Source organism: Zingiber officinale, chromosome 4A (assembly GCF_018446385.1).
Source record: "Zingiber officinale cultivar Zhangliang chromosome 4A, Zo_v1.1, whole genome shotgun sequence".
In the NCBI taxonomy this organism is placed as follows: Eukaryota; Viridiplantae; Streptophyta; class Magnoliopsida; order Zingiberales; family Zingiberaceae; genus Zingiber; species Zingiber officinale.
Genome location: NC_055992.1, coordinates 87,857,230 through 87,929,318, shown reverse-complemented (window position 1 = coordinate 87,929,318; position 72,089 = coordinate 87,857,230). Strand labels below are relative to the sequence as shown.

General features: G+C 38.3%; 3 protein-coding genes, 1 long non-coding RNA gene, 1 other non-coding gene and 1 pseudogene across 5 annotated transcripts; 1 reads left to right on the top strand and 5 right to left on the bottom strand.

The window, feature by feature from the left end:
• Positions 1-2,004: 2,004 nt before the first annotated feature.
• Positions 2,005-4,685, bottom strand: LOC121970099 (peroxidase 5-like). The gene is made up of 3 exons (XM_042520553.1): positions 3,039-4,685; positions 2,758-2,946; positions 2,005-2,680 (listed from the first exon to the last, which is right to left on the bottom strand). The coding sequence occupies exons 1-3, from the start codon at positions 3,258-3,260 to the stop codon at positions 2,135-2,137; spliced, it is 957 nt and encodes a 318-aa protein (XP_042376487.1). The 5' UTR covers positions 3,261-4,685; the 3' UTR covers positions 2,005-2,134.
• A 4,001-nt stretch (positions 4,686-8,686) lies between these two features.
• Positions 8,687-10,570, bottom strand: LOC121970098. Its single transcript, XR_006108841.1, has 3 exons — positions 9,956-10,570; positions 9,744-9,875; positions 8,687-9,469 (listed from the first exon to the last, which is right to left on the bottom strand). It is a non-coding gene; the product is annotated as an uncharacterized LOC121970098 (long non-coding RNA).
• A 31,986-nt stretch (positions 10,571-42,556) lies between these two features.
• Positions 42,557-42,659, top strand: LOC121973874. The gene has a single exon (XR_006109786.1). It is a non-coding gene; the product is annotated as a U6 spliceosomal RNA (small nuclear RNA).
• Positions 42,660-44,377: 1,718 nt separating this feature from the next.
• LOC121973420 (putative expansin-A30) lies at positions 44,378-45,634 on the bottom strand. The gene is made up of 2 exons (XM_042524859.1): positions 45,275-45,634; positions 44,378-45,206 (listed from the first exon to the last, which is right to left on the bottom strand). The coding sequence occupies exons 1-2, from the start codon at positions 45,429-45,431 to the stop codon at positions 44,578-44,580; spliced, it is 786 nt and encodes a 261-aa protein (XP_042380793.1). The 5' UTR covers positions 45,432-45,634; the 3' UTR covers positions 44,378-44,577.
• A 6,322-nt stretch (positions 45,635-51,956) lies between these two features.
• Positions 51,957-52,781, bottom strand: LOC121972481 (zinc finger protein ZAT5-like). Its single transcript, XM_042524145.1, has one exon. It carries the CDS (start codon positions 52,779-52,781, stop codon positions 51,957-51,959), a length of 825 nt encoding a protein of 274 aa, XP_042380079.1.
• A 2,118-nt stretch (positions 52,782-54,899) lies between these two features.
• LOC121970097 lies at positions 54,900-61,440 on the bottom strand (annotated as a pseudogene).
• Positions 61,441-72,089: the final 10,649 nt, after the last annotated feature.

The window sequence follows — 72,089 nt, the reverse complement described above, 5'->3', positions numbered from 1 at the left end:
GAAACAGATTCGCCCCACCTCCGGCTATGCTTCGAGGTTTCCTCGAGTCGTCTGTTTCCCATATTACAACGGCAAAACCACGAATGCAACCAAACATTGGTTGTTCGTGGTGAACTGAGAATGCACTTAAGTGTTATCACGAGTAGTTCAGTCGAGCGGATGCACGACTGAGAGAAGAATCGGGGAATGAAGGTGGAGGAATTCTCTTACTTTCTCTTTCGCTTCTCTTCCACTTCTCTCTTTGCTCAAGATCCAGCCTCCTTATATAGGAGCTCTCACCTTGCCTGCAATAAATGATCAAATTATGATTATTTAATGTTGGGTTTAATGTCGTCATTAATAGGTTTAATGTTTTCATTAATGTCAAGACGTTATAAAATCATTATTAATGAGTTTAATATCGCCATTAATACTAAGACGTTACGGAATCACCATTAATGAGTTTAATACCACCATTAATGTCTACAATTTACGGAATCATCATTAATTTCACATTAATGCTTCCGTTACACTCCTGAGCATATAGAAAAAAGAGATTCAAGAGGTAATATGTTGGTTTATTCTTTTGAGCAAATTTTACCTCGACCAGTCCGACATTCGACATGCGCAGGTCGTGCTCGCACATGAGTCATCCTTGGTTTAGTACAATCTGGGTTTTGGATTTGCACCCACCTCTGCGCACTCACGCGTGAGAGAGTTTCTCCCCATGCATATGTTTACAACATCAATGTATGTGTCATAACTTAAACCAACAATAAAGCCAAGAGACTTCTAATGTGTGACTAAATCCATGCACAATAAAGTCTCTTCGCCTCCACATCTTTATTCCATTCATATTTCCAACTGCCCCTTGGCATGACCATGTTCCTCTTCACAACATCGGACATAATCTAGTCGTGCCCCATGGCACGACCATGTCCGGTCCTCAATCTAGCTGGGCACTATACTGTCCGGCCATGCCTCCCAAGCACAACCATGGAGCGACAACAGAGACTCGAAAGTTATGGAACTTCCAACCATTTTGGTCTGTTCCAAGGGCTATACAAAGCCCAAGAAGACTCCTATATTGGGGGGAGGAGAGTTTTCCCCGTCACAAGAATCCTAAGAGTGTCATCCAAGGAGTTTGTCGAAGTTTCCATTCACCTTTGGAGCTTATAGATCGTTCCGAAGACACCGACACCCATCTCGGCTAAGCTTCCTCTTCTCCCCTCTCTTTGTTTTGAGTTATATGATACTTAATTCAATGCCTTTCGGTTGTAATTTTCTCTCCATGGAGTAGTTCTCTAGATTTTAGGACAATGTAATAGCCCGATGAATAGTTGATATGTTTTTTTATAGGTCTATTTACCTTTCTCTATTGCATGTTATGTTTGTTTCATGATCCGACTATATTACACATACATAATTGTGACATAATTGTGCACTTTCGTATCTCACGAAACATGGGGAAGGACCGAAAGTTGAATCTAAATCTTCGACCCATAAAGAATCGAGACATGAGGGGTTGGTCACAAAAGTTGTCCAAAACCTCATGAGGACACCATTAGCTATTAGCTATCACAAAGCTTAATGAGTTTTGGGATGACACTAGAGGACCGTGAAACATCGTGACAGGAGTCTCCCTAAGAAAGCGGTTTCTTTAGTAAGGTCCTCTTAAAAGTATATGTCGAGTTTAGGTAGACACGCTAATATAATTCTAAAAGTTTATATCGGTGTCTCAGGATAGACCATCTGTATGTGAACATATATTAAGGTAGGAAAGTAAATACAACTTAGAGTGTTAATAATCATTGTAGCGAAATTGAAATCATAAAATCGTTTTCCAAATTCGGATTTCTTCCTAGTTTTCTTGTGCGTGCTCAACTCATTTTCTTTCTCTCTCAAACTCTTATCTTTTTATTATTTGACGAGAGTGGTACACTTATGATTTTGTCTATTATAGGTAACTGTTACAATATATGGCAACCTGTGAAAATAATATTTCTTTAATTTCGAGAAAAAAAAAAACAACAACAATCATTTGACGTTCTTAAATCACGAGATAAAACGACACAATATTACAATTTGAGAGACGACGACGTAACCAGAGAACCGATCACATACGCAAATCAATGTATTACAGCACATTAATTGCTCAGTTGGCGACTCGGCAGTTGGCCCGAACCTCACCGTCGTAGCCAGCGAGGACGCCGATGGCGCCCATCTTCACGATGGCGGCGGCGAACTTACTCTGGAAGCCCCAGTAGTCGCCGGCGAGGCTCTTCACCTGCGCCGCCGTGCCTTGCGTGGACAGCAGCGCGTGGTCGGAGGTGAACAGCGCGCGGTCGCCGAGCACGAGTTGGTAGTAGCCGTTGTCAAACTTGTGCGGCGACTGCGGGTCCATCGGTGCGGTATTGTTGCTCCCCCGCGGGCACTGCTTCCTCAGCTCCGACGCGTACTCCACCTCCAGCGCCGGGGCTGCCGAGTACAGCCGCTCGGAGAAGGCGTCGCAGTGCGCAATGCCCACGGTGTGGGCCCCCGACAGGACGATCATGTCGGCCTGACTCAACCCTTTGGAGACGAACAAGTGGGTGAGCGCGGCGAGCTCAGAGTCCGGCGAAGGGAGGATGTCAGCGTCGGTGGCAACGGAGATCTTCCCGTCCCTTCTCCCCGACGGCACCTCGTACTGAATTCCTCCGTACTGTCCAATTAAGAATCTTAATCAACGATCGATCAATTGCCGAACAAGATCGAACAGAGTCAACACAAGACCGTTACATGAACGACGGCGTCTCTGGCGGCGAAGGCGAGGAGATCGGCGCAGGAGACAACTCCCCTGCAGGCGGCTTCCAGCTTCTCCTTCACGGCGTCGATAATGTCGAATCCTTCGAGCGTGAGGTTGATCTCCGCGTCCTTCTCGGCTTTGCTACTGTTGGTGGAATCTAGCAAAATCGAACCATCGCAACCCTGATCGATTCAAACACTTGGATTCGTCAGCAATATTACAATTTGACGAGAGGAGGAGGAGGAGGAGGAGACGGAGAAGTGCGATCGATCACCCTGACGAAGCAATCATGGAAGTGCATTCTGAGCAGGTCGGCGCCGACGCCTTCGTCGTCTCCGAGGGCCTTCTCGATCTCCTCTTTGACAATGGCCTCGGCGTGAGGGCAGCTTTGAGAGTAGAATCCGACCTTGAGCTGAGCCTCTACTCTCGTCACGCCACCAATCCACAAGGCCATGGAGAAGAAGGCCACCAACATCTCTCCTCTTCCCAACTCCATTTCCGATCACCGATCTCTATATATCCTCTGGATATTTTTCTTTATATAGGAAGGCAAGCGAAGGAAAGGAGATCTTTATAGTATTCCTAAAGAACCTTTATTGGATTTTAAGTAGCTCTAAAAGCATTATATATATATATATATTAGTTGGAATTATATGTTGAGTGCATTATAAATGAAAGCAATAGTGCAGTGAGATGGTCCACTGGACCGGCGAGATATCTGGTGGGAAGTTGACATATTAATTTATTTGGTGAAGGGTCTAAAAAATCAAAAAGAAGTTTTTTTTAGCGTCATAAATGTTCAGACAAGGACCTTTCTTGTAAGTTTAGCAACTAAACCTACATTAAGGGTTAGGGCTCTAAAGAAGCTCAGCTGAATAAGTTTTAGAGTATTTAAGTTTGTATAATAAGTTAACCAAGCTAAGTCTACTCGAATCTAAAGTGAATCATGTCATTGAAACGATTGTTTAATCTTAGCTTAATTTTTTTTTTATGAACTTAAGCTTAGTTCGAACTTAATTTAAATTTGGTTCTTCGTGTTATCGAGTTCACAATTCAAATTTATTTAATTGTTTGAAACTTCTATTTATTTAATTGATCATTGAGCTGGACAACTCAAACTTATTTATTCATTTTAATTTTTTTTATTTAGCATGTTGATAAAAATTTTATTAATGAGCACAGCTCGTGAATGATGTTCACGTACATTGTTCATAAATATTAAAGGAGCTGAACACATATGTATTTAAACTTATTTATTTATTTTAAAGAGTTATTCAAACTTGTTTATTTAATTGATCTTGTGTGTATTGAATGAACATAAATAAATTCTTACCAAGCCTAACACCAAACTTGTTCATGAATGTTCGGTTCATTTACAACCCTATTAAGGATGAAATAATGAGTCTTCTAACAATTATGGGGAATGAAGTGAAATTTTTGACAAACTTTGGAAACAAGGAGAATTTCCTCATGCATTTAGGGTTTATCTTACCCAAAGTGAGATGACATAATTAGGATGGCCACAATCGAGTACTTCTTGGGTGATGGCGACCAAGCAATCCTCGTGTTCCTTGTACAAGTAAAAATGAATCGTCGCAAGAAGTGGAGAGGAAGTTGTGCGGAGGAAGACGCTCGACAACGACTATAACCTGCGCAACGGTCGGATCCCAATCGATTGAATGACTCTCAATCAATTGAGGAGACTTTGAATCGATTGACTGATCGATTCAAGGCGCCTCTGACAGTGGCGTAGTCACGATTTTAGACCAAAAGGGGCGATTTTTAAAATTTAAATATTAGTATAGATCAATTTTCACTCTCTAATAGTTTAAATTTTGAATTCAATAAGTTAAACATGAACTCAAATTTAAAAATTTTTTAGTTTAGCCCTTGATTTAGTTAAAACTATTGGATCAAAAAGAATTTAGATATCTCCATAATGACATGATATTGTCCACTTTGGGCATAAGCCCTCATGGCTTTACTCTTGGGCTCACCCCAAAAGGTCTCATTCCAATGGAGATATCATGCATCCTTTTAAACCCATGATCTTTCTCATGTATTTTCAATGTGGGACTATATTTGCAACCTTGTAATCCCAACAACCCCCCCCCCCTCCTCAAACAAAGGACCACTAGCTCCTTAACGTCCGATCCTCAACCCACTAGGACTTCCTGCCCCTTAGTCCACCCGACCTACTAGGACTTCCTTGCCTAGTACAACTAGGACTTCATGCCTAGTATCTGGTTCTCTTGATCCGGACATGGGAGCCCCCACTTCTTCGTTCGAGGTCAACATTCCACCCACATGGTTGCTCTTGTGCACAATCGGCGGTTAATCCTTCTTGCAGTTCGAGCTTTGATACCAATTGTTGAATCGAAAAGAATTTAGATATCTCCACAGTGACATGATATTGTCCACTTTGGGCCTAGACCCTCATGGCTTTGCTCTTGGGCTCACCCCAAAAGGCCTCATTCCAATGGAGATATCATGCATCCTTTTAAACCCATGATCTTTCTCATGTGTTTTCAATGTGGGACTATATTTGCAACCTTGCAACCCCAACAAAAACAATGATATGTCAATCCTCAGACCTCAACTACGACTCAAAGTCAAAGAATCAATTAGGTGGAAAAGACAGAGGAGAAGAATGTAATAGAGGGGAAGATAACATATTTGAAGTAGGTATATCTCATATTTTCTTAAAATACCTCGACATTCATATTTCACCTAATTTATCGTTAGAATAATATTTTAAACACATAATTACTTAATTTAATGACTATCTTTTTTCCAACCATTCAAAAATAATAATAAAATTGATAGTAAACAAATAACATACTTGACTAGCAAATGAATATGAAAATTTGACACTATATATTTTTTTTAGCACTTAAATTTGTAACGAAAAAGATCAAACAAGAAAATTTTACCATAATCAAAACGTATTTGCTGTGGAGAATTGGTGTAGCGACGATGACAAAACTCGTAGCAAACAATGGCAACGCTAGCAATAATATCTTGTGGTGACAATAATGTGGGTGGTAGTGGCAGAGGGGAAAACACAAGGAAAAAAAACACGATATTGAAGACAAATAAAAAAAATAGGAGAGAGAGGCAAAAAAGAAATCAAGGGAGAGAAAAAAAAATAAAACATGGTTAGTTTTTCATTAGATTTTTTTAGTATAAAAGTCCATAGAATTTTAAAATTTATAATTAAGTCTTTTTATTTTTTTCCCAATGTACAATTTTTTTTCTCAAATTTCAGGGGGTGTGGTCGCACCTCCAAAGCTCCACCTAGCTATGACCCTAGCCTCTGTGCTCTCTGGAAAACTCATGAATCGATCGACCGATCGATTCAACCACTATCGTGAGATTTCTAGCTCCCCAATCGATCGGCCGATCGATTGAAGGTGCCCAATCGATTGGCTGATCGATTGGGAAAGCTTCTGTGCACGCGATAATTTCTCCAAATCGATCGTCCAATCGATTGAGCCACTGCTTGTCGTAACACAGTCCCAATCGATCGGCTGATCGATTGAATCCCTGTTCAATCGATCGGTTGATTGATCTCCCCTTGATTTGCTTAAACCAAGTCTAGGGTCCCCAAATCCAATATTTGGTCAACCGTGACCTGTTGGAACCTCATGTCTAGCATCCGGACAACCTTTGTCACGCCCCAGGTAGTCCCTGCTAGAAGAAATTTTGGCAGCATCTCCACTGTACGGGTGACAATCTGAGACTTTACTACAAGCCCTCAGGGCCACACAAACCTCGGCCAACACGGCCGGAACAATAATAATAAAATAAACAAACCATCCATGCAGTTTATAATAAACTCAGCCTCTGGCTGACATAACCACGCAGTTTATTTAAAATAACATACTCCACTACTACGACGGAAAACGCATAACACAACAGAGAAACCATCGTAGTGGAAAAATAAGTAGTAGACCAAAACTCGACAAAAATCCTCGAGTACAATCACAAGTTTATAAATTGTAACAAGTAAACCAAAATGCCAAAATAAGTGAACCCGTCGCGACAAGTGGTGGGGGACTAGCGACTGGAACTTCCTGACAGCATCAACCTGAAATGGTAATATCAATGGGGTGAGTCAACTCCTTACCGGATACCAAGTTGACATGCATAGTAAGAAAATAATCAATAGTAATAAATATATGTACAGTCTCCTGAAGTAATGAATAATGCAAAACTGAAAGAAAAGGGAGAAGCTGTACTCACCAGGACCTCCTATATCAGGATAATAAAGTCGTCAGACCGAAAATAACATGTCCCTATATGCATGTCAATCATATGCATCCATCCAATATGTAACAAACAAAGTGCAGCAAACATAAACAATAAATGCAATCATGCATATGATGCAATATGACATGGTCACCCCTGACGCCAGTCAGCCAGCTCACACACGATGATGAGACCGAGTGGGTAGGGCTATGACAATTGTGCACTCTGCCGTCACTGCTCCTGATGAGTGACCGAGTGGATATGATGTTGTTAGAGTACACCTATCCTCCTACCCCAAATCATAAGTGGGGGAGCTCAATACTCTCATCTCCCTGAGACAGTCCAGAGGAGGGATCCCTGACGTGCTACCACACTACGTCACGCTACCCATGAGTAGACCAGCGGAGCACCGACAGAGCAAACTGCCACACACCCTGCCTGATATACTACTAACTCATGAGTGGTTGTATGTACAGATCCATGTAACTGGTGATAGGCTCAACAATAATGGGGCTACCAATCGCTCAACATGCAATCATGCAAGATGATGCATGACACTAGGTATGAAAATCTTGACCATATCTACCTCCATACAACATGTACCAAAATAAATGGATCAAATACGAAGATCTTGGTACACATGTCAGATATGGTAAATGTCTAGTCCGGTGTATCGTAAGGCATGGTATGTCACTACCTCTATGGGCATATATAATCAAGAATGTATGAATGCAAAACAAGTAAGTAAAAATAAGCATGCAACAAGTAACTAGCAGGGGTGTAGCTAGGTGGAGCTTTGGGGGTGCGACCGCACCCCCTGAAATTTGAGAAAAAAAATTGTACATTGGGAAAAAAATAAAAAGACTTAATTATAAATTTTAAAATTCTATGGATTTTTATATTTAAAAAATCTAATGAAAAACTAACCATATTTTAATTTTTTCCTCTCTCCTGATTTCTTTTTCGCCTCTCTCTCCCATTTTTTTTTATTTGTCTTCAATATCGTGTTTTTATTTTTTCCTTGTGTTTTCCCCTCTGTCACTACCGCCCACATTATTGTCACCACACGATATTGTTTGCTACGAGTTTCGTCATCATCGCTACACCAATTCTCCACAGCAAATACATTTTGATTATGGTAAAATTTTCTTGTTTGATCTTTTTCGTTACAAATTTAAGTGCTAAAAAAAATATATAGTGTCAAATTTTCATATTCATATTTTTATTTGCTAGTCAAGTATGTTATTTGTTTACTATCAATTTTATTATTATTTTTGAATGGTTGGAAAAAAGATAGTCATTAAATTAAGTAATTATGTGTTTAAAATATTATTCTAACGATAAATTAGGTGAAATATGAATGTCGAGGTATTTTAAGAAAATATGAGATATACCTACTTCAAATAGGTCATCTTCCCCTCTATTACATCCTTCTCCTCTGTCTTTTCCATCCAAATGATTCTTTGACTTTGAGTCATAAATGAGGTCTGAGGATTGACAGATCATTGTTTTTGTTGGGGTTGTAAGGTTACAAACATAGTCCCATATTGAAAACACATAAGAAAGATCATGGGTTTAAAAGGATGCATGATATCTCCATTGGAATGAGGCCTTTTGGGGTGAGCCCAAGAGCAAAGCCATAAGGGCCTAGGCCCAAAGTGAACAACTGTCAGAAGGACTAACCGCCAACTGTGCACAAGAGCCATGGTCTAATCGAACCATGTGGGTGGAATGTTGACCTTGAACGAAGAAGTGGGGGCTCCCATGTCCGGATCAAGAGAATCAGACACTAGGCAGGAAGTCCTAGTTGTGACTAGGCAAGGAAATCCTAGTAGGTCGGGTGAACCGAGGGGCAGGAAGTCCTAGTGGGTTGAGGATCGGACGTTAAGGAGCCAGTGGTCCTTTATTTGAGGGGGGATTGTTGGGGTTAGATGCAAACATAGTCCCACATTGAAAACACATGAGAAAGATCATGGGTTTAAAAGAATACATGATATCTCCATTGGAATGAGGTCTTTTGGGGTGAGCCCAAGAGTAAAGTCATGAGGGTCTAGGCTCAAAGTAGACAATATCATGTCATTGTGGAGATATCTAAATTCTTTTCGATCGAACAGTTTTAACCAAAATCAAGGGCTAAACTAAAAAAATTTTAAATTTGAGTTCATGTTTAACTTATTGAATTCAAAATTTAAACTATTAGAAAGTGAAAATTGATCTATACTAATATTTAGAATTTTAAAAATCACCCCTTCTGGTCTAAAATCCTGGCTACGCCATTGGTAACTACTAGTGATATACCAATGCAGATATGAACATAATCATTACTACTTATTAAAAACTACTAGTATGCATATCAAATGACAATATCTAAAAGATAAGTCAAGGTACCCGCCTCAAAAAGAAGATTCAATCAAGCCAAATCTGACGTCGAGACGCTCGTCTCGAATTAGAGTCCTGCATCGATCAATATATATATTTTTATTTAGATAAAAATTCAAAAGAGCTAAATAGCTAGATAAAATCCCCAAAACTAATTTAGGAAAAAACCCTAATCAACATAACCATTTGCCTACCTAAATTGAATCCAACGGTTAACTAGGGTTAATTGCCTTAACCCTAATCATTCCATTAGATTAATTCTAAACCTAATCAATCTACACATGATCAACTAATTACAACTTTCAATTCAAACCATGATCGACATCAAAGATCAATCAGCTATCCTTACCTCACTTCACAGCCACTGTTGACTCACTGCTAAAACACTTTTGCTATCAAAACCTATGGCCAGAGCATAGCAAAGTTGCCAAATCCGGATGCTCCGCTGTTGATTCACCGCCGGAGAAGCTTGCTGCCGAAACTAGAGGATCTCTAATAATCAGTATTGACCGAAGCTATAATTACCAGACAAACATGAAATCTGATACGAACCATATATACCTAATTCTATGCCGACCGCCCCTTCCACACTAAGGATCGGCAGTCGATCTCTGCCGACGATGTCTCCGATCTGGCCGCCGGCAGAATCCACAGCCTACTGTCATCGCCAGATCAAAGATGGCGGCTTGGATCAGGAAGAGGGCCTCGGCTGCTAGCTCCTATCCGAAACCAAACCCGTGCAGAGGTGGCGGTGGACCAAGGCTAGGGCACGGGAGGACACCGGTGGTGGATCGAGCTAGGGCTCGGGGTGGTTGTTGTGCTGCCAAATCGCAGCAAGGGGGGTGATCTGTCGAGGATGACCGTGAGCGATCGGCGGCTGGCGACCGGTGTCGGTCGTTGCAACCGGGGTAACACGAGGGGAAGGTAAAGTTGGTGATGCTCTGCTGGAAGAGAGGAAGAGGCGGGGAAGCAGAAGCATGGTCGGTGTCGCAAGAGGATGAGGGAGGAAGGATTCAGCGTCCAGGGATGGCTAGGGCAGAGAGAAGGTGGCGCCCGGGCAACAAGGGTTGCGATCGGGAAGAAGATCCGTGGAGAAGATGTGAGGGGAAGAAGAAGAGATCAGGAAACGAAGAGGAGAAGAGAAACAGGAGGAGTCGGGCACGGGTTTGGCGATGGGAGAAGGAAAAGAAAAGGAAAAAAGAAAAAAGGAAAAGAAAGATAAAACTTTTCCTCGTTCAAGTGGGGTAGCCTAAACAGACTTTCTCGTGATCCGATATTTATCCCCATAACCTACACCTTACGGTCTCTGAAAAATTTCCAAAAAATTTCTAAATATTTCTAAAAATTTAAAAAAAATCCGTTAAGATTATTTCTCTATTTAACCTTATTATTTAATTTAATTTTTTTGCTATATTTTACATTCTCCCCCACTAATAAAAATTTGGTCCTCAAATTTCGTTATTTACCATCAGCAAGTACTAGCAATAAATAGATAGTATAATTGCTGAACGGAAATTAACCCACATACCTCAAGTGAAAAGATGGGGGTTATCGAGCTCGGATCGTATCCTCGAGCTCTCAAGTAACCTCTTCATTGGAATGATGTTGTCATCCGACTTTAACCAACCGGATCGTCTTGTTCCGCAACTGACGCTCTTTCTGGTCCAGTATTCGTACCAGAACCTCCTCGTAGGTAACATCAGGCTGAATGAGAACTAGTATATCTGACAGAATATGTGTTGGGTCGGCTATGTATCTTCTCAGCATAGATACATGGAATACATCATGTACGTCTACTAGAGCCGGTGGTAGTGTCAGATGGTAAGCTACCGCTCCAATCCTCTCCAAGATCTGGAAAGGCCCAATGTATCGCGGAGCTAGCTTACCTCGGAGGACAAATCTTTTCACCCCTTTCGTGGGTGAAACTCTCAGGAATACATGGTCGCCAGTAGATAACTCCAGGGGGCTGCGTCTCCGATCAGCATAACTCTTTTGGCGGTCCTGCGCCTCGGACATCCTCCGTCTAATAGTACGGACCAACTCTGCCTCCTGCTGAACTCTATGAGGTCCTTGCAGCTGAGCTTCCCCAACCTCCTCCCAGAAGGTGGGTGTCTGACAAGGTCTACCATACAACACTTCAAACAGTGCCATCTGGATAGCTGAGTGATAGCTGTTGTTGTAGGCGAACTCAACTAATGGTAGGTGATCCTCCTAGCTGCCTCCAAAATTCATAACGCAAGACCTCAGCAAGTCCTCTAATGTCTGGATGGTCCGCTCTGACTGTTTATCCGTCTGCGGATGGAAGGTTGTACTGAATCGGAGTCGTGTGCCCAAGGCCTGTTGCAGACTCTGTCAAAACTGGGGCATGAACCATCGGTCTCTATCCGATATAATACTCAATGGCACACTATGCAATTTGATTATCTCTCAACAATATAGCTCTGCCAATCGATCCAAAGAATCAGTCTTCTGAATCGCTAAGAAGTGCGCGGATTTGGTTAATCGGTTAACGACTACCCAAATCGCATCACGACCTCGTCGTATCCTAGGCAATCCCACCACAAAATCCATGGTGATATGCTCTCATTTCCACTCAGAAATAGGAATCCTCTGTAATAATCTGGCAGGTCTCTGGTGCTCAGCTTTCACCTGCTGACAGACAAGACATCTAGTTACAAATTCCACTATGTCTTTCTTCATGTCATTCCACCAATAGGAACGCCTCAAATCTCCATACATGCGTGTTCCACCTGGGTGGATCGCAAATTGAGAGTGATGAGCCTCCTGAAGTAGCTCCTCCCTGACCGGGTGAGATGGAGGTACGCATAATCGGCCTCGAAAATATATAATACTCGCGTCATCTCGGGTGAACTCTATCTGCTGCCCGGAAACTATCTGGCTGCCAATGGACTATAAGTGTTGATCACCGGGCTGGGCCTCTCGGATCCTCGTCCTGATCGACGACTGAGAAACCATAGTAACCAGAATACCATGCTCTGTCTGTCCCTGCTCCTTAAGTCCCAACTCGGAGAAACCTTGAATCAAGTCTGTGACCACAACTTGGTGGCAAGCTAAAGTCCCTCTGGACTTCCGGCTAAGTGCATCATCAACCACATCAGCTTTCCCTGGGTGGTAGCTAATGGTACAATCATAATCCTTCAGGAACTTCATCCATCTCCTCTGTCGGAGATTGAGTTCCTTCTTAATGAACAAATATTTGAGACTCTTATGGTCAATGAGAATCTCAAAAGTAATATCGTACAGATGATGCCGCCAAATCTTCAAAGCAAAGATGATGGCGGCTAGCTCCAGATCATGTACAGGGTAGTTTTTCTCATGCTCCTTCAACTGACGAGAAGCATAGGAGACTACCCTACCGTGCTGCATCATAACAGTGCCCAAACCCTGAAGAGATGCGTCGATGTAAAGTACGAACCCGTCCTCTCCAGAGGGTAAAACCAGAACTGGTGCTGTTACTAGTCTTCTCTTCAGCTCCTGAAAAAAAGTCTCGCAAGCCTTGGATCACATGAACTTCATGTGTTTCCTGCTCAGACGTGTCAGCAGCATAGCGATATTCGAGAAACCCTTGACGAACCGTCTGTAATATCTAGCTAGTCCCAGGAAACTGCAGATTTCCTGAACCGATTTCGGCTGCTCCCAGCTGGTGACAGCCTCGATCTTCTAAGGGTCTACAAAAATACCTTGGCTAGACACCACATGCCCCAAAAAACCAACTGAGGGTAATCAAAAAGTACACTTGCTGAACTTCGTGTATAAATGATGTCGTTGAAGAGTCTCCAAGACTATGCAAAGATGTTGTGCATGCTCCTCCTCGGAACGCGAGTAGATCAAAATGTCATCGATAAAAATGACAACGAATTGATCTAAATACTCCAGAAAGATGTGGTTCATCAAATCCATAAACACCGCTGGATCATTGATAAACCTAAATGGCATTACCAAAAATTTATAATGTCCGTATCTGGTACAGAATGTTGTTTTCTGAATATCGGATTCCTTAATTCTCAGCTGATGATATCCGGATCGCATATCAATATTAGAATATATTGATGTACCTCTGAGCTGATTAAATAAATCCTCGATTTGTGGTAAGGAGTACTTATTCCTGACGGTCACTGCATTCAGCTACTGTAATCGATACACAACCTTAGAGTACCATCCTTTTCTTGACAAACGACACCGGAGAACCCCATCGAGAAACACTAGGGCGAATAAATCTCATGTCCAATAACTCCTGGAGTTGGGCCTTTAGCTCGTCCAACTCTTTCGGTGCCATATGGTATGGAGTTTTCGATGTCGGCGCGGTTCCCGGAATTAGTTCAATAGCAAACTCTACTTGCCTTCGGGGAGGCAAGCCTGGTAACTCATCTGGAAATAAATTTAGATACTCTCGGACCACTGGAACATCTAATAGCTGAGTACTCCCGCTGTCGTTAGTATTAATCAAAGACAAAAGAAATCCATGACAACCATGTGATAGTAGCTTCTGAGCCCGAATCATAGAATGATTGATATGCCATCGTCCCTGATGCTAGTGAAATCCCACGAGAGTTGGTTCGGAGGTCGGAATGTGACCACCCTCGTCTGGCAATCAACTGTGGCATGATATGCAAACAGCCAATCCATGCCCAGGATAATGTTGAACTTGACCATTTCTAGTACTAATAATTCAATCATGAGTATCATATTGCTAAAGTCTAACGGGCAACCTCTGACCTCCTGAGTAACGTCCAATGTATCACCGGATGGTAGGGAGGCGGTCAGTCGATGCGGTCTAAGGGTAGGTAGTCTACCTATGTCCCTCATAAAGGGACGGAAAATAAAGGAATGCGAGCTACCAGTATCTATCAGTATATCAGCGAATAATACATAAAGTAAAACCATACCGCGAAAAACGGATCTGTCGGTCCATTGTGCATCCTCTCTGGTAATCGCGTGAATACGTCCAGTCTCTGGCGGTGGTGGAGGTGGTAGTGCTACCAAAGGCTGCTGCGCCTGAGTCTGAGCCTGCCACTGTGACGGTGCCGGATATTGAGCCAGAGATGGATATGTGGGTTACGACCGATACTGGACCGGCGGCTGGGGTTGTGACTGGTACTGAACCAGTGGTTGGGGCTGCAGCTGATACTGCACTAGTGGTTGAGGCTACAACTAATACTGCCCCTGAGTCAGACACTGTGGTCCCGGAATAGAGCTCTGGAATATCATAAGGGCACTGGAGTGCTCCTGTCCATACATGTCATATGTAGCTGCTGCAGGGGGAGTTATCCTCTGCTGACGATGTGAAGATTGGGCTCTCTGTCCTCCTTGTCGAGTCCCTAACTGACTGTGTTGTCCTCCATGAACAACAACCCCGAAAGTCATATGTTGAGCATTCAACGAACAATCTCGGCTCAGGTGCTCAGGCTGTTTGCAGTAATAGCAAACTAACTACCCAAAGGTGTAAGATAAGGAAAAGGTCAATTACAAAAAAAGTCTAACTAAATTTTTTAAAACTAGTTCCAAGATAGGTTTTTAATCCACTGTTAGAATGAGACATTTCAAGTGTCCTAGGTGCTAGTATTGGTCCCTAGCACAAACTCTAAGTGGAGGAAGTCATTGAATTTTAGTGGTTATACTAATCACCAACCCTAGACGTAGGAGGAGGAGGACTAGGCAAAGGAAGAGGAATCACATAACTCATGTAAGTGTGTTGTAGAGGAGGTAAGAAAAGATAGGGAAAACAAAGGAATGAATGGCGGAATCAAATACAAGAAGAAAAGGATATTTTAGGAAGTCCAACCAGTTATCCTTGTGGAGTAGTACTGGTACAAGCCCGTACCAAACAGACCAAAATGAATGCATGGTCCACTTAGATGCATATCACTTAAATCCTTTCATGCAAATCTTACCTTGATACCTTCTCTTAGTGATTGCTGAAATTCACCTCTTTATTTCCTTCGTGGTAGTCTTTGTATGGTTCATCTCACGTTTGCCTTAATATAAGTGCTTCTTTATGATAATAAGTTACAGAGTGGTCTTATAACTATTGTCTAGTAAGTATGCCACATTTATGAGAAGGACACCACACCATATCTTACTAACAATGAAGCTAATTCCAATATAGACTACATATCATTTTATGACCAATAAAGATATATATGTTACCCAAGTATTAATACAGTACCAAAATCATAAAATTAAACATCATACCTAGTTGCCGTCTGGAGTATGTTCCGTCCTTGTCTAGTCCCTAAATTATGACCTTTCCTTGACGAGATCAAATAATACCTCAGAATTCTGAAACGTAAAAATCGACGAAAATCCATATAAATCCGAAAAATACCCAGATTGACTCGCAAAAACTGGGATCTGATAGCAAATAAATTGGTATCAGATTAACTCAAAAATCTAGAACACAACAAACAGGCATCGTAGACCTGCTTTGATACCAAATGAATTGGTATCAGATTAACTCGAAAGTCTAGAACATAAAAATCTGAAATCGGAACCTGCTCTGATACTAAAATTATTGTCACGCCCCAGGTAGTCCCTGTCAGAAGAAATTTCGACAACATCTCCCATGTACGGGTGACAATCTGAGACTTTACTACAAACCCTCAGGGCCACACAAACCTCGGCCAACACGGCTGGAATAATAATAATAAAATAAACAAACCATCCACGTAATTTATAATAAACTCAGCCTCTGGCTAACACAACCATGCAGTTTATTTAAAATAACCTACTCCACTACTATGACGAAAAACGCATAACACAACAGAGAAACCATCGCAGCGAAAAAATAAGTTGTAGGCCAAAACTCGACAAAAATCCTCGAGTGCAATTATAAATTTATAAATCGTAACAACTAAACCAAAATGCCAAAATAAGTGAGCCCGTCGCGACAAGTGGTGGGAAACTAGCGACTGGAACCTCCTAACAGCATCAACCTGAATTGGTAATATCAACGGAGTGAGTCAACTCCTCAGCGGACACCAAGCAGACATGCATAGTAATAAAATAACCAATAGTAATAAAATAACAAATAGTAATAAATATGTGTATAGTTTCCTGAAATAATGAATAATGCAAAATTGAAAGAAAAGGGAGAAGTTATACTCACTAGGACCTCCTATCAGGATAATAAAGTCGTCAGATCGAAAATAACATGTCCCTATATGCATGTCAATCATATGCATTCATCCAATATACAGCAAACAAAGTGCAGCAAACACAAACAATAAATGCAATCATGCATATGATGCAATATAACATGGCCACCCTTGACGCAAGTCTGCCATCTCACACACGATGGTGAGACCGAGTGGGTAGGGCTATAACAACTGTGCACTCTGCTGTCACTACTCCTGATGAGTGATCGAGTGGACAAGATGCTGTCGGAGTACACCTATTGTTCGCTCTCCGCAAGTGTACGGAAATGTCGTAAGTAATATAAAAGATTATCGTATCCACAGGTACTGTTGATTAATCACTAGTTAACTTCACACGGCAAATTATCTAGACAATCGAAAAGTGGTCTACAAATGTTAGGATAAGAAATAGAAGAGAAAAGAAAGAGAGTAATGAGGGAGAGAATGAGCGTAGTGAATGGAGGGGAATAGATACTAGGACTTCGGTTTCTTTGTGATGTTATTCAATGTAAATGATCTACCAAATCTTATTTCTCAATTGTCCACTATTTGTAGAAGGTTGCCGGTTCTCTCTTGCAATAGACAACCGGCTTAGGACTGAAATCTATACCTAGATGCGGTCAATTAGATATGAGCCTATGTTGTCCTTACACGGGAATGTTCCTGTCACGAAGATCCCTCGGAAAATCAATATAGAAATCATTACCTCTCAACCCATAAGATATAAAGATTAATGCATAAATCTATCCTACCCTCTTGAATTATCCTATTTCCCTCCTAAATCTCATCCCTCAAACGTCCTTACACGGGCTTGCGCCTTACGCGTGCTTCCCTCAGAAAATCGAGTGAGAGATAATCTCTACAAGATCTACAAAACATTCAAACAATCAATCAAGAATGTGAATTAGGTTCAAATCACAAAAATACATCCAAGATTTAATTGATACAAATAGGGCAAAATCATAGAAATAGGGAATTGGCAAATCCACAAGAGTTTGCATACAATCACATTACATCAAACAAGAATAATGCATCAACAAGTCATTGAATAGAATCATGGCAAAAATCTACATAGTTTTATATCATTCATCACATCACAAATACTCCCTACATCCTAGATCTAGAGATCTACTCCATTGCTAACGAAGAATAGCCCCAAAACAAATAGAAAAGCATACTTACAACCCTAGATTTGAGAAGAAGGGGAAGAAGAGATGCTTGTCGATGATTCCGATGTCTTGGGGATGCCTCCTCGCTCCGGAGATGGATAGATTGCCAAGGGATGGAGGAGAATGGAGCTCTAGGATTTCCCCCTAAGGGGAGAACCCTTCCCTCAAGGAGAGGGACGAAGTCCCAAATCCAAGATCTCAGATCTCCCAAGATGAGTCAAAGAATGGAGATCTTGACTCTTATATAACTCCTCCAAACTGCCCAGGAAACCCAAGAAAACAGGGGTATGATAAACCGGGTTTTTCACCCATTAAAACAGGTTTTCTCGTGATTCACCCTGAACCAAAGTTGTATCTCTTGAAATTATCTTCAATCTGATACTTGGATCGAGCCCTGTCTCCAACCGAGCCGAAAGTTATGGCGGTTCAAAGTTTGGTCTGCAGTCTGGGCGGAGGTCCAGTTGAACCCACGGTTGGGAGGCACGGCCGTACCATTTAGCATGGGCAGACAAGTCTCCCTCTCTGTTGGACCTGAAACAAAGTTGTGTATCTTGAAGTCTGCTACATTTTGGTATAAAGATCATCCAAAAACTCCAATCAAGCGCAAAGTTATGGTCGTTTTACGAACGGTCTGCAGTTTGCCCAGAATTCAGCACAGCTCTGTTTTGGCGTGGCACGGCTTGTGTTCTTCGTCACACGGCCGTGTGGGATCCACACGGCTTCTTCTCTAGTTGAGTCACATGGCCGTGTGGCTCACATGGCCGTGGCCCTTTTCTTCTCTGCCGAGGCCACACGGCCCATTTGGCACGGCCATGTGTTGCTTGGCCACGGGAAGCATAGCATGGCCGTGTGGGACACACGGCCGTGGCCTTCTTTACATATGGTTCTGGAGCACGGTCGTGCCATTTGGCACGGCCAAGGCATGATATGGCCACACGGCCGTGTGGCATACACGACCCAAGCATAAATTCTTCTGGAGTTGCTTCCGTGTGCGTTTTAGCTCCATTTTTGCTCCAAATAGCGTCCTATCAATCAAAACAAGCAAAGAGCATATCTCCGAACAAAATATAATGGAAGTATGACATTACAATGAAATAGGGTATAATAAACATAGATTATGCCAATGAATTACAAGTAGATGTGCGTCAAAGCATGCATAAAAGTGTATATAATCTACGCACATCACATCCCCAAACTTAAACCTTTGCTTGTCCTCAAGCAAAAACCCGCAATCTAGATTCATGTGGTTAAATAGTGCATCATAATCTCTAGCAAATCAATCTAATTCTATCAAATGATTTCATTGGTGAGCAAGATACAAAAGTAGTTTGAGTATGACCTAAATAGTAGTCCTCCGTGCTCAGTGCGAAAGTGACCTAAATTTATCAAGTTTCAACCCCTAAGTCTAGTCAAGTCGTCATAAAATTGTGTTCCTTATACTTCCGGCGATAAGCACTTACCTACCACACGCAAGGTTCGGTTCCTCTCAGAAATACTATGCATTGTCTACACAAGGTCTCAAAGGAATACTCAGTATCAAGAGAAACATAGCATTCATTTCCCTAGTAACCTAACTCGGTCTCAAAGGGGTGAATTACTAGCTTCTACTCACGACAACTATTTTTTTATCCCTTATATATATATTTTTTTGAATGTTTCAAAGTATCAAACTTGAACAAACTTTCATTTTTTTTTTCTTGGGATTGATTTTTCCAAATGAGCTTACATGATCTGAGTTTATCCAGTAACCAAAATGTAGTTGAGAGATCACCATAGAAGCACAAGTACTAGTCCAATTCTATGAATCATGACTATTTTAGAGTTATCAACCATCAAAAATAGGCATAGTGTATAGAGGTCCTAAAACAAGGCCAATACTTAAACTCTTATAGTAAAGACATTGCTCACTTCATGCTATCATAGATAGAAAAAGAAAAATTACTAAACATACTAGCACCATAAGTAACCCATAAACCACATGAAACATAGAATAAACGTGCTAGTATTTTGCAATAAGGAACAAACAATGATGATATGATGAATGATACAACTAGTAGAAACAAAAATTTTATTATGCAAACTAAAATAAACTACATGCCTCTAATGCATCCCCCCAGACTTAAACTTTTCATTGTCCCAATGAAAACTAAAAATGATATATGGAGGAGATTTATGAAGTTTTGAGAAGTTACCAAGTGATGAGCTCCAAATGGTTGGCATTCATGTTTTTAAAGATACTTCTCTATCCAATTCTCACATTCCTCCACAACTTTGAAATCTACAAAAATAAAATAGAGAAGAAAAATTAAGTAGAGGATACAAGTTTATTATAAAGAAATGAAACTAGAAAAAACTAAAGACATGAATGAAAACAAGGGAAATGGACTTGGGTTGCCTCCCAAGAAGCGCTTGTTTAAGGTCATTAGCTCGACCACCTCATTAGATTCATCTAAATTTCGCTCTTGGAGGGGTAAGATATTTTAGAACCTTCTTACCAAGAGTTCTCAGTTTTTCAATAAATAAGCTCTCCTTCAAAGGTTCAACACTATCTTTACCTTGTGAACCCTGTGCAACATATGTCCTGCCACTATCATGCTCAAAAAAGAATTGATTAGTAACAATAGAAAAATGAATTGAAATTTGCCTTTTACCAATCACTAATGTAAGAAAATCATTGAGCATGGTTTGACATTTAGAAAAGGAAGGTTGTGGCTCAAGTGGTGGTCTTTCTAAAAGAGGTGATTCTTGAGACTTAGCTTCTATTGCACAAGTCCCTACACTCTCAACATCAACTAGTTCATGTCCTACATCATCCAAAGTGACTAAAGGTTGTGTGACTAAGGGGAGTGATTCTTGGGTCATCCCTACACATCCCTCCACAACATGACTATAAATTGGTTCAGATGTAGGAAGGGAAGACACTTCTAGATCTTTGATATTAGGAGGTAATAGAATTAAAGTGGTGCACTCCTTTATCAAAATCTTAGATTCATGATCCTCAAGCTCATCACAACGTTTTCTTATCATAGACTCGAGATTAGCTGATATTCTATTATTTGTTGAGTCTATACTATCAACTGTAGCATGCATTTTCTTGATGTCCTTACGTGTTTTAGCTTGAATAGCTAGGATCTCCTTTGAACCTTTCAATATTCTATCCATAAATGATGAAAATTGGGGGTCATTCAAGTCAAAGCCATATGTGTGTGAATTTGATGAAGCCATTTCATCTAATTTTCTATCAAGTTCATCAATTGATGCTCCCAAATTGAATAACTTGTAACAACTCTCAATTGAATGGCCTATTTCATTGCAAGCTTTACAAAAAATTTTGCTCTGACCTAGGATAAAAGTTAGAGAAAACATCCCTTCTTTCAACATGCATTCTATATGGACGCTCAAGCAATATTGGACAATTATCATATATATATGACTAGTTGCACAACAAAATTCACAGAAAAGAGTACTAGAGTTCACAACAAACATTTGGTTAAACTTTTGAAATAGAGCTTTCAATCTAGTTATCAGTTTAAACATGTCCATCTAAATGATTATAGCCAAAGCAAGATAGACATGTAGAAGTAACAAAAAAAAATAAAATGTAGAATTTAAATTGCAGAAAAAAATGCATAATGAAAACAAGTAAGAGAATGCAAAAAGAAAAAGAAAAATGTCTAGAGTAACTCATATGCTAATCAACTAATGTTAATCGGAAATAATCCCCGGTAACGGCGCCAAAAACTTGTTCGCTCTCCACAAGTGTACGGAAATGTCGCAAGTAATATAAAAGATTATCGTATCCACAGGGACTGTTGATTAAGCACTAGTTAACTTCACACGATGAATTATCTAGACAATCGAAAAGTGGTCTACAAATGTTAGGGTAAGAAATAGAAGAAAAAAGAAAGAGAGTAAAGAGGGAGAGAATGAGCATAGTGAATGGAGGGGAATAGATACTAGGACTTCGGTTTCTTTGTGATGTTATTCAATGTAAATGATCTACCAAATGTCAGATATGGTAAATGTCTAGTCCGGTGTATCGTAAGTAGAACCGTCAATTTGGGTTGGGTCCGTCGGGTTGGCCCGCCCCGCCAAACAATTTAAGCGGATTGGGTTGAAATTTTATCAACTCAAGCCAGCTGTGGGCCAACCCGCCTAGGCCCGTGACCCGCGCGGGTCAACCCACGATGGGCTTGGGTTAGCCCGCGGGTTGAGAAACATATGTAAACTAAGTTTTATGTCAATTTATTAATTTTCTTTATTATAATTTTAAAATAAAAATAGTACTTTTCATCCAACATAAGTACTTGTTTATGTATATTTATATTTAAAATACATATTTATGAATACATTTGATTATTGAAACTTTTCCTAAATAAAACGTTAAAAATATGAATTTTTTTTATTTTTTTTTTTAAAAAATTAATGAACCTGCGGGTTGGCCCGCCAAACCCGCAACCTGCCTTGAATTGGGTTGGGTTGGAAATTTTCCAACCCGCTAAGTTGACGGGTTGGCCCGCCAAATCCCGCCAAATGGTTGGCCCGCTATGGGCCAACCCGCCCCACCACGGGTTGACCCGTCTGACAGCTCTAATCGTAAGGCATGATATGTCACTACCTCTATAGGCATATATAATCAAGAAGATATAAATGCAAAATATGTAAGTAAAAATAAGCATGCAACAGATAACTAGTAGTGACATACCGATGCAGATATAAACATAATCATTACTAGTTAAAAACTATTATGCATATCAAATGACAATATCTAAAAGATAAGTCAAGGTACCCACCTCAAAAAGAAGATCCAATCAAGTCAAATCTGACGTCGAGACGCTCGTCTTGAATTAGAGTCTTGCATCGATCAATATATATATTTTTATTTAGCTAAAATTCATAAGAGTTAAATAGCTAGATAAAATCCCCAAAACTAATTTAGGAAAAAAACCCTAATCAACATAGTCGTTTTCCTACCTAAATTGAATCCAACGGTTAACTAGGGTTAATTGCCTTAACCCTAATTATTCAATTAGATTAATTCTAAACCTAATCAATCTACACATCAACTAATTACAACTTTCAATTCAAACCACGATCGACATCAAAGATCAATGAGCTATCCTTCCTCACTTCACAGACGTTGTTGACTCACTGCTAGAACAGTTTTGCTATCAAAACCTATGGTCGGAGCATAACAGAGTTGCCAAATCCGGATGCTCCGCTGTTGATTCACAGTCGGAGAAGCTTGCTACCGAAACTAGAGGATCTCCAATAATCAGTATTGACCGAAGCTATAATGACCAGACAAACATGAAATCTGATACGAACCATACATACCCAATTCTATGTCGACCGCCCCTTCCACACTAAGGATCGGCAACCAATCTCTGCCGGCGATGTCTCTGATCTGGCTACCGGCAGAATCCACAGCCTACTGTCGTCGCCAGATTGAAGATGGCAGCTTGGATCAGGAAGAGGGCCTCGGTTGCTAACTCCTGTCCGAAACCAAACCCGTGCAGAGGTGGCGGTGGACCAAGGCTAGGGCACGGGAGGACACCGACGGTGGATCGAGCTAGGGCTCAGGGTGGCTATTGTGCTGCCAAATCGTAGCAAAGTGGGGGCAATTTGTCGAGGACGACCATGAGTGATCGGCGGCTGGCGACCGGTGTCGACCGTTGCAACCGAGGCGATGCGAGGGGAAGGGAAAGTTGGTGATGCTCTGCCGGAAGAGAGGAAGAGGTGGGGAAGCAGAAGCTTGGCCAGCGTCGCGAGAGGGTGAGGGAGGAAGGATTCATCGTCAGGGGATGGCAGGGCAGAGAGAAGGCGGCGCCTGGGCGACAAGGGTGGCGATCAGGAAGAAGATCTGTGGAGAAGATGAGAGGGGAAGAAGAAGAGATGTGGAAACTAAGAGGAGAAGAGAAAGAGGAGGAGTCGGGCACGGGTTCGGCGACGGGAGAAGAAAAAGAAAAGGAAAAAGAAAAATAAAAAGAAAAATAAAACTTTTTCTCGTTCAAGTGGGGTAGCCTAAACAGGCTTTCTCGTGATCTAATTTTTATCCCTGTAACCTACACCATACGGTCTCCGAAAAATTCCCAGAAAAATTTTTAAAATCTTGAAAAATCCTGTTAAGGTTATTCCTTTATTTAATCTTATTATTTAATTTAATTTTTGTTGCCGTATTTTACAACCTTGACTTGCTAGGATTTCTTCACCAAGTGTCCGGTCAATTCTCTTTGACCCACTTGGACTTTTCTCCTCGTGCCAAATGTTCAGTCAACCTTGACCCACTTGGACTTACCATCTTGTGCCAAGTGTCCAGTCAACCTTGACCCACTTGGACTTCCACTAGATGTCCAGTCACCCTTGACCCATCTGGATTTCCTCGTGCCAAGTATCCAGCCAATCCTTTGACCTACTTGGGCTTCCCAACACCAGGTGTCCGGTCAACCTTAACCCACCTAGATTTCCACTTGCCTGGCTTCACTCACCGGGACTTTCCATCTGTCTAGCTTCACTCACCAGGACTTTCACCTAGTTTCACTCACTAGGATTTTCACCTGACTTCATTCACCAAGATTTTCCCACTGTCTGGCTTCACTCATCGGGACTTTCACTTGCCTAGTTTCACTCACCAGGGCTTTCACCTAGCTTCACTCATTAGGATTTTTCAACTGCCTATCTTCACTCACTAGGTCTTTCACCTGACTTCACTCACCAGGATTTTTCAACTGCTTGGCTTCATTCACCAGGACTTTCAACTGCCTAACCTCCAGTTAGGACTTTCCCAGTCAAGTATTCGGTCAGTCTTGACCTACTTAACTCTTCTTCACAAGAATGCATGTCTGTAAGCCCCTTGATTAGTAGGACACAAGAATGCATGTCTATGCTCAAATGAGTCAATATGATATATTGAGCTTCTTTGATTGAGTGTGTCTACTTAGAGATCAAGAAACATAAAGATTAATAAGAGGATAACACAGTCTATGCCTCATTGATCAATTTAGATATCAAGGATAGAAGGATTGAGTCATACAAGATAATAGACACGGAAAAGTTAAGTCAGATCTCCACATTCTCGTTACTTGAGTAGCAATGATGTCTTGCTAGATGTCTCTTATTGCTTATGTATCTAAAATAGTTTTAGAGACATTTTCAACGTTTTGAGAACTTATTTGGTCACACACACAAACAAGTTAATTTGGAGATGGTTTCATATAATGGATCATTGGATTAAGTGTAATCCAAATTAGATTCATTGAGTTATACTCAAATTGATCCAATTTAAATTAGACTCATGGAGTCAATTCAAATTGATAAGGATCAATGAGTTGGACTCATTAGGTGAACTCGAATTCACCAGGCTGTCAGTTGATTTTCCTTCACTTCCCTAATTTGGTTATCCTCTAAGAATTTGATCTTTTAGTGGAAAGTGGATATTGTCGCCTAGAAGGCGCTCAATACAGGTCTTCCTAATATAACATTATATGCAGACTCCATATTTATGAAGAGGAAAAGCGTGTGTCTTGTCCTTCTCACTGGTTCCTCTCTTAGGGAGAGAGAGAGAAAGGTGAATTTGACTTATTGGTTGTACCTAATGTCCTGTGAATATGAACAAAGAGATGTTCACGAGGTGCAGCTCTTCCTGTCCAGTTATAGTTGGTCAAAGGATTCTTTAAAAATAATGTTAATAGAATTGCCAGTGTCTATGAATACCCTCTTTACTATATAGTTGGCAATAAAAGCCTGAATCACCAAAGCATCCTCATGGAAAATTTCTATTCCTTCTAAATCACTAGGCCTGAAGGTAATCACAGGACCATAAGTTGTACCACGAATCGAGCTGATCCCATAGCTCTCTAACCAAGGACCGTGAGCCTTCCAAACATAGGTGGAATTGTCATCTGTTGGACCTCCCGAAATCATATTAACTATTCCTAAGGGATTAATTTTACTTTTGCCTTTCTTATCCTCACCCTTCTTCTAACCGGATTCATACTGAGGTCAATAGATGATATGAGCTTACTTAGGAGAGCGAGATCGTCGACTAGGATGACGCCAAGTATCTGCCTCTTGTCTAGTGTTACTATGATGATGGTAAAGCTCAGAAGATCTTTTTAGTCAATTGACTACGGCCAATTTTTCTCTGGTCAGCTATCAGTCCTAGTTACCTAGCATATTGCTGGTATTCTTGAGTGGAGCGAGTACTCGACTGATGAAAGTCAGAATATGGCTCTATTATAAATCCCCAACTTGACCCTGAAGTAGGAGTCAAGGAAATTTTCACTGTCTACACTGTAGGGGACCGAAATGTAGCTAAAGGGAGGGGGTACTACTAGAAAAGTCATTTTTAACGACGAATATTAACGACGGTATCAAATATCATCATTATTGGTGGTTCAATAACGACGGAATTTAGTGACCGTCGTTGATGTATATGCATTAACAATGGTATTTTATCCCGTCGTTAATGCTTTATCATTAATGACCGTATTTTTTGTTTTGGTCATTAATGTCGTACCTTCAACGACAGGATTTCCTCCCGTCGTTATTGCAAGATCTTCAACGATGAATTTTTTTTCTCCCGGCGTTATTACTTTTTCAATTTACCATTTACCTTCAATGATATTTTTTTAATGACACTTATTTTAAAATGTAATTATAAATACTCTATTAAAATATTTATTAAATTTAATTATTTTTTAAAAAATAATATCAAATTAATATCAAAGGTAATCCTAGTTATTTTTTTATTTCTTTTCCTATGATAAATATGATCTATTATTATTTTTTCTGAACGACATTTAATTTTAAATATCATTATAAATATTTTTTAATAATATTTATTAAAATAAATTATTTTAAATATTAAAAGAATCATATTAGATAATTTATGATGACAAACTTAATTAATGTTCACCATATTATAACATATCCTAACCTAATTAGCTCTAGTGCCGATTCTTTCTACTCTCGCCGATTCTGCTTTCGTCGTCGTCGTTATTCTCTCCGACGCTCACATCCTTGTCGCTGATCCTCTCCCTTTCTCCTCCCTAACCTGCTCTCACCCGTCGCCGCTCCTCTCACACATGCTCACGCATCTCTGTCCATGTCGCCGCCACTGCCAGCCGCCTGCCTCCATCGTGCGTCTCCACCACGATTCAGCAGCACTCCCTGAAGCTTTAAAGGTCTTTTCCTTGTTACCTTTCGTTTTCTTCTTTAAAGGTCTTGCTTAATTCCTGCACAAGATTAATTAGGTAATATGAAGTGAATCATGGAAAAATAGAATTGGTAGTTAAATTCCAACTATTTTTGTTACCTTTTGTTTTCTTCTTTAAAGGTCTTGCTTTTACCTACTGCATTCTCTCAAATGTCACTCTTTTTATTTCTACTATGTACTTATTTATTACTATTTATTGGTTGAAATTGGTAATTTGAACATAAATGTTCATAGAATAACATAGATTACCATCTTCGAGCATGAAGCTAAGGTAGCAGCTTTACTAGAAGTTTTGGAAAGTATACTTTAATAGTAGATTGTATTTTTTTATACTTGAATTTGTAGCCTACAGTTCTTATTATACTTGAATTTCACTTGTGACACAATTCTTTATTTATGAGTGTTAAATTCAGTATACATACATTTTAAAATTCAACAAGGTTGGATTATTCATTATTCTTGAAAATCAAATGCTTAGAATTGTCAATGCTTGTTGTTAAATTGAAGGTTTGATTAGTTTGTAACAGATCCTCCTACCAATTTTGGGGCACTATTTTATAAACTATCAAGTTTAACTATCTTGCAGAAAGAACGTAACTAATATCTGGCAGAGCCGGCCCTGGGCCAGGGCAACCAGGGCCCCTGCCCAGGGCCCAAAATTAGCAAGGGCCCATTTTTAAATTTATACATATATATATATATATATATATATATATATATATATATATATATATATATATATATATATATATATATATATATATATATATATATATATAAGTTTTTTTAAAAAAAATCAACTATGTTTTTTTCACTATAATAAGTTATGTTTTTTTAATCTAGAATTATGTACGTTTTTTTTTTCTCATTTCCTCGCCGATGCCCTAGCTCTCTCGCTGATTCCCCTCTTGATTGTCCTCTCCGAAGCCCCGAAGCCCTCCTTCGCCGCCTTCCCTCCCTCGCCGCGACAACTACGAACCCTCTCTCAAAGGTGCCCTGCATCGACAAGACGAGCACTCTTTGGCTCTCTCTTCCCCTATTAATTTTCCCTTAGCACATGAATCTGCCTGTACGCGCATGAATCTGTCTGTACTCTGTGCTTCCGAGTAGTTGCTTTCATCCGCCGTAGAAGACATCCTCTCGAATTCCCTCAGAGGTCTCTCTCATACTTGACTTTAGATTACTTCCCCCACTCATGCCCTTTCTTTCTCCTTCCCATGGGCCCTTCTTCATCAATATGCAATGGCCATAGTCCTGCGAATAAGTTGTGAAAACGAGTTCTTCCATAGCTCTCAATAGAATAATCAGTCTCCCGATGCATGGGGGCCGGAATTGATGATGATCGGGCCTTAGCAAGTAGATTCAGAAAGGTCCTTCTGGCAAAGAGTGTCAACTACTCTCTCTCTCTTGGATTTTCAAGAAAGGTAATTTTCCTGGTTTACTAAGATTACATTACTTATCTTCTGGCTGGCTAAGACCTGGTTGTCACTCACCCATGTCCATGTTCATGCAATGGAGGCAATAATGGCTTGCTAGGAGCTTGAACAATCACTACAGAGCCTTACAGGTCAACTTCATCGCCTTTGTTTTTTTTTTTAAGATTTGCCACTAACTTGTCTTAGCTTATTTAAGATGTTAAACTTTAGATTCTAAGAAAATATGTTCATAGTCACAAAAAAAAAAATATTGGAACAAAGATCTCTAATTGTCATTTCTGAAGGTAGATGTCTTTTCATAGGTTCTCATAGACATTTGTTTGTAGACTGCTTTGTTTTTAATAATATTGCAAAGCTTAATATCAATTTGTTCTGCACTACTTCCTAATGATCTCATAAGCAGAGTTTTTTTTTATATTTCATCATAGGTTTAGAGTAGTTGACCCACTTAATTCCTACTTTATACCTCAGCTTTGTTTCCTTTTCCCTTGAGTAAATGGGAAGCAATGTCATAACTCAGGCCTCGATGAAAGGTTGACAATTGATTCAAATCTTAATACATAACAAAGAGAGTGTCTAACCCCTATCATTTGTATAAGCATTAATTTAACCACTAACTAATTATATAGTTAAATAAGTTGAATTAATTAAATTTAAAAAAATTATAAAAATTTAATTAATTTAATTAAAGGTGATTAAAGATGTTTTGATATTATTTCTAATACAATTATTACAAAATCAGATAACTATTTTCAAGGACAACCATAGACTCAAATGCTTAAGCTCAAGCCACTCATCTATACTTTATGAACCCTATTTAATATTTCACCTCTCTTGGTACCAATTGACTCACTCGATTCAGATGAGAAAATAATTTTTAAACTCAACTATTAACTAAAAATTCTTGTACACAAGTTAACTTTAGTTCACTTGTCTAAGCTCACAAACTCTCTTTATTTCTTAATTCATCGTATTGAGACTAAATTAAGGTATCATAACATTATCTTGCATAGAGGTTTAGAAGAGAATAAGATTCATGTATAGATAATTGATACTAAAACAACTTATCTTGTTAATGAAAAATAAATTAGTATGTTATTTGACCTGTTGTTAACTGCTTAGCGCAACAATTCTAATGTGACTATTAATTATGTGCCTAGGCCTAATAAACTCATGTGTGATTTAGGGCCATAAATAAACCTTATTTTCTAATTTTGTACACCAATAAATCCTGCTTTATGATTTACAAGGGATATTGATTTGAAGTTGATAAGATTTGGGCTTTCTATTCACTGGAGCTTAGAGAACACGTTGAGGTGCTTTGGAGGATGTAGGATATTAGATTTGTTTTGGAGAGGAAGATTTGCTTATTGAAGAATTTACTCTTGGTGTTAGGGGCACTCAAAGGTAAAAAGGTTAAGGATGAAGGGTAAGAGGGCTTTAATGTAAGGTGCAGACATCAACATATCTAACATTTATTATAGATTTCTTTTGGAATATTAAATTTTGATTCATGTGGTGAAGTAGGATGTAATATTAAATTTTGTATATATTTTATGATGTATGATGTAAAAGTTTTTTTAAAAAAAGAAGCAGTGCTTGGAAAATAAAATTGGGGCATAATTTATAATTTTGCCCAGGGCCTTTAAACAACAAGGACCGGCTCTGATATCTGGTGATCAAAATGGTAACATTAGACTATGGGATCTCACTGCAAATTCATGCAACTGTGAGTTAGTAAGTACATTTGTTTTGATATGAGATATGATTGAAAAAAAAAATATTCAGATGTTAACTTGAAATGCTATTATTTAGTAATAAATTAAAAGGGATATGTCCCAAATTCACTTGCCCATATTACATAGTTGCAGGTTCAGTCTGATTGTGACGTGGGATGGAAGCATGGTCGTTGCTGCAAATAATCATGGAACATGTTATGTCTGACGCTTACTAAAAGAGGTACCAAGTTTTGTTTGTTTCAATAGTTGATATCATTTTTGTCATTTAATTTACCAATCTAGGATTTCTTTTGTATTACAAGCACATAATGGCTATATCTTAAAGTGTTTGCTTTCTCCAGAATTTTGTGGTCCCAATGAGTAACTATTAGTTGTCATTACTCTGCTATTAACTATTAAATAAATCTGTGGTGGTTGTTTATTATTACTCTTATTGGATTTGATAATTATTCTCATTGAAATAATTGCCTCGTTTACCAATTGTCAATTTAAGTACCATTTCTAAGAGATTCATGATTTTAAATCTTGACATGTGATGTGTTATATTACTTTTAAGTATCTTGCTACTGCTGATCACACTGTACAAATATGGAATGTAGATAGCTTTATCTTGGATAAGACTTTAACAGGCATGCAAATCGTTATCGTAGTGGATCTTTGGTATACAATACTAGTGGTATTTTATTTTAAAATAAGGTTTTTGTTAAATTGGTTGATAATCCTTACAGAGACCTTTATTTTCCAAACCTTTATATTAGTCAAGAAATGTTTGTGCTAAATGTTGTTTAATATTTACTATTCATCTCTTATTCTTTTTATTATCTCTTTTGTTTGTTGAAATTAAATTGTAGGTCTAATATTTTGTATATCAAGATTTCTTTATTATTTTAAAGATCTTATTGTAATACTCATTTTTTGTATATTTTTTATAGGTATTGGAGGTTTGATGCGAAATGGACTTTTTGGAGATCTTAAGAATGCCAACATTTTTATATATGAAGACTTTAGAGGAATGAATACTCTTGATGTAAATGGATTTGAATTTTACAAGTTTTAAGGATGTAAAGCATGAACTAATGGAAGATATTTTAATAAATATGGCTTTTTTATTTTTAATATATTGTGTTTTGATTTTTGTTAGCCTTATTTCATCTTTAATTAATATTTTGACAGGTTCGGAAAAATAAATTACGTATAGGTAATAAGAATGAAACAAACACCTATAACTACGATATTTTTTATTGTCGTTATAGCTTTAACAATATTAATCGTCGTTGTTATTATTAACGACGGTATTTATGACAGTCGTTTTTGCCATTAACGACAGTATTTAAATTCGTCGTTACTATCATTAACGACGGTAGTGAATACCGTCGTTATGAGATATTAACGACGGTATTTTATTTTCCGTCGTTAATTAATTCTCGATGGGTACTTTTAGCTACAACTTCCTACGGTATTAAATCCCGTCGTTGATGAGTTTTAACGACGGGAATTGTCCTTTTAACGACGGGAAATCCCGTCATTAAAGGGTCTTTTTTTAGTAGTGGGGGGTGAATAGCTCAGCGCAATCTTGTGCTCGTCGTTGCTTGCTTCTTGCGATGATGTGCAGCGGAAAATACAAAGAAACAAATACACAACGCTAACACTAGGGATTTACTTGGTATCCATCTCAACAAGAGGTGACTAATCCAAGGATCCACACACTCACGCACCATCCACTATGAAAACACTCCTTTACGGTGACTACCGAAGGCGGAGAAGCCCTACAATACTCTCAATACAATAAGAAACAAAGAGAAGCAAATACAAGGGAAAGCTTACACAGTTTACACAAGAAACCCTAACCCTAGCTTCTTCTTCTTGCTGTAGATCTGCCTCTTGACTTGGAAATGCCTTCAAGAACCTTCAAGATCTGGCGGTGAGAACTCTGTGGAGAAGCTCTGGAATCGCTGTGAAGATCGGAGCTGAACAGTGCAGGCGTTGGCGGAGAAAGAGCTCGACAACGACTTTAATCGACGCTAACGGTCGAATCCCAATCGATTGGGGAGGCTTTGGATCAATCGGTCGATAGATCCAAAGCGCCTCTGTACTCTTGGGAATCGCCTAGATCGATCGGCTGATCGATCAAGGGCTAATCACGTAAAATCGCAGCTCCCAATCGATCAGCCAATCGATTGGAGGCTCCCAATCGATCGGCCGATCGATTGGGAGGCTTTCTGTGCGATCGGCGATTCTCCCCAATCGATCCACTGATCGATTGGGAGGAGGCTTGTCGCAGGGATTCACCCAATCGATCAACCGATCGATTGAGCATGAGCCAATCGATCGACTGATCGATCTAGCTCCTATTTTTGCCTAAAAACAAGTCCAAAGTCCCCAACACCAACATCCGGTCAACCATGACCTGTTGGTACATCATGCCTAGCATCCGGTCACCCTTGACCTGCTATGACTCCCTCACCAAGTGTTCAGTCAATCCCTTTGACCCACTTGGACTTTTCTCCTCGTGCCAAGTGTCCGGTCATACTTGCCCCACTTAGACTTATCTCCACCAGGTGTCCGATCAACCTTGATCCACCTGGATTTCCCATGCCAAGTATCCGGTCAATCCCTTTGACCTACTTGGACTTCCTAACACCAGATGTCTGATCAAACTTGATCCATCTGGATTTCCTGTGCTTGGCTTCACTCACCAAGACTTTCACCTAGCTTCACTCACTAGGATTTTCCAGCTGCCCGGGTTACTAGGATTTCCCTTCTGCCTAGCTTCACTCACTAGGATTTTCACAACTGCCTGGCTTCACTCACCAGGACTTTCCAGTCAAGTATCCAGTCAGCCTTGACCTACTTAACTCTCCTTCACAATCTCCCCACATGAACAATCGCACCTGCAATCTCCATGTGTTGTCTACATGTATTGTCAAACATCGAAACTCAAACATCAAGACTCGAGCTTGAACCAATTCAAGCTCAGTCAACCAGGTCAACCTTGACCTAGGGAATATTGCACCAACATACACAACTTTTCCCCTTCGACTCATGAAATCCTAATTCCGCAAAGAGGGAAGAGAAGCCTTTTGATCCGGTTGAACACACACCTCTTTCCTTTTCGCCGACTGAGCTTCTTCCACTTGGATGTATTTTAATGCTCGAGCCTGTAACCCATTGAAGTCGATTGGGGGCCTTTTCACAAGGGATCGAAAGAAATCTTCATCAATTAAGCCCAGTAAAAATGCACTAACTTGCACCTTTGGAATAACCAAAGGTGCATCCATGGGTTACACGATTGAACCTCTGTAGGTACTCCTTTAGAGGTTCTTTGGGCTTTTATTTGAGGGCGAACAAATCATGCAGAGTCTTTTGATGTCTCCGACTAGTGGCCAAATGTAGCATGAATACCGCCTTTAAATCTTTGAAATATCAAATGAAAGATGTTGGAAGGTGATTAAACCATCTTTACGCTGAGTCTGATAGAGTTGTTAGAAAAATCTAACATTTGACCTCATATATTGATGCAATAAGGGGCATTTTCAAATTTACATATGTGGTATTCGGGGTTGGTTGCACCATTATACTCTCCAATTTATAGTACTTGAAAATGTCTTGGTAATTCATCTTGAAAGACATTTTGTGAGAAGGAAGGACCCCTAGAGTCCTTCACTTTGCCCAACACATATACTTTCTCCTTTGGGGGACTCCGACAGGCCCCTGAAAATTGCAAAGATTCTTTCCTCATAACAGAAATATCGACCTAGGTACGGAATGTTGGTCCCTTGCGGCTGGCAAGAAGGGGTGAATTACCTTGTAAAAAAAATACCTTTCTCAACTTATAGCTTGATTAATAAACACACTTGTATAAAAAAGAAACTAATTAACAAACAAAAAGAAAGAGGCAGATCCTTTACTTGGTTTGTAATAAGGGGATTGCTAATCCAAGACGTTGAAAGCTCACTATCCAATCTCCTTCAGGCGAAGAAGTCTTTTACAGTAGTTAAAGCACTTAGTTACAAAACTAAACAGAAGAAAAATTGTTTACAAGTGTTCTCTTTAGCTATTGGGATTAGGACTATATTTATAGCCCTGATTGAGGCGCTTGGAAGGGTTCTAGGCGCCTAGACGTGTATAAAACTTTATCCACATCGCAACGGCTCATGACAAGTGGAGTTTCAATACATTTTTTGATCTGGGTGCTTGGAAGGGTTCCGGGTGTCCAAACGGTATCGATACGGCTCCCCCCGAGGGCGCTAAGGGGATCTGAGCACCTAGACTAGGTCCGGGTGCCCGGATCGTCCGGGCGCCTGGACTTGGTCCAGGAGCCCCGAATAGTCAATATTTTATTGACTGTCCATTTTCTCCCCAATCCGGCTTCGTTCGTTTGGGTGATTTTTATCATCTGAAATAAGGTTCACCCAAACTCATTTTTTGGCCTTCTCAAGCAACCTTCTGTTTAGGTTTCTTGTCCATTGAAACAGTCACGCGCATCCTTTTTATCCACTAGAGTACTCTTCTGTAGCGCCTCATCCCTCGGACATACTGAGCTTGTCAACTCTCTTCCGTGTCGTCCTTCTTGCTAGTTGCGTCTTTTGCTCGACCTCCTGTGTTTCTAAGTTCCTGCACACTTAGACACAAGACATCATAACACAACAGGACCTAACTTGACTTAGTTGATCATATCAAAACTACTACGGGGTACTTACACGGAACACCTCTCGGGGCATTCTTACGGGCCAAGTTAATTTTTATTGTAGCTTCGTTCATGCCTCGATGAGTTGGGGCGGTAGCTCATTCAAGGAGTTGGGAACAGGTGATGTCGGTTGTCCTCGCAACACCACTTGTACTGCTGCTGCAATTAGTCTATTGAAGTCTACCGTAGCCATGGTGATGACGTTTGGTCTTTCAATATCCTTAGTGTCGGGTCTTTCAATATTGTCCATCTTACAATGTCTCTATTTGGTTCTTAACTAAAAGTTTTCACAAACGGCGCCAATTTAGTCCTTCCTGATAATGCTGATAATCAACTCACTCGTGATTGTATGTTGAGATTGCTTATCTGGGTGATCACCTAGCCACGTGATTTCACGAAGCTTTTCCAAGGAGCTTGGGATGAGAAACACGTCAAGAAGAGCGGGTTAGAATGATGGTTACAGGATTCCTTGACACAGCCACTCTGACGCTCAAGTAAGGCTTCTAAGAATGAGAAGTAGAAGATGCCTAGGGAATTAGGGTTTGATGTGTTATGTGTGCGTACCTTTTTTCATAAGGGCATACTACCTTTTATAGGATCGTGTCCCTCCTCCACATTCACCCCATGTCCCAAGTTTCTCGTGATCATTCCGACATCTTTCAGCATAAATGATTATTTATGTACTTTTATTTCGAGGTGAATGCCTACATTTCCCTCTTTTCTCTTGGTAACGACTATGTTGTCCATGTATTTAATTAATGATGGTTCCTCTCTTTAATTTATGAAAATTAAAACCGTTTTAAGTTAGTCAAGAGTAGGGAGTCAAGTCTGGATTGGATCTGAGCATTCGAGGAGGAAGTTGAGAGTCGGGAGCAGGGTCGTCTCAAGGTTTCATGAGGCCCTAGGCCAAAAAAATTAAGTCTTTAATCATTTTTTTTTAAAAAAAAATTCCCCTCACCCTTTTTCATTCAGACTTGGGACCGACAATGGCGGGTTTAAAATTTTTTTTTTTTAAAAAATAAATATTAATTTAAAAGTAAATTTTTATATAAAATTTAGTTTTCTAGCTTTTTGAGATGTAAAATTATTAATTAAATTTTTATATTCAAGTTTTGATAATAAATTTTTTTCAATTGATAAAATTGCTAGATTATTTAATCTTTCTTGAGACATTGTTGAACGTAAATAAGATTTTATTAATTTTAATTTTGAAAAACTTCTTTTTGCCAAAGCTACACTAACCGGTATAGTTAATAATATTCTATTAGCTATCCATGCTGATCCTGTCCGAATGCCGAATCAACGGACGCTGGGCACGTGGCGCTTCCGGCTGCTGGCGTGGATTTTCGACTGGTGGTACGAAGCTCCGGCGAACCTGCACAGAAGTCGGGCCGGGAAGGGGTTCCCGGCGGCGACCCTCCGACGCTCAAGTCAGGTAAGCAAATGGTGGAAGAAGTAGCTCCAAAAGTTGTAGAACGCGTACCTCCAGCGAAGTCTGCGGCTCTTTATATAGAGCGGTGAAAGAGCTTCTACACGCCCACCGAGGCGCGTACGTGTCCGCAGCCCATACCTCGGTATGTGTTTGTCAGAAAGCTTACCTGACGCCATATTGCAACAGTCCCATCGCGCCTTCGATGGGACAACGGACACCCCGTTGTCAGACTAGGAGTATGGCCTAGCCATACGACTTGACGGCTGTGAGCAGATGTTCCTGTCCCTATTTACCCACCGCCGGCCAGAACGTCCGTCCGGCCGGCTAGTCGAAGAGCGCCGTCCGGACGGCCCTAATTCCTTGCGTCGGCCGGGCGGCGCGCCCATTACGTCCTGCCTTCTCTTAGGCCTTCCGCTCGGTTATTATTTACTGTTTCATTGAGCGTCGGAACCCCGATCCCTGTCAGGGCGCCTTTTACTATCAGATGTTTACTGGCAGACCGATCGGCCTGCCCTTTTCTCATGAGTCCGGTCGGCTCACCCTTCTTCGACGGACCACCTGGCCCTTTGACCTCCACGTGGCGTTGACCCCTCGTTAGGGGGTCCCGGGCTCTTACCACCGGATCACATGCATTAGGAAAAGAATTTAATTTTTTTATAAAGTTCAATACCTCTTTTTAATTCTAGATTTATTATTTCTTTTAAAACTTTTAATTCTAAAAATAAATCTAAACCATCGATATCAGATAACATGTCATGTGTTAAAAAATTTTCAAGATTTAAACATTTTATTTTTAAAAAATGATCATCAAGCAATTTTAAATTTTCTATGTCATATAAAAAATTAAAATTATCTTCATATATTTTAAATTGTTCAAATCTACTTTGAAGTGAAGAAATAGCATGGTCAATAATATAATTAAAATAATTAATTTTAAAAGATTCTTCAGGTGAAAGCTTCACCTCATTAATTTTATTCTCATCAAATCATTTATTTCTTCTAATTACAAGTTTTTCATGAAATTTTGGTTCTATATTCATTTTATTTGCAATCTCTTTAGCAAAAATCACAGCAGATATGAATCCATTTTCTCTATAATCATTAAAAAAAGAAGCAAGACCTTTTAACTGATCTAATGCAATAGCAATATTCATATCTTTATACTGTAAAGATTTACTGACAGTATTAACTACAAATAATATATCATACCTGATCCTGTCTAAGAAGCTGGACAAGACGGAGATTTGGAAGAAGAAACCCACGGTCGATGGAGAAGAAAGCCTAGAGAACCCCGATCCGAGAAACCCAAAGCGGATCGGGAAGAATAGGATCACCTAATGCCCTCCTTGCGCGAAGACCCAATGACGAGAGAGAGATCCAATCAAAGAGAAAACCATATCCGAAGCTTCCAAGACCTCCTGCGCACAAGAGACCAGCCAACACTATTGTCAGTGACCTGAGACCGGGGTGGGAATCCCTGGCTAGGCCCTCCGACGCTCAAGTTAGTGATCTCTCTCGGTGTGTAAGGAAGAAAGAAGAAGAAGATGAACAGTAGTTCAGAATTAGGGTTATGAATGTGCGCAATGATGTGAACTTACCTGGCCAACGGAGAGGATTCCCCCTTTTATACCACTTCATATAACCTCCGTAATCATGAAGTGGACCCCGGTTTGTTAGAGTTTGTTATGAGATGACGTAATGCTGCGTACTTGTGGTAAATGACTTTTAAGGAATCTTTCTTATACCCCAGATGTACCTTCTTTGTTGTTTAGCACCTGCAAAAAAAATCTAAAAATACATTTCCCACCAAAAATATATAATACTTGTCATATAGTCACATATTGCAGATATCTTCATTAATTATCTTATTTGAAATATTTACCTCTATCCTACCTCATGAGTCCCTTTAAAGTGTTTCTATCATTTCTTCCCGCCCCTCCTGCTTCTATCATATCATGGATAGCTCAATGTATCAATGTTCCTTGCATCGGTCGAAGTTAATCATGACTAGGTTTAGTTAATGATTATTATTCCTCATGAGGCTTCTATCGGCGCCTTCTATGTTACTTATCCTAACTAGCACTAGGCTATATTTTATCAAGTATCTCTCCAAGGTATTGGTCAACCGACCGGTCTTGGCTTTTCTTCTTAAAGGCATGTTTAAATCGACATTGGCCTGCCTCCTTAAAGATATATCCCGGCCGATATTGGCCTTCCTTCTTGGAGGAATATTTAGGTCGATACAAACCTACCTCCTTTTGAGGTTTATCCCGGCCGATATTAGCCTACCTCCTTTGAGGTATATGCTAATTGATATGGATCTTCTCCTTGGAAGCATATTTCAGTCGATATAGACCTACCTCCTTTTGAGGTATATCCCGGTCGATATTAGCCTACCTCCTTTGAGGTATATGCCAATTGATATGGATCTTCCTCCTTGGAAGCATATTTCGGTCGATACAAACCTACCTCCTTTTGAGGTATATCCCGACCGATATTAGTCTACCTCCTTTGAGGTATATGCCAATTGATATGGGTCTTCCTCCTGGGAAGCATATTTCGGTCGATACACACCTACCTCCTTTTGAGGTATATCCCGGCCGATATTAGCCTATCTCCTTTGAGGTATATGTCAATTGAGATGGATCTTCCTCCTTGGAAGCATATTTCGGTCGATACAAACCTACCTCCTTTTGAAGTATATCCCGACCGATATCAGCGTACCTCCTTTGAGGTATATGCTAATTGATATGGGTCTTCCTCCTGGGAAGCATATTTTGGTCGAAACAAACCTATCTCCTTTTGAGGTATATCCCAGTCGATATTAGCCTACCTCCTTTGAGGTATATGTCAATTGAGATGGATCTTCCTCCTTGGAAGCATATTTCAGTCGATACAAACCTACCTCCTGTTGAAGTATATCCCGACCGATATCAGCCTACCTCCTTTGAGGTATATGCTAATTGATATGGGTCTTCCTCCTGGGAAGCATATTTCGGTCGATACAAACCTACCTCCTTTTGAGGTATATCCCGGCCGATATTAGCCTATCTCCTTTGAGGTATATGCTAACTGATATGGGTCTTCCTCCTGGGAAGCGTATTTCGGTCGATACAAACCTACCTCCTTTTGAGGTATATCTCGGCCAATATTAGCCTACCTTCTCCGTTTGGTTATATCCTTTTCCCCTTCTTATCGGGGACTTATGAAACCTAACCCATATCAATATCAAATAACCATACCTAATAAAAATTCAAAATTTTCAAACTCATACGTTGCTAAAGAATTTGCTTCACTTTTTGTTTTAGGATCATCACTAGTTTCTCCAAGTTTATATAAAGCTTCTCTTATCTGCGGAGTTTGATATTTTATTACTTTAACACTTTCAAGATGACTTTCTCAAGTGTTTGTGATAATGGTTTAAGAGTTAAATTAGAAACATGGTCTTGTAAAATTTTCCATCTTTTTTTAGAAGAAGAAAATAATGAGTAAATACATTGTATCACACCAAAAAATGTTATAGCACTAGGACAAGAATTAGCCATATCACATAGTACTAAATTAAGACTATAACAACCACATGGTGTATAAAAAGCTCTAGAATTTATATCTAACAATCTTTTTTGTACGCCTTGTTGTTTACCTTTCATATTAGCTCCATTATCATATCCTTGTCCTCTTATGTCATTTACATCTAGTTCAATTTTCTTTATTATATTAATAAGAGTATCAAAAAGACCTTTTCCTGATGTATCATCTACTTTTAAAAATTCTATAAAATATTCTTCTATTTTGATTGGACTTGTTGAAATATCTACACATCTTAATATAATAGACATTTGTTCTTGATGACTTACATCAGGAGTACAATCAAGTATAACCGAAAAATATTTTGCTTCTTTTATTTTTTTTAATTATAATATTGTTTACTTCTTTTCCTAATATATTTATTAACTTATTTTGTATATTATGCCCAAGATAATGATTATAAATTTTACCATTTTGAATACGTTTAAGGTGTTCTTGCATTATAGGATCAAATTCTGCAATCATTTCAATTAAACCTAAAAAACTTCCATTGTTATCTTGATAAATTTTCTCATTTGTACCACGAAATGCCAAATTATTTTTTGCAAGATTTTTAACTATAGCAATAATTCTTATTAATACATTATTCCAATGTTCTTTTTCCTTATTTATTTTTTTCTTGTAAATTTTGATCAATTATTTTATTTTTAACCAATCTCATTTCAATATCAAACCAAATATTCATATTTATAATATGTTCATGGCTTGTTTCGTGACTTTTAAGTTTGACACTAAGATTTTTCCAATCTCGACATCCTTCATTTGCTAATTGAATTGTAATTGATTTTTGACTAAATAATTTACAACAAAAATAAAATACTTTATCTAATTCTTTTGAATATATTAACCATTTTCTATCATGTTTTTCTACATTTGGCAATTTTCGAATGTAATGAATTATAGAAAAATGTCTAGAATTTTCATCATTTGGAAAAGAAATATTGATTTCTCTAATTGGACCTTTTTCAACTAATAAATCTATTAAACAATTATTTTCTTCATTAATATTAATATTTGATGAATTAGAATCATTAGAAAGTTCTTGATAGATTTGTCCTAAAGTATTATCCTCAGGTGAAAATTCAATTAATTTTTCATTTAAATTTTCAATTGTATTATTTTTCTAAATTTTAATTTTTGATTATTAATAATAAATCTATAAGTGCACCTTTTTTAGATTGGATAAATTCTTCTATTTTCCTTTTTTCTCATACGTTTCATATATCCAGAATCATTTTTTTTTTACAGACATATTTATATTAAAATAATAATAACAAAGAAAATATAATCTCTACTATTTTATCAAAATAAAATTACATAAAATTAAATTAACAATAAAACCTAATTTCCACAGTGTAGTTTTAATTTAATGATATTTCAAACTTCGACTATTACCTGCACAAATATAATAAGAAAATAAAAATATTAAATTTAATTTGCATTAATCAATTTAAATAGTATATAATAAACTGTACTTAACAACTAACCGTCTAACAAGTATATAATAAATCAGATTATTGCAGTTAAAAAGTATTAAAAATTTATGAATCATATTTTATGATTTTTAATTGCATAAATCAGGTTAGTAAATAGTAATGCTAGTAATTTTCTTGCAACAATAAAATATGGAGAAAAAAATTTCATACAATTGGTCAATTGCTAATGATCTATTTTTCTAACAATATTTGAATTCATTCTATCTATAATTTATTATTTATACAAAACAATGAAGAATATTTCGATAAAGAAGAAAAAATCGAAAAAAGTATTACCAGATGATCGAGGAAGACGAAGGACGTCTTCTGAGATTGAGAGTTGAGAGAATTACTGATTCGGCGACGAGGGAGAAAAAATTCAAAGAATGAAATTTGAGAGAATTAGTAGTGAGAATATGAGAAGAATGTGATTATGTGAAGAAAAGAAAATGAAATTCGGATGTGGAAGATTAATAGCTTTAATAGAATTGTATATGAATATAATAATTATAATTAAGATATCATTAATTAAAGTTTCATTGGAATTAATTAAAGTTTCCATTAGAATTGATAACTGACTTTGACTTGTGGAAATCGAAGGGTTACATTTCAAAAGTAACGGTTTTATCATTTGACAAAATTAAATTTTAATTATTAAATATATTTAAGAAAATTTAATACTAATGGCCCCAATTTTATTGGGGCCCTAGGCATAGGCCTTAAAGGCCTATGCCTTAAGCCGGCACTGGTCGGGAGTGGGAGTCGGGCCTCGAGCCGACAATGATCATAGTACAATTGCTTTTAACTTTTGATTGTTGTCTTGGCAAGACTACAACCCCTTGGGCCACGTGGCACCTCCTAATTTCCTCCCATACCATCGAGGTTAACAAGAATCTAGCCACTGTCGATCGTCAAGCGCGAGCAACGGACAGTCGTCTAGTGCAAGCAACGACCAACTGTACCTCCTCTATGTTCTTGACAGCCCATCTTTTTATTTCAGTAGAGTCTTTCAGTAGCATGTTTCGGTCATCTTCCCCATTACTTATAAAAAGTGAGTCACCAGTTCAGGTACAAGATACTATAATTACCGCATGGACAAATAGACATCCAACCCGTAATCGCAACAACCCAATTGCAAGAGTAAAGCTCTACCAACTTAGCTATATCCCCCCACCAAGTGGACTATGCATGAAAGAGTCAGACGCTTCTTCTATGATAATCACATAACCAAGATTATATATGATAACTTAAATCAAATTCATCCTATCTCTTTGGAGACATATGATAAAATTGGAACGATATAGAGTAGATTATCATGGTCCCTACGTAAGGATGACATGCATAAATCAAGAAATGGTCAAATTTTTTACCCCGGGATATGTTTGAGTTGGCTATTGCAGGGTAGATATTGCTACAATGGGCAAAAGGTTGAATCTCAACAAAGCCTAGAAAAATATCTTCCCCAACTATAACTTTCTAATTTATCTCCTCACAAATGATTATAGGATCGATCATCTGAAATTATTGGGATGATAGACTCCACTTTTTTTCTATAATTAAATCAAACACTTTTTAAGAATTTACTATGCACATTCCTAATTTCCTCGTTATGTTACATAACATTCCTCTTTGTGAGAATAGATGTCGTAAAACACATGCTAAAAGATAAAGGATTTGTGTGATCCCATATTATGCTTTAGCTATAGGATTCGGTATCTATGCTATCATATGCACGAGGTTCGATATCTAACATGGGTTGTTGACTCTCTTGTAAATGAGAGATGGTTAATGAAGAGTCCTAGAGCAATTGAATTGCAATAAGGAATCCCTATGCAATATAATTAAATTGCATATATATGAATGAACTCATACTTTTATCGTATTTTTTATTATCTTGAGTAATGGGAAGACTACTGATGTGGCGATCTCCTTCAGCCCCACTTGTCCCATGGATCAAAAATCATACTAAATTGTCAGTCAAAATAAATCCAATTTGACCATAAAATGATTAAATAGAGCTCAAATGAGACTCAAGTTTGATCAAACTCACTCACTCAGATCTTGACACTATCCCTGGCTCAACTACAGGTCTCAGCATTATCTCCCAGTTTCGGATCTTGACATCATCCCTGGTTCAACTTTAGATCTCAACATTATCTCTCAGTATTGAATCTCGACACCATTCTTGGCTCGACTTTAGGTCTCAAATTCTGACACCATCCTTGGTTCAGCTCCAAGTCTCGGTATTATCTCTCAGTCTCTTATCCCAACATCATTCCTGACTCAACTCTAAGTCTCAGCATTACCTCTTAGTCACATATGTTTACACCATTCTTGGCTCAACTCCAGGTCTTGACATTACCTTGCAGTCTTGAATCCCTACACCATCCCTAGCTCAACTCTAGGTCTTGACATTATCTCTCAGTCTTAGACCCTGACATCATCTTTGACTCAGCCCCAAGTCTCAGTGTTAGACTCGAGCTTCATCTATTTCCAAGGTCATTCCATATCAACTTCATCTCTTTTCACTCTCAAGATAGGACTATATCCTATACGGACTCACTGGCAAGGACTGTAAATATTCTAAACATGTGGCATCCTAAGAATGGAGGAAAGGTTGTCAAAAACCAGTCTTCTAGATGCCCCTATTAATTGACATGTGACGTTGGATGATTGAAAAGACAATCAACAGATGTCAGATCTTGTCCCCTCACCTTTTTCTACAATGATGATATTTTAGCTGTTGTAGAGATATTCCCCGGGAGAACAATATAAGCACCATAATAAGAGAAATTTTTTTTTCCCCAACTCCACTAGGTTCTATTCTTTTTCGTTATCTTCTTCTTCTTTTTTGGTATATACCTAAAGGAAAATTCTAATTTAAGTATCGGAGTAGTCACGAGATCAGTTCCACGGTCAGTCTAACTCTCTTCTCGAGTTCGTTTAAGGCTTGCTCGTTTGAGTCATCATCGGTCTTCGGAGAGAGCACATGTCAATAAGTTTATTGATAGCTTGACTATCCACGGTAATTGACCAGAACAGGACAACGACGATAAAAGTTCTTATAACATTGTTAATTTTACTGATGTATTTCAAAATAATTAAACGGAAATTGATTACAAATCTCTTTCAAGAGAAATTGATTACAAATCTCTTTCAAGAGAAATTGATTACAAAATAGAAGGCAACTAATTATACAGAACACAGCAACCGTGCATAGTGATTTACATGGAACAACAGTAGTTAAACGGCGCTATTGAAGTTTTCCGATCGTCGTCGCCGGCGATCACGTGAAGTTGACTTGCGCCTGGTACGTCATGCCGGCCCACCAGTTGGTCGGAGCCACGTTGTTGGCCAAGATGGTCTGCCCGGTGGTGTAGGAGACGACCTTGAACGACAGCGACTGGCCGGAGAGCCGGGAGAAGGCCTGGAAGGAAGCCCCCCAGCTGTGGCTCATCTTGATCCAGTCCGTCTTGCTGCCCTTCACCCAGAGGCTCCCGACGTCGCCCGACGCTCCGACGTTCATCACGAAAGCCAGCAGCCAGTAGCCGTTCCCCTGCAGCAAGAACCGCACCCCTCCTCTCCTCGAGCACGCCACCCTCCGGTACATGACGGGGACGATGCCGGCCCGCCAGTAGGCGATCTTCATGAAGGCCGGCTTCGACATGTCGAAGTGGGCTCTGGGAGGGTTGCACCAGCCGCCGTTGTTGGTGGGCAGGGCCAGGTTGGGCGGGCAGAGGTTGGTGGCGGTGACGGTGATGCTCGGGGAGCCGGTGTTGCAGTACGCCGACCCAGAGCACCGGATCTGGAAGCACCTCCCGCAGGAGAACCCCGCCAAGTACAGCACCGTGCTCAGCGCCGCCGTGGCCGTCCCGTACCCGGTGGCGAACAGGTTACCGTACCCGCAAGCTCCGCCTGCAGTTTAAACAAGCTCAGTCTCGCAGAACCACACGCACGCAAGTGTCACTGAGACACAACCGTACCCATCGTCTCCGACGCCGTCTCGTCGCCGTAGAAGGTGGCGTGAGCGTTGCTCCAGCCGTCGGAGGGGAGGAAAGGTATAGATATGCCGGGGATGCTCAGGGCCGAGGAGACGGCAGCCGTGCCGAGGAGGAGAAGGAGGAAGACGACTAAAGCCATCGTTCTCTTGCCTGAAGGATCGACGAGATTGCGCCTCCCTTTGAATTTTGAGCATATAAATAGTGCGACTTCAATCAATTTTCAATTATTTTCCAAGAATTCGATCGAGATCGAGACGTGCTTGCAGGTTTAATTTGGATTGTGTGATCGTGCGAGAAGCTAACTCTTCCTCTGCCTTTTAGTCTCTCTGCATCCGGACGACTTTGAATGATTCCTAGCAGAGATTTGCTAAAACATAAAGACCAACAGAGAAAAAACAAAATTGAAGCCCGGTATTAAAAATAAATAAATAACTAGGAGCTAGGAATATAAATTTAGATATAAAGACAAGGTGGGTAAATTTCAAATAGTCAGTTTTGAAAATTAACTTCTGATCGTTACTTTAAAAATATCATACCTCACTGTTTTTTGCGCTAAACCACAGGAGTAGCTCTCGATATTAAAAAAAAAAAAAAAAAAAATCCACTGCCTCATACGTTCTCTGATATCGACCGTACATATATGATGAAAAATAAATATATATACATAGATCATAAATATATGATAGGATAAATCCTAGATCTTCAGGTAATTCTTGATCATTACGTTAAAAATATCATGCACTTTTCGTTGATGCTATGCTCGAGAGGCAGCCCCTAGTATTTAAAAAAAATAAATTTGCTATCTTAGCGGCCCCTCAGTGGCGGTTCTACGGATATGGATGGAGGTACATACAAGTACACAGGTCATAGACACATGATGGGGTAAACTCAGGTCGTTAATTCATGAGAATCGACCTCTAGTCATTACGCCAGAAATGTCATGCGTCTACCGTCTGCGCTACACTCTGAGAACATCTCCCGATATTTAAAGATAGATTCACTATCTTAGGAGCCCCCTAGTACCGACCCCATAGATATAAAGGGAGATATATGCATGGACATATATCATAGATATATGATGGGATAAACCCGATTGTCAGTTCGATTGTGCAAATCGAGATCATTTATTTATGCCAAATGAAAATCGGATTGAGCCAGACTTATTACTCCAGATTGATATACGTTGCGAACTAAAAAAAAATGTTAAAATTAATTAAATCAAACAAATCTATTTATAGAGATTGATCCGGCGGTTAGAACAGGGGACCTCTATTCTGAGGGGTCAATGCCAAGTGGGAGTCAAAAGGCCAGGTGATCGACCGGAGAAGGATGGGCCGACCTCCCGGCCGGCCGACCGGTGAATAACCGATGGCAAAAGACGCCCCGACAGAAGTCGGGGTTCCGACGCTCAATTGAACAGTAGCGAAGGGCCGAGCGGAAGGCCGAAGACAAGGTGACATACTGCTAGCAATCCCTACAGCACCTTACCGAGGATCTATCCAGCATACCGAGGCATACGAAGAGCCGGACGGGATGTGATTGCCGTCCGGCCGGTTGTAAGATGAGTGCCGGCCGGACGCCCCGTCCAGCCGGCCGGACGGACACCTCGTCATGGGGTAGGGAAAGAAGGACAATTTATATCTTATGACAACGGTCAAGTCCTATTACTAAGCCATACTCCTAATCTGGCGACGAGGTGTTCTGTTGTCCCATCGAGAACGTGCTTGGACTGTAGTAGTATAGTGTCAGGTAAGCTTTCTGACAAACACATACCGAGATATGGGCTAAGAACACGTGTTTACCTCGATTGGTGTGCATGAGCTTCCTCCAGCTCTATATAAGAGTTCACAGACTTCGCCGGAGGGAATGTAACTCTCATATTCGAGACCACTTTTTTGCTGCTTGCTTGCCTGACTTGAGCGTCGGAGGGTCGTCGTCGGGAACCCCTTCCCGGCCCGACTTCTTTGCAGGTCCGCCGGAGCTCCACACGGTCAGCGGGGGAGCCGCGTCATCAACTAAGAGAGCACCACGTACCCGGTGTCCACTGGTTCAGCGATTCGGACAGGATAAGAGATGATTTAAACCATCTCATAATCTTAACCACTCAATCACTTGATTATAAAATTATTTTTAATTCGAAATAATTTTTACAACTTTAAATATTTTAAAATTTAAATTAATTAACCTGAATTACTTTTTATTTGATATCTCTAATTTATTTGAATAAATTAAGTATGATTTATTCTCATTAAATTTTCTATATTCAAAATAATTAATTCTTAATTAATTTATTAATTATTTAGAATAATTAAAATTTTCTTATCCATTAATCTCACATAAAGACCGCTTTTCATCAGCTTTAACAAAACATCTCGTTAGACTAGCACTTTTTTAAGATTAGTGGTTTACAAAAGTTCTTCCACAATATGATTAGTATACAATACAATTAAGTTATCATTATCCACGCTTAAGTTTGTTTAAAGTTTTTGTATGCTGATTTTTTTTTTTAAATTACTAACCTTGGAATTAGACAATCTTTCCCCTAATTTGTCCATAGGATAAATCTAGAACAAAACTTATATATATTCAAAAGCTGATCTCTAAGATACTAATTTATCTATCAAATAAATTCAAAGTATAAATTATGCACATTCATTTTCAATCCTAATTCTTTTTCTATTTTTCTGAAAGTTTTATCACTGCATCACTTTGGAGCATTATATGCTGATCTTGTAATTATATTAATAAACACATGTAATCCAATTGTCCCCTCAAATTAAAAAAAAAACAGTCGTTTTTTATGGCAAAATAAAAGAACAGTCGTGTTTATTCAAATAGTAAAAGAGCATTTCTTTTTAATTCATTGTTAAATAACATTATATTCCTCGGTTTCAGAATTTCAACAATGTTAACACATCAGCTAGAAAGCCTCTCGAATAGAATTAATCCCTGCAACTTATAAATTCAAACATCAAATGCAGCTAAATTTTAAATTCTGATTTTTTTTTAACTTCAGTTTCAGAATCTAGATTCAGGGAAATTTCAGGGTTTGTCAATGAAGAATTCAGCTCGGACAAAGGTCTCATGTAGCACTGAAATGATAGGAGATCAAATTCGAACTGTTGGTGGCTAGAAAATGCAATAGCAATTGGCACACTGTAATTTAAATCTAATTCACAATTCAACTTCTCACCAAATTCAGTTATCACCCTGAAATCTCATATTCAAGACAATTTTCAGCTTTTCTTTGATGCAGTTGGCACTTGTTATCTGAACATCTTATTTCCTACATAAAGAACCAAAACAAGGTTCAATAACTCCAATAGCAACCCCCTGCATTCCTTTTCAAAATCCTGAATTTCAGCACTTAAGTTTCAGAATCTGGATTTCCCAAAGTTATAGATTTCTTATCACTAAAAATTGAGAAGAACATAACGCCAAATGACAATTAGAGATCTTAGGCTCAACTTGAAATTTCCAATGATCAGAGCTTGTAAAGAAAAGTTGGCACACAACATATCGAAACTGATATACTAATTGCAAAAATCTTCCTTGCTGATTTCCTTTCTTTCTTTTTACAGCATTAACCTATTTGCAACACTCCAGGAGCTACAGGTTTTAAGTTTCCTGAATTCAGTTTTAGAAATAAGCTTTTTGAATGTGAGTTTCAGAATTCTGATTCTGGAACTCGTGGAAGGAAGAGGGAACCAACTAGCACTGGATTGGTAAGAGTTTCAATTGAAGTTGTTTCTGATTATGAAGCCTATATGGTATGATGGCTAGCACACGTGCAAATGAGGCTTTAATGCAGTTTCAAATTACTTGTAGATGACACTTATCTTCTGCATTTCTTGATGCTGCATTCATACTACATCAACAAGAGCCAAAACAAGGCTTAAACAATACCAATCAGCAACCCCTTGAATTACAACATGTTGTGGACAATTATTTCCAGCACGTCTGAAATCAGCAACTTTGATAAATTCCTACACAACAACAAAAATTCTCTTTTAGGTTCATGGCTACTCCACACCAGCTAAGAAGGATGTGGCTCCCAACAAATGCAGAATTACAGCAGCAAATTTCAGTTTCTGGACTGAGATTTAAAAACCACTTCTGGAAATACAGCAACAACATCAATTTAGAAAGTTAAGGATTTGAATTTAGCAACTTCTTCAGCTTTCAGCAATCCATGAAACTTTCCTGTTTCTTGGAAACATTTTCCAGCAACAAGATCTTGCATCATTCCATCAACTTTTGACAGACTTTCCAACTCTTGTACAGATTTTTTTTTTTAATTTTTGAGATAAGAATGGTTATGGACATTTTTCAGCAGCATCATCCAAGACTAACAGCCACACTAGGACTTGAAAATGCTCTCAAATTGTCCTACTAAATTGATGTGACATTCAGTTAACTAACTAGCTGGATTCCACAAACTTAGTACAAATCCAAAATAAGAAATCTCAATGAGAATTCTGCCTTAAAAACCCTCCAACAAACTGACTCTTGAATTGATCTCCCATTTCAAAATTTCCAATCAATTTGTAGTGTGGAACCTCCATGAACTCAAACATATGCCTCTCTTTCTCCCACTCTTAAAATTTTAACATTCTAACTCATAAAGATATCAACCAAAACTCTCAATGAAATAATAGCAAAACAAAGGTGGAAGATAAAATTTGTTGAGTGAGTTATTCGATTAAAATGTAAAAGGAAAAGAAATCAAAGAATAAGCAAAGAGATATCCTTCATCATATTCGTGCACATATATGATATTGTAATTTTGAAAAGATTAGGAATGTAGTAGTCCTCTCTAGGTAATTTGACAATCAAACTCAATTAATCCAAATATAATTTATCATAACACTAACCAATAGTATGCAAGTAGAGCATTCAATCATGTCCAATGACCTAAAACTTTGGTCAAACTTAAAAAACTTTTCCTATTCTCAAAATATTACTAGAAAACACACAAGGAGATATTTATTCAAAATCAAATGGAATATAGACCTAACAAGACACAAAGTATGAAACAAAAATATAAAAGCAAAGTGCAAAAGTAAAGAAAAGTAGGCAATAAAAAGGGAAGAAAAAAAACTCCCTTTTATTCCTAGCGATTGCAAACAATTCAAAAGTAAGATTCACACCGGTAGTACAGTGGTTTGAGTGGATGAGAGAGTTATCCTTGTGTGATCAGTATCATGATGCACTGCTCCCTCTTCATTGTCTCCGCATTGGTTCCTCTAGATGGTTGGAGACGGTTAAGGTGCAGAATCCAAGATAGAGGTGGAATACTAAGAATTGACGTAACAATCTCTCCTTCCACCATTTACTTCTTGAAAGTTCAACTTGGAGGTTGAAGGCAGTTCAATTATAAGAAATCAAAAACAACATGAAGTAGCCGAAGAACCCGATCACCCTCTTCTCCATCCCTACGTGGTTTGACGCCCTACTTGCTGGTCTAATTAGGGACACTCCTAGTAAGGAGGTTTCTCAACCTTCGCATGTTTGGAAATCATTCATTTTTTTTAAAAAAAAAATAGACTCTATTCAATTTTGATGTCTGATTTAGAGGGGAGACATGTAATGTATCCTAGGAAACTTGTTCGGATAAAACATCTCCTATGCAACTTCGTACGAATTGGGGCATAATCAGGATTCATAACTATTTAGGTTGACCGTGGATTATAACTAATACAATAAATTAATTAATTTAAAAATATAAATAAAATAAAAGAATCGTCTTTTTTTTATTCAAATTGCACTCCTGTTTTATTTGTTATTAAAATAACATTCTAGCTCACTTAATACATTTTTATTTTCAAGATACTCTTATTTTATAAGTTATTAGATTATAACTACCATAATATAAATACTTGAATTATAATCCACACTGGTAATAGTATATTGGAGCAGCCGACATTCTTAGTAAAAATGATTTTATAAAAATTAATTCAAATTTTGATGAATATTTATGTAACACTTTCACTGTTATAAACTTCTATTGTATTAATTAATAACGTCATAAAAAAAATCTCAAATAAAGTGATGTTCAAAATTGATATATTTAATTTTTGCATGACATAAATGTTTATTTGTAAGTTTGATTATTTTTTATTTTTATCTTTTGAAAAAAAAAAGAGAAATATTATTTGGTTGGTAATTTTCATATTTATTTTTTAAAAAAGAAAATATCATTTTATGGTAAAATAAAAAATGTTTAAAAGTTATTTTATAAGAAAAAAATAAGTAATTTTTAGAAAATAAAAATAAAACCAAATGCACTGTTATATTTTTTATTTTTTAGAAAATAAAAATAAAACCAAATTTTTTTCCCCTCAAAATTATATAAGTGAAATTGTCAAAAATAAATAAATAAATAAATAAATGAGTAAATAAGTTGAGTAATGCACAAGAAGCTGAGCTAAGCAGGTAGAAGTTTAATCACTATCATAACATTTCAAATGAATTATGTACAACAAGAGATTAATTAACAAGAAATTTCATTATCCTAAAATGAAATTAAAACAGAGGAGAGGAGAAATTGATCGGCAGCAACTCCCACCACCGCCTCCTCCTCCTCCGTGACTTAATTAATCCTTTTCTATCGCCGGCTGGTTGAGGTCGATGCCTAGTCCCCAATTCATCGGCGAGCACTCCGTCAGTGAAATCGATGGCATAGCATTGCTCTTCTCGCCTTGACGCGTCTCTGCTTTTCTGTCTGGGAGGCGCTGGGCGACCGCCGCTTCCGGTGGATGCTTTTGTGGCCGCCGAGTGCCTGGTGCGAAGAGAATGCTTTTCCGCATTCTGGGCACTCGTAGCGGCGCAGATCGGCCGTTGAAGGCGTCGCAGGAGAAAGCGTCTCGTTCTGCCGCTGCTGTTCTTGTTTCAGCGCCGGGGACGAAAGCGAAGACTGCTTTTCCTCCGGCGGAGGCAGAAGCGGCGGCATTAGCCCAGGGAATGAGATCAGATACGGCGATTCTTGCTCCTGCGCCCAGCGGCGCTTCCGGTGGCTGCTTTTGTGGCCGCCGAGGGCCTGGTACGAAAAGAATGCCTTTCCACATTCTGGGCACTCGTAACGGCGCAGATCGGCCGTTGAAGGCGTCGCAGGGGAAAGCGTCTCGTTCTGCCGTTGCTGTTGTTGTTGTTTCAGAGCCGGAGACTGCTTTTCCTTCGGCGGAGGCAGAAGCGGCATTAGCCCAGGGAATGAGATCAGATAAGGCGATTCTTGCTCCCGCGTCTCCGCCGGTGGAGGCGACGATCGGGAAGGAAGCATCAGCAGCTGCTTTGGTGCTTGCGGCGGCGGAACCCCGCGGCGAAGGTCGAGCAGGGCACCCGACAGCATGAGGAGACCGAGGATGCAGTCCTCCTCATCTCGACTGACGAAAACCGAGGGCGGATGCGAAGGGCGACGGCCCTCCGTTCGCTGGCGCTTTATCCCCCACGAGGCAGCTGGCAGAGTGCATCGGAGGAATCTGCCGGCCATGCTCCAATGTCGCTCTTCTTGAACCCTAGAGCGAGAGACAGAAGACGACGCAGGATTTCAAATGAAGAGACAGTGAGTAGCGGCTCTATTTATAGACGGACGGAATTTAGAGAAGCGAGAAACGGCATTTAGCGAAGCGAGTGATTTTTTTTTTTTCTAAACTAATTGTTACAGCAGCAAATGAATTAAAAAACAAATAATAATAATAATAATAATAATAAATATAGATATTTCTGATTATAATAATTATATCATAACTGTTATAACGGTCTAAATCCCATTGTCAAAAATAAAAATAAAAAAAATAAATTAGGATACAATAAAATAAAATATTATTTAAATAATAAATAAAAAATTACTTTGGACAATTCTAATAAAAAAGAAAACCCTTTTAACTTTCGATTTCTATTATTTTTTCTGTTTTTCCTCCCAAGTTCTAAGCATGGAAAGGAACATTGTTTTAAGAAGCATAAACTTCAATGCGGTGCCTGTTTAAAAAGTATGAACAATAAAGGATCATAATCGCCACTTTGCTAGGCAAAATGATGTAATTTCCCGATGAACACAACTCGCATAGATCCTGATCATTTTAGCAGATCCAAGGATAACAGTCGAATACTTGACACAAAGCAATTCTCTTAACAATGACTCTTTGCAGTCCAGATCGTAGGAATCAAAGATTCTAGTTGTACAACATGGATTCAACTACTTTTCGACAACTATTTTGTTTCGAGCTGTGTTGCCCAATTTACAAGAGAAACAAAACTAGAAATGTCATACTCCCCGTACCAAAAGGCCATAGAGAAGAATTTTCTTTTAGATATTTAGACACATGGCACATGCCGGAGAACATATGTTTATTTGAAAACTAAGAATTAAATGCTTATTAGAGTGAGTTCTTTTTTCTTTTAATGCTCTGGCTTGTTCAAATAATGGATGGAGCAGATGTAGTTTACTGAACTGGTGATGATTGGAGTCTAAAAATAGTGGCCACTTAACATAATTAAGCAAGCAATTTCTTCTTTAATTTAATGTTCTCAACTCTTTGCTTATATTCCTCTTTCCATGTTTTCAGTCTTCCCTCTTCTCTACTAGTTCTATATCAACATGCATTCTCCAATTCAAAAACTTAATTGGAGCATAAATTCAGTTTTGGCTAAAAACATTTCTTTACCGTCTCAAGATTGTTGTCTATACATTGATTCAATAAATAGAGAACAAGAGTTTTGAATAGACTCCTTTACATCTCAAACACAAATAAGCTTAATCAATTTCTCTCGTATATATAGGGCATATATTTTTAACTTATTTTCTCATTTTTCCCATCAACTAGAGCTATACCTAGCCATGATTTATATTTTCATGCTATTTAGGTCAGCCAGCAGAATAAAACCAAACGAAACTTTTAATTCCGCAGGCCAATCCAAACAGTTAAGACCAGGACAGGCTTTCTTAAATTTAATATCAGCATTTTAATTCTTTATAAGTTATCATTGGCTTAAGTTAATTATGGTTGAATTTAAATTAACTAGAATTATATACGATCTACTTTTTTAATCTATGGTTAAATAATATTAGTTAATTTGTTAAGCCATATATTATGTGGTGTGTAGATAATGAAAAAGCTATTAGAGTTAAATTTAAGTATATATTAAGTAACTTCTGAATTAATATTAAATATTTAAAACAATTAAACATACAAATTTCAATTCATTTATCAAATTATTAGATTAGTTTTTAAAGCAAACAAGCTAGGTGAAAGCAAATTAGAGGATGGAACCTAGTCCCACATAACCAACTTAGCACACTCTTGAGCATGCCAAAGCATGTGAGTGTTGGCATCCTATAATACCAACACCATACTGATCCAATCAAGCATGAAATTTTGACACAGATAAATGCTTTAAACCTTGTACCTACCTTCTTATTGATAGTAGCATTTATTGTTTTATCTAGTAATCCCATGTAACCATCTCAAACATCTCACCTGTAAACTCTATAGTTTCTTAATTTTGTGGATTACAGTAGCACAATCTTATAAGGTTGCTCCTTTGTCCTACGAAGAAACAACCAATATATAACATATCCAGAATACCAAAACATTTGACTTAAAAATGCTTGCCAGAGTTCTCAATCTTTCCAACTTTATTTTCTAATGCTCAAATTTGAAATCACATTTCCAGTATTCAATTATAGTTTTGTTCAGCTTAAAGCTTTGATTCCTACACTTATCTCTACAATTCAAATTATGCTTTCTGAAGCTATTCTTGAAGAAACTCTCATCAATCAGCATAAAAGAATAACAATTCCAAAAATTAAAAATTTTGCTGTCACCAAAAGGATAATCATATTACCAGGAAGCTTTGGGACACTTAGCCTTTCACAAAATGTGTCACGGAAGTGATTACAATTCTTTGTTAAAAGGTCATATGACTGCCCAGGCCATGCTTGACTAAGCTCCATCAGCATCATATTTACATCGAAAATGGAGCAATCTGTTTCCCCCAGAACAATTCTCTCACGGTAGGTATACATAGGATTTCTAGATGGTGGACAACTGAAAACTCCAGAGCCTTGTTCACAAAATCCAAATGACTATTCCTCATCTCCATAAACCTGTCAGAATAACAACAACATGATTAACTAAGCAAGATTTGTATTGAAGTTTCTCCTGAGTTAAGATACAATGATGAGTTTACTGATAGGGGTAACAATAAAATTAATACAATATAAAATAGAGATAGAGAAGTTTCAATTCCTGATTAAGCATTCTTCCAACTGTAAAAAAAAGGTCTAGGAACAAGCAATATTTGAAGTAGACTAAATTACTAAATTAGGATCAAATGACAGCAATAATTATATTCTTGTTGCTTCAAGAAAAAAATCACTCATATTCCAACATCATGCTTGCATAGCATGGTTATCAGAATCAGATGCTCAAAAAAAATCTACAGTATGATTGTATATTTGTATCAGATCAGCAAAACTGGTGAAATCGGACTAGTCGAGGAAAAAAAGTGAAAATTGTATAATTTGATAACAAAGATGACAAATGGTGTGTGTCATGAAATAGCATGGTAACCCAATATAAATTATTTAAATTAGTAAGGGTTTGATTTGATATAATATTATAAAATATTATTCTAGAAATATCATATAATCCTATAGTAATATATCATATTTATTAAAATCAATAATCCAAAATAGATTAACAAATACTATTGCATTTATTATTAAAGAAGTTACTAAATAAGAATTTAGTTTGACAAAACTCTAACAGCTTCCATCGTTTCCTTCATTTTAAATTTATTTTTTAGTTGGCACCAGGTGTCCAGCCTACGCCAACCAATCCTAAGGTGACCGGTCTGACTTCATGAAAATTTACCATTGACCACCCGGGTAAAATCGGGAAGTGCTCGTAGAGGGCGGCTCATCAGTCTAGTGTTCTTAGGTCAATCGCTCATTAAGATAAATTCATCTGTTAATTCGTCAAAGGTTGGGACACAATCCTTAGGTACCAAGGAAAAAGGCATCCTGCCATTGCACCATTGCCCTAGGGGCAAATGATTCCATCGTCTACTTCATGATTTGATGAGCAATCAATCAAGTTCAGCTATTTTCTAATAAAATTAATTCATTTTTAGGAAACTTCTTTGAATTTCTATGTTCCTTAAACTTCTTCATCAATCTACAAAAGATGATCAATTTTTTAGGAAGCATTGCATCGGCCTTAGCTGATACCTATCCAACTTAGGTGATCGGCAGCAGTATCAGCCACTTTTAAAAATCATGATCCATGGTATGGTTCAGAAATTTAGTATTTATCTCAGGAATGGCAAGTCTCTAGCTCAGTATCAGCAACCAGTTAGCCTGGATATGCAGGGTCGAAAGCAAGTGGAAGGGAAATTCAAGAAAGAGACATGCACTAAATCTCAGAAAAAGTGGTATCCCCTGAGGGATACCATTGCTACTCCCTGCAATGCAGTACAAGGCTTGCCTCATTAGCCTTATCCAGTCCCTATGTCTTATTGGACCAAACCAGTCATTTGACAAATACTGCAGCAGGCATTAATGTCAAACCAGAATGACAACTAGAAGTCAAATGAGGAGGTAAGTGTACATCCTTGAGCAAGGAGCTAATCCCTCCATTCTAGTTGGCATCTCACTGTAGTCCATACCTGATGTAATTGATAAATATGTGTTCCAGTCCAGGAACACAAAGATTGGATACAGATGGTGAACAACCTGGTTAAGCACACAAATTAGATCCAGTATTTAGTGATTAAGATACAGTCATACAATAAAATGTAAGGTCACTTGTTTCCAAATATAATAATGAGAGACCAAAAGTAAATCACAGAACAGGGCTTTATGGGCTGTCCTGCTAATAGGAATAATATTTTTCAAAATTAAAATACAAAATCAAGCAAATACTCTTAATAAAGAAAGGAATTAGAACAGCCATACACTTTTAAATCAAAGATACAACAGTTAAAAAATGAAGCAATCCACAAGAGTATTAGCATAAAGCAGTTGTATTGCTAGATACTATATTATTTTTTTTTGCACGCTACATTAACATTTACACTACTAAATGTCTAAATCTAATAATATATGATTCATGATCTATACTTAGCTAAACATTCTTAGAAGTATATATGTTTATTATAATATCTTTCATATACATATATTGCAAAATTCCAAATATAAAGTATATTTCTTGAATTCACTTGTATGCTTGTGTTCAATTTCTTTATTTGTAAAAAATCTCAACATTTATATTCGTCATCTAGGTTTATTTAATGAAAATATTATGTATGCTCAGAGTTTTAACAAAAATAATCCTTTCAATTTTAATGTATCTATTCTGACATAACAAATTTATCCAAACCTATTCTCTTTTTTTTCACACATATATCTTTATTTAACTTTTCCATCCAACTGTTAATGGATCCCAAATACAAATCCATGTTATGTATCATGCCAAAAAAACAAAATAACAACAAAGATTTAAAAATAAAACAAAAACATAAATGAGAATTTAGGAGTTTTAGCTCGAGTTGTGATTTTGGATTCAGGCCATCCATTTCACAACAATTGGATGACAACAAAATTGATGTTATAAAATCAAATAGGATATGATATATATCTAAAATGAAAGGTTATGATAATTTGTTAATACTGAAAAATTTTATAGTAATTAAACCTAATGTTATATGAAGTTAAACTATTATAACCTATTCATAGTAAATTGATGTTCGATATTGATTTCTTTACTATCTTTTGTTCTCAATTTCTTGTGCAATCTCTCTTAAGTACATTAATATTTTTTTATAACTAAGCAGTATTAACTTAAATCAAGGTTAAATGTCTTACTAAAAATTGTTGTTAAGCAACCCGCAAAAAAGGTCTAATCATGTGTTTGTTCCCAAGTAGTTAAATTAGTATAAAATTTTCATTATGTGCCACATTTTTGTCCATAAAATAACAGCACAATATGATATATTATTTCATAAGAAGCCATATGAAAGTAGTATTTAACAATTATCTATACTTTATAGTACTTTAATAATAGCCTTTTGGAATGCATAGTTTATCCATATGGGTTTGGATGTTCTTATTTGGATTTTGGACATCTGGTCCTTTGGACTACTGGATTTATGTTCATAATTTCTTGGCATGAATATTGATGGGAACTGATTAGAACTTTGGCAAGGGTCATGAATGCACGCCTTTGGTTAATTTGATAGACGGATAGAGAAGCCTTTGGCTGGTGATTCTTTCCATTGTGTAAGTAAGATTGGTTGAATTTGCCCATTTTTCTGTAGATGACTAAGAATGAGGTACCTTGCATTCTTAGCAATTATTTCATACATCTTATTATTTATTTGGATTACCTATTATTGCTATCCCTAACCTCACGACAATCTGTTATTCTAGACTATCTTGCTGATGCTCTGATATGAATTTTTACCTATTAAATACAAATATCAACATCAGAGAACTTAATGCTTCAGAGAGTCTTCTTACTCAAATCCTAAGAAGATCATGCAAGAATTTGATAGCATTAAACAAAGAGACAATGGTGACAGTGAGACACTAACAATGTCAAGGGTAGTCATGGACATTGTCTCGGTGCTATACATCTATTCTCTCACTTACCTTCCACTCTTCTTCCTATTTTTTCATTCTCCACTTTTCTGCTTTCCACTATTCTACCTATTTCACCATCTTTGCATCTCTTTTTGTTTAGTTTGAAAACATCAAACTATAATTCACTAGAAAATTACTAGAGCAGCTAAAATTTCAGAAAAGCAGCCAATAAGATAAACTGTCAGTTTTAACTGCCTATGATTGACATAGCATGTTGATTCAAACAGACCTGTGCTGGTTCCACACACTTTAGTCTCTCAAGTGAATGCTATCATAGGATGTCCAATTTCTCCGACATAATCAGAAAGGCGTTGCTGGCCAGGGAAGAGCATAAGTACCTTTCTTTTTCCAGTTCACATATTTGTATGTAGCAGATGAGAAGAAACAATAGTTTTTCACTTATTTGGTTAAGAATAGAAAGGAAAGGAAAAACATTGTTCTGGCATTTAATGCCATTAGACTTCCAGCTCAACTTATTTAAGAATTTACCTTGGTCACGTTAAATATATTGAGCTGAACAACCAATGCAACATGAGGTGAATTTAAAATTATCATCCTAACCGCTAGAAGATCACCCAGCCACCAGTTGAATGTGGAGGTAGGATCATATTGGAATAGTAATTTGTTATCACTTATCATCTCTATTTAGTCTTTTGTCTCCCCTTCCATCTAATTTTCAGAAGAAAAACTTCTGAATATGGAGGCAACTGAATTATCTCCTCCTCCGCCCTTTCTTTCCCATGTTATTGACCCAAACAAGAAAACTTTGCAAACCTTTTTCATATTTTCTGACCAAAAGCAAACAAGGAAAGGATTGTATTCTTCTCTTTTCCTGTCTCTAATTTTTTCCTATCCAACATATGCATGACATGAATTTGCATTTTAAGAAACATTGATCAGTTACAAAGACAAAAGTGACGATAAATGAGCATTTACTGAACGCAGATATAAGAGCATCTATTTGGTTGACTGCGAAATAGCAAGATTCCAAGAGTAACTCTGATTTTTCGATAAACTTTCACATCAGTAACAAGAAGAAATACTGTCAGTGAATAACCCAAACATCTAGATTACATTAAGTTGACACACTAAATAAAGATTAGTAAGCTTCATGATAAATGAGAGGAGTTCATAATTTTTTTTACTTGTGTTTAAAATAAGAAATGCTAATTTCAGAATTTATACTGAGAAAATGAACCCCGAAGAGCATCAAGTTTCTTCCCCATATAAAAGTTGGGTAAATTTGTGTAAGTCCATAATGATTAGGTATATTACATACTTTTAAATGAAGAAATCTGATCGCTCAAACACCAGAGAGGATTCAATGAACCATCAATAGTAGCGTTACTTTTTCATCAACAGCCCTACTATAGATTAAAAGTCCAATCAGTTGAGAAAACCAATTGGTTTATGTGACTTAGAACATGACATAGATCTCTAGCAATTTAGCTGTCATTTTCTTATGACCCATTAAATATTTAAATTCCTGCTGATCGATGGCATATGTGATAGAGATCTCTTGCAATCGTACCCATGATTTGCACTAAGCTTCCAAGTTTCTTGTGAATAGTCATCATTTTAGGAGTTCTATTTTAATTTTTGGAGGCAGAACTTCAACCAACACAAAGATGTATGATACTTAACCTGGATTGAACACTATCAATTTGTGCTGAAACTCCTAACTTGACAAAATAAAAATTCTGCTAAATCACATTCTAAACATCACCAAAAATATCACAGGAATAGTCTTTGAACCGAGCAATCAGTTTCATTCTCGTTTGATTCGACTTCAAACACATAGAAAGAAGCTAAAGTTAGTTACTTTCACATCTCAAGTTGTCGATCAAATTTGCACGCATTTTAGGGTTCCTCCGAAGCGGCCAGGAAATAGAAATTCAGTTAAAAAAAAATAATACCCAATAACTTAGAATCAATCAAAATACTGAAGGACCTAAGAGGCTAAAACCCTTCCAGATCTTGAGAGTTCGAATCCAGAAAATACAACTTTCTTGGTTTTCCCAACCAAAGGTGCCAGAAGGTAAAGAAGAGCGAGAACAACAAACGAGGGGGAAAAGAAGAAAGGGACCTGAATGGCGCTGTGGAAGATGCCTTCCAGTCCGATACGATCCTTAAAGATGCGGTTGATCTGGGGGATGGTGTTGTTCGTCTTCTCCGATCCGCTGTTGGTCACGTCGTAAACGTGCAGCACTACCTCCTTCATCCTACAAAATCCACACTTTTCTTCCCTCTTTGTTTTCCTTTTTCCGCAAGCCCCCTTTCCTTTCTCTTTTGCTCTCTCCTTTCTCTACCAAGACACATAAGTCGACCTTCCCTTACCCCTCCCCCTCCCTTCCCTTCCCTTCCCTTCCGAGAAGCTACAAGGGGAGAAGGAGGAAGAGATCGAAGCGCGACAACAGCGATCGGGGGAGAAGCAATCCTTAGCAGCGACAACAGCGATCGGGGGAGAAGTTGTTCCGATTTCTCACTCCCTGCCTGGCCAGGCGGGGACGCCTTTCCTTTTAATTTTATTATTTTATTTTATTTTAAAAATTAAATATAAGCTGCAAATGATTCGTTCATTGACACTTTTGAAAAGAAAAAATAAAATAAAATAAACAGTTTGTTACCAGCGCCCACGTTCTTTATTTCTCAAAAAAAAAAAAAAAAAAAAAACCTAATTGTAAAATTATCGAAAAAAAACGTAATCCCCTCTCTTTCCATTTTTCATACATCCCCTCTTAATAAAAGGATATGATATATTTCCATATCAAGTTCATCATTTGGCATGTTATAAACTCATATTAGACCCATGATAAGATTAATGTTTTTTCATATCAAATCTGTTCTGGACTGATATGGTCCAATATCAAGTTTACTCTGGATTGATGAGGTCCAACGTAGGTATAATATTTTTCATATCAGCCATAGCTTAGGTTTGATATTTTCCATATCAAGTCTAGTTTGGACTTAATATTTTTCCATAAAAATACATGTTGGGTCTGATATGAAAAATATCAGACCTACATTGGTCTGATATTGGATCATATCAGGTCCAGGGTAAGCATAAGTCTAATATTTTTCTATATCAGGTTCATGTATTAAAAAATAACGTGGGATTTAAGAGATTAGTAGAAGGGGTGGAAATAGAATAATATTATTTTTGATATTTTTTTTATAATTTTAAAATTAGAATATTTTTTTTATAAATAAGGAAATGTCTCTCCTTCCAATAAAAAACCTTAAATAAAGGATGAAATTTTTTTTAAAAAAAACATACTATTTTTATTTATCACTTTCGGGTTTGCTCCTGTACCCTTAAAAATATCACATTTCCAGTATTCAATCATAGTTTTGTTCAGCTTAAAGCTTTGATTCCTACACTTATCTCTACAAATCAAATTATGCTTTTTGAAGCTATTCTTGAAGAAACTCTCATCAATCAGCATAAAAGAATAACAATTCCAAAAATTAAAAATTTTGCTGTCACCAAAAGGATAATCATATTCACCTAGCCTTTCACAAAATGTGTCACAGAAGTGATTACAAAATTTGCACAACAGATAAGGGAGGAACGTAGGTAGAGAGCCTCTGTTATTTTTCTATGTGCGTAACCTTTTGCCTATGGTTGTAGCCTCCTCAAATTTTACCCTGACCAGTCCGGTATTCAGCGGCGCAGGTCGTGCCCGCACACGAGTCAACATGGTTCAGTAAAATCCGGACCCTGGATTTGCACCCCCCCTGCACACCCACGCATGAGAAAGAGTCTCTCCCCACGCATTTTTTCACATCCTCAATGTTAGGGTCGATTTATAGCTAGAGGGGGAAGAGGGGTGAATAGCTCGCCGTGCTCGTCATTGCTTGCTTCTTGGTGATGATATGCAGCGGAATGTACAAGAAACACAAATACAATACTAACATAAGGATTTACTTAGTATCCACCTCAAGAAAAGGTGACTAGTCCAAGGATCCATACACTGTTAGAGTGTATACTGAAAACCTAAGCTTTTGTAAATATTTATTTTGAATAAAGAATCACATTTGGTCAAATTGTCTACATTTAGTTGTAGTTGTTCAATTAATTTATATTATAGATAACATAGTATGTGGTGCCACATACAGAAGATGATGTTATCAGTACCTTATAAATTATAAACAGTAGCTCACGACCAAAATGAAAATGAACAAACCATTGGAAGGTCGTAGTGTAATTAGGAATTAGTTTATCTTGACTATATAATTACACTAGCTAGTACATTTAGAGTGTATTGAGTAGGACCATTAGAGGTCGTTTCTTTTATACTGACTTTATAAAGGAACAAAGACCTCAGTTATTATGGAAGTGTGTGCTCTTAATCCTAATATAATAACAAGCACATATATTTGATATTTATTTCTTTAATTTATCAATGGGTGAGATTTAGTTCGATAAATCAATAAGCCCGATAAGTTGGGAAATGATATCACTTATAGTGTGTGTTGTTGATTATAGAAGGAAACTGTGTCCTAGAAATCTAGGTTGATAATGTCCCCAAGATGAGCTCATAAGGATTGTCATGTTAAACTCTGCAGGTCGACTCAGTCCGACATGATGATAAGGTTGAGTGGTACTATTCTTGGATTAAGATATTAATTAAATGAGTTGTCAGTAACTCACTTAATTAGTGGACATTCGACATCTTAAACACAGGGAGACTAATACACTCATAATAAGAAAGAGCCCAAAAATATAATTTGGGATTAGTGCGGTAGTTCAATAATAGTTCTCTAGTGGAATGAATTATTATTGATAAAATTAAGTTGTGTGTTCGAGGCGAACACGGGATGCTTAATTTTATCGGGAGACCAAAACCAATTCCTCCTCTCGGTCCCTATCGTAGCCTCTTATTTATAGAGTACTATACCCACCTATACCCACCTTCATACTCATGATATAGGGGTCGGCCAAGCTAGGGGTGGCCGGCCCTAGCTTGAACCCAAGCTTAGGTGGCCGGCCCCCATTAAATTAAAAATAATTTTAATTTTAAATTTTTCTTATGTGAAAGATATAATTTATTAGAGAGATTTAAAATTAAAATATCTCTTTAAAAGGGATCTACAAAAGATTAAAGAAAGAGATTATATCTCTTTCCTTATTTGTAGATTGGAAAGATATTTTATTTTTCTTCTTTATAAATTATTCACATGTAGAAGAATTAAAATTATAGAATTTTCTTTTTATCAACCATGAAGGGATTTTAAAGGGAAATTTTATTTTTTTAAATTTCCAAAGACAAATAAGGAATTTTAATTGTTGATTAAAATTGTCTTGTTTGCTCTTGTTGATGTGGCCGGCCAAGACATGAATGTTTAGGAAATTTTGTTTAATTTTTCTTAATTAATTCATGTCAAGGAAAATTAAGGAAATTTTATTGTAATTAAATTTCCTTATTTACCAAAGCTAAAGAATATAAAAGAGGGGGTTGGGGTGCCTTCATGAGACACAACCTCTATTATTCTCTCCCTCTTTTTCCTTGGTGTTGTGGCCGGCCATCCTCTCTCCCTCTCTTCCTCTTTGTGGTGGTCGAAACTCTTCCTTGCTTGGAGCTTTTGTGGTGGCCGGATACTACTTGGAGAAGAAGAAGAAAGAGAGAAAGTTTGCATCCCTTGGAGCTTAGTTGGTGGAAAAAGTTCTTCATCCTTGGATTTTGGTGCTTGGCCGAAACTTGAAGGAAGAAGAAGAAAGTGCTAGGTGGTCCTCATCTTGGAAGATCGTTGCCCACACAACGTCCAAGGTTAAAAGAGGAATACGGTAGAAGATCAAGAGGTCTTTCCAAAAGGTATAACTTGTATTTTTCCTTTCCGCATCATACTAGTTATTTTTGGAAATAATACCAAATACAAGAGGCATGCGATTCTAGTATTTTGAATTTGTTTTCGATGTTGTGTTATTTTGTTTTTCTTTTCCTTGTGATTTGATTGTTCTTTTTGGTTAACCTAAAGTTATTTAAGGAAATTAAATATTAACTTTCCTTAAAAGGCTTTGTCTAGGCAGTGGTGGTTGTTCCCATATCCAAGAAGGCCGTGTGCCTCGCCATGCAGTCCTGGAAGTCAATTTTGGAAACTAATATTTAATGAAATTAATAACTTAGGTGATTTGGATCGAACGTGTTAAGTTCCGCAGGAGATCCGAGTCTAAACCTAAAAGAACAAATAGATTAAACTTTGGATCAAACGTGTTAAGTTCCGCAGGCGATCCAAGTTTAATTTAAAAGAACACATGGTAGCTAGGAAAAGGTTCAGACCTTTGCACAAAATTTTTGTACAGTGGAACCATTAGATTTTCCGAGTAGCAACCAACACACACGACACACTCTCCACTAATTAAAACACTCCTTCTCGGTCGCAGCCGAAGGTGGAGAAACCTCGTGCAAACTCACACAACAACAAGAAGAAAAAGAAGAAGCAAAATACAAGTAAATCTTACAAGATTTTACACCATGAACCCTAGCTAGCTTCTCCTTCTTGTTTGGAACGCCTCTTGACCTTGGAAGTGCAAAAACACCTTGCTCCAAGAAGCTTCAAGAACTGGCGGTGAGAGTGGAGAAATCGCTGGAGAGGTAGTTGTGATCGTGCGAAGAAGAAAACCGAAACCGTGCAGAGAAAATCACTCACCAACGGCTATAACTTGCGCAACGGTCGGATCTCAATCGATTGAATTGCTCTCAATCAATTGGGAAGGCTTTGGATTGATCGGTTGATCGATCCAGAGCGCCTTTGTGCTTTCTGGAAATTACCTGAATCGATTGCCCAATCGATTCAACACGTCTCCCGCGATTTCCAAGGCTATCGCGTGATTTTCCAACCTCCCAATAGATTGCCTGATCGATTGGAGATTTTAAATGATCAACTGATCAATTCAGAAGCTCACTGTTTGCTCAAAAACTCTCCCAATCGATTGACCAATCAATTGGGGAAGTTTTGATCGATTACCCAATCGATCTAGACCATTTCTGCATAAAATTACATCAACCAATCGATTGGTTGATCGATTGAACCCCCCAATTGATTGGCCAATCGATTGAAAAGTAGAAAATTGTGTAGAGCTTGAAATGAACTTCGTTTTGCACCCGAGATCACCTCATTCCGATATCCAAGTCAAAAGTTATGGCTTTCGGAAGTTTACTACGTCCGAACTTCCTAGTTCCATGCCAACTCCCTATTGGACTTATGACTGCTAAGTGTTCGGTCAACTTTTTGACCCATCTGGACTTTCTCTTTGTGCCAAGTATCCAGTCAATCCTTCGACCTACTTGGACTTCTCAATACCAGGTGTCCGGTCAACCATGACCCACCTGAATTCCCGCGTGCCTGGCTTCACTCACCAGGTCTTTCCATTTGCCTTTCACCTATCTGGCTTCACTCACCAGGACTTTCCAACTACCTAGCTTCACTCACTAGGTCTTTCACCTGACTTCACTCACCCAGACTTTCAACTGCCTAACCTCCAGTTAGGATTTTCCCAGTCAAGTATCCGGTCAACTATTTGACCTACTTGACTTTTCTTCACATCTAACTGGTCAACCTTGACCAGAGAGGAATTGTATCAATAATTTCCCCAAACGGATGATTGCACCTACAATCTCCATGTATTGTCAAATATCTAAACTCAAATATCAAGACTCATGTTTGAATCAACTCAAGCTTAGTCAACCTGGTCAACCTGACCCAAGGGATATTGCACCAACACTCAATGCATGTGAATCAATATAAACCAACCTATTTGCCTTGAAACTCCTAATGTGAGACTAAAGTCTCATTCACAATGGAGCTTCTTTCCTCTTCCACCTCTTCTCCATTCACATCTCTTATATCCAACGGGGCTTTCCCCCTCTCTCACCGGCAGTGGGATAGCATCCCGCCGGCACTGATGGGTGGTTGAGGAGTGATATCCGGCAACACAAGATGGAGAGAGTATGGGGAGCTCGGAGGCATCACGAATTCACTTCATCGGTGGCATAAGGAAGAGGAATTTCTGGTGGTTGGGTTTCTCCGGTCGTGCAAGGCCACTGCCACCCCACTTCACCACCAACTGGGTAATCGCCATCAACCAAGATCAGTGGTTGTAGGAAGAGGATGTTGAAGGGGTTCAATTACAACATCTCGGTAGTTTCAAGCTACGATAGGCAAGTCCAACGAGGTTCACAATGCCTCTGTTCGTTTTTCATCTTCTCCGGCAGCACACAGCTTCTGTGTCGAAACCAGCAAACGCAAGTTACGACCATAGACCAACTGCAACTGCTCTATGGTCACCCTCATTGGTTAACTTGTTAGGTGAAGGGTGGAACGGGAGGATGAAGGCCACAGTTAGTGCCGCGGTGACTGGTGGTCGGGAGTGTGCAAGCAATCACTGCAGAATGGAGGAGTTTGGCTTTTTTTTTCCGGTGACCAACAAATTGCTAAGTGCTTTCCGATGACTTTGGAAGGAAGGAGGCATTGTGGTTCACAAGGAGGTCTCTGGTTCAGCTCATCTTCAACGGCAGCTCACAGTTTCTGTGTCGACAGCCATCACTACCGGCCAAAGAAGAGCAATAGGGGCGTCAACCACACGGTGATTGATTCTGTGATCGATTCAACGTAGGTGACACTATGCGTGTCACTACGCATCCCTGGAAGCTATTCAGAGATCGATCAAAGCACGCACACACTGTGCGCGTCAAATGCACGGTGCACGTCACTGGAATCACTTACCGTGAGTGTTGATCGATTATGTTCCAAGTTTTAACGGAAGCTCCAGTCATCGCGGCGGATATCCCATCCTAGAAGTCTTCGGACTCCATCTTCCTCTAGCACTTTGCTCCCTCAGCGATTAGTTCGTTGAAGAGCCACCTGCTCTGATATCAATTGTTGGGACCTCTTTGAGAGCTAGAGGGGAGGGGGGTGAATAGCTTGTTGTGCTTCGATAATGTTGGTTTTGCAGCGGATTAAACTCGAAGCACACTCACAATGCTAACACTATGAATTTACTTGATATCCACCTCAAGAAGAAGTGATTAATCCAAGGATCCGACCCTCACTCACTCATCCACTTCAAATACCTCCTTCTCGGAAACACTCTGAAGGCGGAGAAGTCTCGTACAAGCTCACACACAAGAATATACAATAAGAAAGAAATACAAGCTAATACAATGTCAACTCTTACAAGATTTACAATGAAGAAACCCTAGCTTGTTCTTCTTCTTGCCTTGGAAGTACAACAACACTTGTCTCTAAGAAGCTTCAAGAACTGGTGGAAGGCTGTGAGCTCAGTGGGAAAGAAAAAGTCGAGAGTGATACCTGAAATAGTGCGTCGAAAACCCTTTTATCGGACGTACAATAGCTAGATTTTCAAGCTTAATCGACTAGCCTAGTCAATTAAGGCATGCTGAATCGATTAGCTAGATCGATTCACCAACTTTCTGTTCGATCGCGAGAAATGGTTTAAGCAATCAATCTAATCGCTTACGGTGTCTAATCGATTATACTAATCGATTAGGAAATCTTCCTCGTGATTTTAAGCTTAAGCGACTGATCTAATCGCTTAAGCTATGGTAATCGATTACCCCACCCTAACTTCTAAAACCTAAGTCTAAGGTTTCTTGGCCAGCATCCGGTCAACCATGACCTGTTGGAACTTCACATTGCCTAGCATCTGGTCAAGATTGACCTGCTAAAACTTCTTCACCAAGTTTTCAGTCAATCCTTTGACTCATTTGGATTTTTTCTCCTTGTGCTAAGTATCGGGTCAATTCTTTGACCTTCTTGGACTTTCAAACACCAGATGTCCGGTCAACCTTAACCCACCTGAATTTCTACATGCATGGCTTCACTCACCAGGGCTTCCTCACTGCCTAGCTTCACTCACTAGGATTTTCACCTGGCTTTACTCACCAGGATTTTCTCACCTGTCTGGCTTCACTCACCAGGACTTTCACCTAGCTTCACTCACCAGGATTTTCCAACTGGCTAGCTTCACTCACTAGGACTTTCAACTGTCTGGCCTTACTCACCAGGACTTTCTAGCACCAAGTGTCCGGTCAACACTGACTCACTTGTATTTTCATCATCTGCCAACATCTCCGTTGGACTTGCCCTTGCCTAACCTCTAGTTAGGACTTCCAAGTTAGGTATCCGGTTAACCTTGACCTACTTGACTCTTCTTTACATAAAACTGGTCAAATATTGATCAGAGAAAAATTATTCTAACAATCTCCCCAAACGGACAATTGCACCTACAATCTTCATACATTGTCAAACATCAAAACTCAAACATACGACTCAAGCTTAGTAAACTTGGTCAACCTTGACCTAGAAAAATTGCACCAACATATATCCATTCCCTTAAACATCAATTTGACATAATATATTGAGAGCAATAATTTTTTTAACATGAATTAGATTTTCAGATATATTAGTGTTCAAAAAATTATGGCTCTCAATATAGTAGTTCAAATTTATTTTTGAGGGCATTTATATAATTATGAGAATTAGGCGAACCCATAGGATTTAGTTTCACGTCATTTTGAGCTCTCTAGATTTATCAGCCGATTTTGGCCAAAACTCTTTAGGTTCATTCGACTAAAATTTGTTGATGAACCTAGAGGGCTTAGAATGATGTAAAACTAGATCTTATAAATTCATCTAGTTTTTATGATTATATCTATGCTCTTAAATATCAATTTGATCTAATATATTAAAAGTAGTGATTTTTTAACATGAATTAGATTTTTCAAACACATTTGTGTTTAAAAAATCATTGCTCTAAATATATTAGGTTACATTGATGTTTGAGAACATTTATATAATCAAGAGAACTAGAAGAACATATAAGTTCTAGTTTCATACCATTCAAAGCTCTCTAGGTCCATCAGTCTGGTTTCGATAGAAACCGACAAATGGGTCTAGAGAGTTCGGAATGACATGAAACTATTTTTTATGTGTTTACCTAATTCTCCTGATTATATAAATGCCTCAAACATTAATTTGATCAACTATATCGAGAGCAGTAATTTTTTAAACACGAATCAATTATTTTTTAAAAGGTTGTAAAATTAATCGATTTAATTGTTATAATTGTAGTAATTGATTAGGAATAGTGAAAGAGATAAAAATAAAATTGGATATATGATTTGATAATTTTAAAAATAATTATAGGATTTTGTTATTTTAAACATTTTGCTATTTGGTTAGGTAAAAAACTGATTATATATAAAGTTGAGGTGAAAATTGAAAAAATACTGAAATTTTGAGAGCCACTTCAAAAATTCACTGTTAGCGGAGAATTTTCCAGAATCTCCTCCGACCTCATCCGTACCCCTAAACCGACGTGGCCGAAAGAAGATTGCTCCCTGATTCCCTCCGTCGTCGGCAGATGCTGCTTGGTCCTCACGATGGACCTGGCGGGGAGATCTCAACCGTCCATTTCTGATCCTATCGTACTGACGTCGGTGTCAGCTCGACGTACGCGAATCTCATTCCCACCCGCAACTTCTAAACCCATTGTCGTACCCATCTTTGCTATCCCATTTAATGCTTATTTATTCACTACGTTTCATGAACATACCTTAATAACGAAAAATAATCTCTAATTGATTTCAATGATGATTTATAGTCATACAGATTGGGCAGATTCTCCCGAAGATAGATATTCTATTAGTGGATATGCTATATTTCTTAGGCGCACTACAACAAATTTGTTAAAAGACAACACTATAAAGACAACGGTTTTTTAGGGAACTGTTGTTAATTTGACAAAAGACAACGGTTTTTGACAAAACCGTTGTCTTTTAGCTCTAAAGAAAAACAAAAGACAACAGTTTTTGTAAAAACCGTTGTCGTTGAGCGAATTGTTTTATAATCAACAACACATTTTACAACGGTTTCCTAAAACCGTTGTTTTTAAGCGCATTTTTTAGAGGATTACACATTTTACAACGGTTTTTAAACCGTTGTAAACCTAATTCTTTTGTTCCATTGCCCTGGTTTAATGTCTTCCCCTCTCCGAAATATATTTTGGCGCGTGTTTTCCCTCCCCTTAGTCTTCGGAAACCCTAGGCAACTGTGTCTTTCTCCTCTCCTCATCCCGCGATCTCTTCACGTTCCCTCTCCTCACACAATCTCCTCTTCCCGATCTCCTCACACGATCTTCTCCACTCCTCACACGTTTTTGCCTTCCACCCCTTTGCACGAACCTCTCCTCAAAACTCCTCTCTGGCTAAACCTCTCTCGCTGAACATCTCCAACGAACCCCTCTCCTTGAACCTCTCCTTCGAACTCCTCTCAGATTAACCCTCTTCCGTTGAACATCTGAACAAGCCGCCTTCGTTCCCTTTTCAAATGGGGTGAATCCACAGTTACACTGATATAACTCAGGTATGGCTGGAAAAACTCTTTCATCTTTTTAGAAGGGTTTATAGTATTTTTTTCATCTTCTTAGAAGGGTTTAGAAAAAGACCATTGTGATGCATTGTTATATGGAGTTTGTAAACAACATACCAAAAAGGTTTTTTTTTTCCCTACTTTGGTAAAGTATATCATAGTAGTTGTTTCACTTATGTGAATTGAACAAATTATCTTGATACCAATCAATGGAGATAGACCTTGTAAAGTCTCCATGAATGTCTTCAGAATTTTATAGGCAAGTCTGCATTTTCAGTTTCAGGGGCATATCAGGAACTCATGTGAGTCCCTTGATTTGGTTAGCTGTGGACCATGTGCAGCAACTAAAACAGGGAGACATCTGGTACCTGTAGTGATAATGGAAATTAAAAGCTAAAAGACACAATTTGGAAACCAAAATATATCAGAAACATCATGCTACCAGGAGCAATATTTGAACACAAGTTATTTTTTTTAAAACAAGAGAAGCTCAACTAAAAAGGAGATGAGGAAAACGAATATACTAGCGATGCATTTAAACACGCTACTTCTGGTTTTAAATTTCCCAATTTAAAACAAGAGCTTGCACTACTTCTTGTTCAAGTTTTCCTTAGGTAAGAAGTTGTCCGACAATTAATAAGAAATCACAATACGTTTGATATGATGCCAATAAAGAAGGAAAACATGGTTCCATATAACTTGTCAATCCATACAAGCATGATCTGCAACTAGAAGTTTTTTTTGCTAAATCATGTTATCCTG

Excerpts from the sequence above, each read along its gene's own strand:
- LOC121970099 (XM_042520553.1), bottom strand. The coding sequence starts at position 3,260 with ATGGAGTTGGGAAGAGGAGAGATGTTGGTGGCCTTCTTCTCCATGGCC. Across the intron at positions 2,947-3,038 it reads TCCATGATTGCTTCGTCAGG|GGTTGCGATGGTTCGATTTT; the intron begins GTGATCGATCGC and ends TGAATCGATCAG. Across the intron at positions 2,681-2,757 it reads CCAGAGACGCCGTCGTTCAT|TACGGAGGAATTCAGTACGA; the intron begins GTAACGGTCTTG and ends TTAATTGGACAG.
- LOC121973420 (XM_042524859.1), bottom strand. The coding sequence starts at position 45,431 with ATGGCTTTAGTCGTCTTCCTCCTTCTCCTCCTCGGCACGGCTGCCGTC. Across the intron at positions 45,207-45,274 it reads GACGGCGTCGGAGACGATGG|GCGGAGCTTGCGGGTACGGT; the intron begins GTACGGTTGTGT and ends TTTAAACTGCAG.
- LOC121972481 (XM_042524145.1), bottom strand. The coding sequence starts at position 52,781 with ATGGCCGGCAGATTCCTCCGATGCACTCTGCCAGCTGCCTCGTGGGGG.